The sequence below is a fragment of the Musca autumnalis genome, unplaced genomic scaffold, assembly GCF_047663935.1.
Source record: "Musca autumnalis isolate F117 unplaced genomic scaffold, ASM4766393v1 scaffold_5, whole genome shotgun sequence".
NCBI classification, from domain to species: domain Eukaryota; kingdom Metazoa; phylum Arthropoda; class Insecta; order Diptera; family Muscidae; genus Musca; species Musca autumnalis.
The window spans coordinates 165066504-165138592 of record NW_027412088.1 but is presented as its reverse complement, the minus strand read 5'-3'; the positions used below and the strand labels follow the sequence as shown (position 1 = coordinate 165138592).

At 36.6% G+C, this 72089-nt stretch overlaps 6 non-coding genes across 6 annotated transcripts; 4 read left to right on the top strand and 2 right to left on the bottom strand.

Annotated features, from left to right (window-relative positions):
• Nucleotides 1–13605: 13605 nt before the first annotated feature.
• TRNAD-GUC (transfer RNA aspartic acid (anticodon GUC)) lies at nt 13606–13677 on the bottom strand. Its single transcript has one exon. It is a non-coding gene; the product is annotated as a tRNA-Asp (tRNA).
• Nucleotides 13678–28066: 14389 nt separating this feature from the next.
• TRNAD-GUC (transfer RNA aspartic acid (anticodon GUC)) lies at nt 28067–28138 on the top strand. Its single transcript has one exon. It is a non-coding gene; the product is annotated as a tRNA-Asp (tRNA).
• An 18077-nt stretch (nt 28139–46215) lies between these two features.
• TRNAD-GUC (transfer RNA aspartic acid (anticodon GUC)) lies at nt 46216–46287 on the top strand. Its single transcript has one exon. It is a non-coding gene; the product is annotated as a tRNA-Asp (tRNA).
• Nucleotides 46288–46996: 709 nt separating this feature from the next.
• On the top strand, nt 46997–47068 carry TRNAD-GUC (transfer RNA aspartic acid (anticodon GUC)). Its single transcript has one exon. It is a non-coding gene; the product is annotated as a tRNA-Asp (tRNA).
• A 540-nt stretch (nt 47069–47608) lies between these two features.
• On the top strand, nt 47609–47680 carry TRNAD-GUC (transfer RNA aspartic acid (anticodon GUC)). Its single transcript has one exon. It is a non-coding gene; the product is annotated as a tRNA-Asp (tRNA).
• Nucleotides 47681–51977: 4297 nt separating this feature from the next.
• TRNAE-UUC (transfer RNA glutamic acid (anticodon UUC)) lies at nt 51978–52049 on the bottom strand. Its single transcript has one exon. It is a non-coding gene; the product is annotated as a tRNA-Glu (tRNA).
• Nucleotides 52050–72089: the final 20040 nt, after the last annotated feature.

Genomic DNA, 72089 nt, shown 5'->3' with positions numbered 1-72089 from the left:
CAACACCTTAAGGTGACGCACTGTATTATAGCTGCCATGACGTAAAGCATGAGTTTGGTTGTGGATTCGTAGTTAGTCGGAGACTAAAACATCTGGTATCCAGCTTCACCCCAGTGAATGAAAGACTTGCTGCAATTCGAATAAAAGCTAAATTCTTCAACATCAGCTTTATTTGCGCTCATGCTCCCACTGAAGAAAAGGACGAACAGACCAAAGATATATTTTACGAGCGCTTAGAAGAAACTTATGACCGTTGCCCTGCCCATGACATTAAAATCATTCTAGGCGATTTTAATGCCAAAATTGGAAAGGAGAATATCTTTGGCCCAACAGTCGGGAAATTCAGTCTCCACAGTGAAACATCTGACAATGGTATGAGGCTGATAGACTTTGCATCTGCAAAAAACATGGTAGTTAGCAGTACCAAATTTAATCATCTCGATATTCATAAGGGCACCCGACTGTCTCCAGATTAGAAAACAAGAAACCAAATTGATCATGTTGTGATAGATGGAAGACATTCATCGAGCGTGTTGGATGTACGATCGTTCCGAGGCGCAAACATTGATTCGGACCACTACCTTGTTGCAGCAAAGGTACGCACCCGCTTAAACGTAGCAAACAAAGTACGAACAGACACAACACGAAAGTTAGACATCGGTAAGCTGCAATCACAACAGATAGCCACAGCATATTCCACTCAACTAGCCCAATTGCTTAATCAAAGCACTCCTTATCCCGATAACATATCAGCGCAATGGAAAGCATTGCCCTCTCCATGCAAACAGCCGCAAAATCCATACTTGGATACCAGAGACCTCCACCAAGGAATCCATGGTATGATCAGGAGTGTCGTGCTGCCACTGAAGACAAAAATGCGGCATATAGGGCTACTTTACAATCCGTAGCAACGCGTAGCGCACGAGAGCGATACAGGGAGAAAAGGAGAGAGGAGAAACGTCTTTTTCGCAGGAAAAAGAGAGAGATGGAAAAGCGGGAGTGTGAAAAAATCGAGATGTACAGGAGCCAGAATGAAGTCCGAAAATTCTACCAAAGAGTCAAGCATCAAACTGATGGCTTTGGTACAGGCACATCCTCCTGTAGAGACCAGCAAGGTAAATTGGGTACTGATACAGATAGTGTACTCAGGATATGGAAAGAACATTTTTCAAATCTGTTGGTATCCAATAGCAGCGAAGACGACGAAGATACCACAGTCCCAATCCCAGAAGATGGTATTGAATGTATACCGCCCATCCAAGATGAGGTAAAGACAGCAATAAATCGGCTGAAGAATAATAAGGCAGCAGGGGCCGATGGCTTACCAGACGAGTTGTTCAAAACCGGAGGCGACAGGCTGATAAGGTGTATTCATCAGCTAGTTAGCACCATCTGGCAGGAAGAACGGGTACCCGAAGATTGGAACCTGAGTATCCTGTGCCCCGTCCACAAGAAGGGAGATAAGACTGTATGCTCTAACTATAGGGGCATAAGTCTACTCCCTATTGCCTACAAGATCGTGTCAGGGATATTGTGCGAACGACTAAAGCCTATGGTCAACGAGATAATTGGACCATACCAATGCGGCTTTAGACCTGGCACGTCCACCATTGACCAGATATTTACCCTGCGGCAAATTCTGGAGAAGACCCAAGAGATGCAGATCGACACCTACCACCTTTTTGTCGATTATAAAGCAGCCTTCGACAGCCCGCTGCGTTCAAAGGTATTCCAAGCCATGTCTGAATTTGGTATCCCCGCAAAGCTCATCCGGTTTGTAAAATGACTTTAACTGACACGAGGTCCTCAGTTAAAATAGGAAAGAACCTCTCCGAAGAGTTTGGCACCAAAAGAGGTTTCAGACAAGGAGACAGCCTTTCGTGTGACCTCTTCAACATCCTGCTAGAAAAGGTTATACGAGAGGCAAACGTCAAAAGAATTGGCACAATCTACACCAATAGTCACATGTTACTTGCTTATGCTGATGATATAGACATCATGGGCCGATCAGTAAAAGAAGTAACTGATACCTTTATAAAGGTCGAAGGAGAATCTGCTAAAGTGGGTCTGGCGGTAAACGGTGAGAAGACCAAGTTTATGGTGTCGACGCGCAATGCGTCCATTAAGCTCGGACCGACTGTGGAAGTTGGTTCCTAGAGGTAGTAAAAGACTTCGTCTACCTCGGCACCTCCGTAAACACAACAAACGACATCAGTTGTGAAATAAAAAGAAGAATTGTATTGGCCAACAGATGCTACTTTGTTTTAAGTAAGCAGTTTAAAAACAAAGCCACATCTCGTCAAACACAAATAACGCTCTACAAAACACTGATACTACCCGTGCTGATGTATGGCTCCGAAGCCTGGGTACTTGCGCAAGCAGACATGGCAGTGCTTGCTGTGTTTGAGAGAAAAATTCTTCGAAAGATCTACGGACCAATCTGCGTTGACGGTGAATATCGACGCCGCATGAACCACGAGCTGTATCTGCTATACAACGACATCAATATTGTTAAACGTATCGAGATGCAGCGATTGCGTTGGCTAGGCCATATCGTAAGAATGAGCGATGATGAACCCGCTAAAAAGGCGTATAAATACGGACCGCTTGGCGGTGCACACAGAATTGGCAGGCCAAGGAATAGATGGCGCAAACAAGTGGATGATGAGATGAAAAGGCGCGGTATTCCCAGAGTGCGAAGCAACAAATAGAGAGGAATGGAGATCTCTTCTTAGTTCGGCCTATTACTTAGGGCCCGCTAAGTAAGTAAGTAAGAAAAAATTAACAAACAAAAACATTAATTTCGTCCGGGTCGAATTTTCTATATCCTCTACCATAAAATATTCTGAACTAAAATGGAATAATTAGTTTACTGTGCAAAACTTGTTCGACTACGGATATCCCAAATGTCTGAATTAGATCAAAAAATGTAACTAAGATGTTCTTCAATCTGTTGGTACCTTTTGGTGAACACTAAGAACCTCAAACTTCAAGTTACAGCTAGTTCGCTTAACATTTTTAGCTAAAATCCTCAAAATACCGAAAATCGTTATATTTGGGCTATTCCAAAACATGGATCCACATTGACGATTTTTAGTGGAGCAGTTTCGGGATCACTGAGAACCTCAAATGTCAGATTACAGCTAGTTCGGTCTAAAAATTTAGCTAAAAATCCTCAAAATACCTTAAATCGGAAGGTAGCGTTATATGGGAGCTATACCAAAACGTGTACCTATCTTGATGAGGTTGAATGGGTTTTTTGCGCTCACAATTATTATTCTTTAAGGCAGGAGCTAAAGCTTTGCTTCCTCGGGTAAACCAAAATTCTTAGAAGATATGAGCCTGACAAAGTGATCTCTTTTGACATCAAGGACTTAGGTCTTTGGGGGCCCATAACCGCGAAATTCGAAGTAACAAGAAAAAACGCCGGGACACGTGTCTTCTTCAATCACGCTGCGGTGTCAGAATATGGTTAATTTTTTTCGTGTCGCACAGTGTAACATATCAACACAGTGGAAAAGTGTTGCCGACTCCATGCAAACAGTCGCAAAATGCATACTTGGATACCAGAGACCTCCACCAAGCATACCATGTTATGACCAGGTGTATCGTGCTGCCACCGAAGAGAAGAATGTGGCATATAGTGCTACTCTACAATTAGTAGCAACGCGTATCGGGAGAGAGAGCAGAGGTGAAACGCCTTTTTCACAAGGTAAAGAGAGAAAAGGAAGAACGGGAGCGTGAAAAAATTGCTATGTACAGGATCCTTATAGAAGCCCGAAAACTCTACTAAAGAGTGAAACATCAAAGTGATGGCTTTGGTACAGACCAATCCACCTGTAGAGAGTTGCAGGGTAATTTGATAACGGATACAGATAGTATACTCTGGATATATTTCCAAACTGTAGGTATCCAAAACTAGCGAAGACAACGAAGATACCACAGATCTAATCCCAAAAGATGGTATTGAGTCCGGGCAAGATGAGATGATGATGAGCAAGACAGCAATAAACTGGCTAAAAATAAAACGCAGCAGGAGCTTATAACTTACCAACCGAGCTGCTCTAAATCGGAGGCGACATATCAAAGTGTAGCTGCATATATATGCATATGCATCAGGTAATTGGCACCATCTGGTAGGAAGTCTGCTCCCTATTGCTTTTAAGAAAGCGTCAGGCATATTGTGTGAACGAAATATGGGCAATACCAATGCAGCTTTAGATGTGGCAAATCTACCATTGACCAGATATTTACCCTGCGGCAAATCTTGGAAGAGTCAGAAGAGATGCAAATCGACATTTGCCATATTTTTGTCGATTATGGAGCAACCATCGACAGCTCCTCAAGTTCAATGGTATGTATTTCAAGCCATGTCTGAATTTGGTATCCCAGCCTTCGGATTTGTAACATGGCATTAACGGATACTTAGTCCTCAGTTGAAATACGAAAGAACCTCTCCGAACAGATCAGTACCAAAATATGTTTCTGGCAGGGAGAAGTAACGGAAGGTCGAAGGAGAATCTTCTAAAGTGGGTCTGGCAGTAAACGTCGACAAGGCCTAGTTAATGGAATCGCCGCGCAATGCTTCCATATAACCCAGACCAACTGTGGAGGTAGGTACTTATAATTTTGGGGTAGTTAAATACTTCGTTTACCACGGCACAGACATAAACACAACTAACAACATTAGTTGTGAAATAAAAAGGTGGCCAATAGATGCAACTTTGGAAAAGTAAATCAACAAATAGAGAAGAATGGAAATCTTTTCTTAGTTCGGCTTATAGGAGAAATGTTCTGTAGAGGGGCAAGTACTTGTGGTCAAGTCCACGCTTTCTGATATAATGTCCTAAGAGATCCAAAAACCCTATCGGGACCAAATAACTATCAAAAGGAGTGACTAACATTGGTCCAATTTTGCACATCTTAATATTTCTCTGCACTTTTGCGCTTAAGTTCAGACTACAACCGTTTAATTTTCTTTCTTAGGGAAAGCCAATATTTGGGCTTAAAATAATAATAAAACAAATAGAAAATGAATAGTCGAGTTTGCTGACAGAGATATACCCCGTTTCGTTATCTTGACTTGCAGCCAGCCAGACAGCTAGACGGACGGACATGGCTAAATCGACTCCAAGAATGCATTTGACCTTAACATTTGTTGGTCAAAAACCATTATTTTGGTCTACCAATATATACAGTATCGGCTAAAACTAAAGTACACCGTCAGTAATTTTTTTTAAATGATAGTTTTTTAAGAATGCTAAGTTATACATTTATTTTTTATATATTTCTTTTTATACCCTCCACCATAGTATGGAGGGTATATTAAGTTTGTTTTTCCGTTTGTAACGCATTGAAATACTCATTTGCGACCCTATAAAGTATATATATTATTGATCAGGGTAAAATTCTGAGATCTGTGCACGTCCGTCCGTCCGTCCGTCTGTGGTAATCACTCTAGCATCCATAAAAATTGAGATAGGACGCTGAAATTTTGGGAAAGTGCGTCTTTTGTTTGCAGGCAGGTCAAGTTCGATGATGGGCTATAACGGTCTACGTTTTGGTATAGCCCCCATATAACGGTACCCCCCGATTAACGGTATTTTGACGTTTTTAGCTACATTTTCAGACCGATTTAGCTATAACTTGACATTTAGGGTTCTTAACTGTCAATAAACTTATATAACAAAAGTGGTGGACATAGGTCCACGTTTTGGTATAGCCCCCATATAACGGTACCTCCCGATTTCCGGTAATTTGACGTTTTTAGCTACATTTTCAAACCGATTTAGGTATAATTTGACATTTAGGGTTCTTTACTGTCAATAAACTTATATAACAAAAGTTGTGGACATAGGTCCACGTTTTGGTGTAGCCCCCATATAACGGTACCCCCGATTTACGGTATTTTGACGTTTTTAGCTACATTATCAGACCGATTTAGCTATAATTTGCTATTTAGGGTTCTTAAGTGCCAATAAATTTATATAAGAAAATTTGTGGACATAGGTCCACGTTTTGGTACAGCCCCCATATAACGGTACCCCCCGATTTACGGTATTTTGACGTTTTTAGCTACATTTTGAGACCGATGTTCTTAAGTGTCAATAAACTTATATAACAAAAGTTATGGACATAGGTCCACGTTTTGGTATAGCCCCCATATAACGGTACCCCCGATTTACGGCATTTTGACGTTTTTAGCTAGATTTTCGGACCGATTTAGCTATAAATTGACATTTAGGGTTCTTAAGTGTCAATAAACTTATATAACTAGTGGACATAGGTCCATGTTTTGGAATAGCCCCCATATAACGTTACCGCCCGATTTCAGGTATTTTGACGTTTTTAGCTACATTTTCAGACCGATTTAGCTATACCTTGACATTTAGAGTTCTTAACTGTCAATAAACTTATATAACAAAATTTGTGGACATAGGTCCATGTTTTGGTATAGCCCCATATAACGGTATCTCCCGATTTTCGGTATTTTGAGAATTTTACCTACAAGTTTTAACCGAATTATCTGTATTTTACATTTGACATTTGAAATTCCTAGTGGTCACCACACCTCTCCACCAAAAATTGTCAAGAAAGGTCGATGTATTGATAAAGCCCCCATATAACGGTACCTCCCTATTTTCAGTAATTTGATGATTTTAGCTACAATACCGAACTAGCAGTAATTTGACATTTAAAGTTCTTAGTGGTCACAGCACCTCTCCATCAAAAATTGTCAACATACATAGTTAGATATAGGAACCATAAAAAAGGGCCTCCCGAATGAAGCATTTTATGTACATTATCTGACATTTTAACGTGCCCACTTAAAGTTGGGATGAAAACTAATTATTCCATTTTAGTTCAGAATATTTTATGGTGGAGGGTATGAAAAGTTCGGCACGGCCGAACTTAACGCTTTTTACTAGTTATGTATTCATATCTTCACGCAGAGAAAAAATATTTTTCGCTTTTGTTGGAACATTAGTTTCATTCGTTTTGTTCAAGCACAATTCACCACTACCCCTGTGCATAAGTTTTCGACTGGTAAAATTCAAAATTGGGATAGCTTAGTGCCTTTGCTCTGAATGTCTTCATTAATCCAGGTCAATTTTGTAGAAACGCATTTAAGTGTATCGTTAGAACAACTCAAATAAAAAAAATGGAAAAGTAGGATGCACGCCAACCATCAATAGGCTGCTTTCTCTGTGAGACCCCCATCAACCCCCAAAATTTCGTGAGGATCCTATCAAAATTCCGACCTGTAGTGTGATTGCACAAAAATTGGAAGAAGGGATGCATTACCGACTATTGCCATATCTCTGTTGTTTGACCACCTACGGAAACCTACCTTACATCGTTGTAAAGGTGATATTTTCTACTTTCCTTGCTTTCGATATGCCTCTTACAGAAGCAGAGATATTCGCTTTAAAATAATACGTTGACCTTTCTCCAAATAAGTTTTTTGCCCATTCCGACCCCTGAATATTGTCCGACCATCACCAAATCTATAAAAGAGGTAATATTATATTATGTATAGTGACATTTGGGTATAAATACGTTGTTTTGTTAAGTAAATAAATAAAATCAATTCAATTTTTTACTTTTTCATTCTATAAATGACAAAATAATAAAAAATAACGATATTAAATTCATTCTTCAGCAGATCACCGTCAAAATGTCACCTTTAAATAGGATATGGTTCTATTTCTAAGAGTCTGTTATTTTAGTTTGTGCTTTTGAATTCCGACATAAGTTTCAAATTTAACTCAGATCTGAGTTTTGAAAGGGTTTCCAAAACACATTTTTGTTTGTAACATCTTCTAAGTAAATAAATTTTTGAAGAGTTTATACAGCTAGACACGCCTTTGACACTTACAGCATTTGAAACTCTGTTCATTAGAATTGCCTCCATCTAAAACTTCCAATATTAGCTGTGTCTTTTTACGTGATAATTTGTAATAATTATTACTAATGTTGCAGATTTTGACAGTTGTATAAAGGAAATGTTGCCGAAAAAAATGTTTCAGCAACATTTAGTAAGTAAAAAGACACCCCTATTATGTCGTCGTCATTATATATGGCAGATGTGAAAACTTTGTCATCGATGGCAAATAATTAATGAATATCTTCTACGTTACATTTTTCCATGATTCATCTGACACTAACACATTTAATTTCGTAATTTGATCCATTTCTATTCTTGACAGGATAGTGGATATTTGCTTATCCGGCAATGCTATTTTAATGATTTTATTCCACCTTGGTCCATGGGTTGTAAAACAGATGTGACATTGGGTGTCAAACATTCAAGCTTAATTGACTTGAGATCGCCATCTTCGAACATGTTGTGCATAAGTTTGGTATTTTGTTGTTGTTTGAGTTTGAAAAATATACATACAACAAATTATTAACAGACAATTTCCTTCTTCGTATGATTCGACGTCATAACCGATAGCAAAATTCAAATATTTCACAAAAAACCGACGTTACAACCGATATGACGCTATAAGCGATGACGTTATAAGCGATATTTATTTGTGTGAAATATAAAAGGCAGAAATTCGGGACTTTTGGATTTCGTCGCTATAAGCGATATGACGTTATAAACGGCGACGTTATAAGCGATTTCGACTGTATATGTATGGATCTACGACCATTATTTCGATGCGGGCTATACCCAAAGTTTTGTGACCGCTAGGAACCCTAAGTACCAAATTACAGCTAATTTAGTAGGAAAATGTGGCTTAGATCCTCAAATAGCCGAATATCGGTTTTTTTGTTGACGACCAGCAAAAAACCATTCATATCGACAAAAAATGAAAACGCCAGATTTGAACTCGCCAAGACCCATCTGAACTCTGGTGTCCAAAAATGAAGAACTGTGCTGTTTTCTGATGAATGTAAGTTTAATTTAAAGAATTCACATTACATAAGGCGTGGTTCAAGTGGACAACGGTTAAATCCTAAATATTGCAAAGGCACTGTAAAACATGGAGGAGTAACATAATGGTCTGGGATTTTTTCTTGGGGCAAGGGATTGGACCAATTCATAAAATTAATGGAATTATGGATTGTTTCATGTATCGTAACCTATTAAATGGTGTGATGTTGCCTTATGCTGAAGAAGAGATGTGACTTAGGTGACATTCCAGGAAGATAACGAGCCAAAATATGTTTATGGTGCTCTTGAATCAACTTTAAATGAAACTACAATGCTCATAGATGAGAGAAATAAAAAACAAACAAAAAATCGCCAGAGCGCTTTTTAAATAAAAAGGCGGTCAAAGTTCACATTTTTAGGGTTTTTAAGTTTTCACGATTTTGCATGGAAACCGCAAGCCATTTTCAAAATGAAGCTAAAGAAAGTGTTATGATATTTTTATAGGTTTTATCATTTTGTAGATATAGAAGTTCAAATTGAGACAATTAACTGACTGTATCTCCTTATAAAACAATGTCATGACTTCAATTTCCCAACTTAAACTTATATATCCAAAAAATGGTACAACAAATTACACAGGCCAGTCCTCTACAGCTACAACATTTTCTTTAACTCCATTTCGATAGGACCTGCGGTTTCCAAGCAAAATCGCGAAAACATAAAATAAACCTTATAAATGTGAACTTTTAAAAAGCGCTCCGGCGATTTTTTATACCCTCCACCATAGTATGGAGGGTATATTAAGTTTGTTTTTCCGTTTGTAACGCATTGAAATACTCATTTGCGACCCTATAAAGTATATATATTCTTGATCAGGGTAAAATTCTAAGTCGATCTGAGCACGTCCGTCCGTCCGTCCGTCTGTGGTAATCACTCTAGCATCCACAAAAATAGAGATAGGACGCTGAAATTTTGGGAAAATGCGTCTTTTGTTTGCAGGCAGGTCAAGTTCGATGATGGGCTATATCGGTCCACGTTTTGGTATAGCCCCCATATAACGGTACCCCCCGATTTACGGTATTTTGACGTTTTTAGCTACATTTTCAGACCGATTTGGCTATAATTTGACATTTAGGCAGAAATTCGGGACTTTTGGATTTCGTCGCTATAAGCGATATGACGTTATAAACGGCGACGTTATAAGCGATTTCGACTGTATATGTATGGATCTACGACCATTATTTCGATGCGGGCTATACCCAAAGTTTTGTGACCGCTAGGAACCCTAAGTACCAAATTACAGCTAATTTAGTAGGAAAATGTGGCTTAGATCCTCAAATAGCCGAATATCGGTTTTTTTGTTGACGACCAGCAAAAAACCATTCATATCGACAAAAAATGAAAACGCCAGATTTGAACTCGCCAAGACCCATCTGAACTCTGGTGTCCAAAAATGAAGAACTGTGCTGTTTTCTGATGAATGTAAGTTTAATTTAAAGAATTCACATTACATAAGGCGTGGTTCAAGTGGACAACGGTTAAATCCTAAATATTGCAAAGGCACTGTAAAACATGGAGGAGTAACATAATGGTCTGGGATTTTTTCTTGGGGCAAGGGATTGGACCAATTCATAAAATTAATGGAATTATGGATTGTTTCATGTATCGTAACCTATTAAATGGTGTGATGTTGCCTTATGCTGAAGAAGAGATGTGACTTAGGTGACATTCCAGGAAGATAACGAGCCAAAATATGTTTATGGTGCTCTTGAATCAACTTTAAATGAAACTACAATGCTCATAGATGAGAGAAATAAAAAACAAACAAAAAATCGCCAGAGCGCTTTTTAAATAAAAAGGCGGTCAAAGTTCACATTTTTAGGGTTTTTAAGTTTTCACGATTTTGCATGGAAACCGCAAGCCATTTTCAAAATGAAGCTAAAGAAAGTGTTATGATATTTTTATAGGTTTTATCATTTTGTAGATATAGAAGTTCAAATTGAGACAATTAACTGACTGTATCTCCTTATAAAACAATGTCATGACTTCAATTTCCCAACTTAAACTTATATATCCAAAAAATGGTACAACAAATTACACAGGCCAGTCCTCTACAGCTACAACATTTTCTTTAACTCCATTTCGATAGGACCTGCGGTTTCCAAGCAAAATCGCGAAAACATAAAATAAACCTTATAAATGTGAACTTTTAAAAAGCGCTCCGGCGATTTTTTATACCCTCCACCATAGTATGGAGGGTATATTAAGTTTGTTTTTCCGTTTGTAACGCATTGAAATACTCATTTGCGACCCTATAAAGTATATATATTCTTGATCAGGGTAAAATTCTAAGTCGATCTGAGCACGTCCGTCCGTCCGTCCGTCTGTGGTAATCACTCTAGCATCCACAAAAATAGAGATAGGACGCTGAAATTTTGGGAAAATGCGTCTTTTGTTTGCAGGCAGGTCAAGTTCGATGATGGGCTATATCGGTCCACGTTTTGGTATAGCCCCCATATAACGGTACCCCCCGATTTACGGTATTTTGACGTTTTTAGCTACATTTTCAGACCGATTTGGCTATAATTTGACATTTAGGGTTCTTAAGTGTCAACAAACACATATAACAAAACTTGTGGACATAGGTCCACGTTTTGGTATAGCCCCCATATAATGGTACCCCCCGATTTGCGGTATTTTGACGATTTTAGCTACATTATTAGACCGATTTAGCTATAATTTGAAATTTAGGGTTCTTAAGTATCAGTAAACTTATATAACAAAAGTTGTGGACATAGGTCCACGTTTTGGTATAGCCCCCATATAACGGTACCCCCCGATATACGGTATTTTGACGTTTTTAGCTACATTATCAGACCGATGTAGCTATTATTTGACATTTAGGGTTCTTAAGTGTTAATAAACTTATAAATTAGAAGTTGTGGACATAGGTCCACGTTTTGGTATAGCCCCCATATAACGGTACCCCCCGATTTGCGGTATTTTGACGTTTTTAGCTACATTTTCAGACCGATGTAGCTATAATTTGACATTTGGGGTTCTTAAAAGTCAATAAACTTATACAACAAAAGTTGTGGACATAGGTCCACGTATTGGTATAGCCCCCATATAACGGTACCTCCCGATTTACGGTATTTTGACGGGTTTAGCTACATTTTCAGACTTAAAATGTTTAACCGAACGTAGGTCCATGTTTTTGTATAGCACCAAAACAAACCTCCCGATTTTCCGTACCTTAACTTTATTTTTTGGACGAACTTTCTGTAATTTGAAATTTAAAAGTCAACAAAAATTCTGCAACAAAAATTGTTCATTTAAGTTCATATTTTCGTATAGCCCAGATACCTCCGAACTAGCTGTTAATGACATTTGAAGTTCCCACGTTATGTACCGATTTTCGATATTTTGAGGATTCTAGCTAATTTGTTTAACCGAATTAGGAGTTATTTGACATTAAAGGCTCCCATCAAAAACTGTCAACATAGGCCCATGTTTTATTATAACCCCTATATTACAGTACCTCCCAATTTCTAGCCCACCAAAAATTGTCAACAGTTAGATATAGGCACCATAAAAAGGGCCTCCCGAATGAAGCATTTTATGTATGTACATTATCTGACATTTTAACGTACTCACTTAAAGTTGGGCACAGGAATGAATATTTTATGGTGGAGGGTATGAAAAGTTCGGCCCGGCCGAACTTAATGCTTTTTTACTTGTTTTTTCTCATCTATTAGCATTGTAGTTTCAGAATCCGCAAAAACTTCCTAGGTGTAAGCGCTTTTCATTTAAAGTTGGTTCAAGAGCACCGTGTGTTTCGAAGGTGGTTAAGGAGTGATTCCAAAACAATACAGTACAAGTTTTCCATTGACCTGCCCTATCGCCTAATCTTACCTATCGATTGGGACTTGTGGAAGATCGTTAACTCAACAGTCAACCGAAAAAAATTCCGAACCAAAGAAAATTTATTTGAAGCCGCAAAAGTAGCCTGTGAAGCAATAAAACCTGTAATAATTTATAATTTAATATCGTATATGCGTGTGTCATCCAGAATTAAGGATACGCAACGAAATATTGATCTCACTAGTTTTTTTGTTCCTTAAATTTGGGAGGTGCTTTAGTTTTGTCCGTTTATTTTTGCGACTTAAAATGTTTTTTGATCCTTAACTTTTTTATTGAATTCAAAATTCCCTAAGTTTGTGTTTTATTCAATAATAAAGATATACATATGTAAATAAAAAGATTCCGAATTTCCATGCAAAAGAGGTACGAATTTGTATGAAGCAGTTCACAGAATTCGGAACGTTGACGAGTTTTCAGACAAATTATAATTTCGAGAAAATTCTGAGGAAAATATGAAATCAATTTTTTTTAAGAAATTAATTTTAACCCCCAAACGCTGATAGCTGTAAGTAAATCTAAGTGGAAATAATTTTCTGAGACACACTTCACCTCCTTTTTTTGCGAATTTGTTGGGGCTAAGATTCATTAGGGTATTTAAAAAGAAGATTACACCCTAGTCCGTCCAAAAAATACTCGAAAATTAAGCGTAAATAGGGTGAACAAAATGCTTGAGGCGTGAAGTGAAGTGTGTCTCAGAACATTATTTACACTTAGATTTACATACAGCTATCAGCGTTTGAGGGTTAACATTAATTTCTTTAAAAAAAAAATAAAATAATTTGGTCATAGAAATCTCTCTCCCCGACGGGGAATTGAACCCCGGTCTCCCGCGTGACAGGCGGGGATACTAACCACTATACTATCGAGGATGTTGCTGGTTGGGGTGCTTATAAAGTGTTTTATATTCCTGGCTACATCATATATGTTTGTGCTATTAAAATTCTTAGCCATTTGTTGCTAAAACTTACATACAGAGATACAAAAGTTAACAGAACAACAGCTTATCAACATTGCTTATAAACAGTTTCAACATCAACATTTTTTGTGCAACATACTGCTGAACGAAAGATATAAATGTTGGGAACATTACGTTGAAAACTTTGGAACCTATTGGGGTTATTTGTCTCCCTTTGGAATTGTGAATTTAATAAAAAGGTTAAAATTCGAAAAACATTTTAAGTCACAAATGTAAGTGGACAAAACTAAAGCACCCCCCAATTTAAGGAACAAAAAAAACTAGTGAAGTCAATATTCTTTATTCTGGATGACACACACACATCTTGTGGGCATAGAGAATATTAAATTATTAATTATTTCAGGCGTAATTGCTTTTTCTTTGGTTTTGCAATGTTTTTCGGTTGATTTTTTAGTTAACGATCCCCACAAGTCCCAATCAAGAGCTAAAATTAGGGGATTGAGCAGGCCAAGTTTTGGCCTACACTGTATGTAAATGCACTATTCTGTAGTATCGCATTCAGTTAGCAAATTAATGAGAATACATTATATCTACAAATATTTTCCTTCTGATAATATAAACTGCAATCCATAACCTTAATTGACGGCAATCCATTTCAATGGTGATAATAATAGTGTATTGCGCATATTTATACTCACATAGTGACTGAAATGCATACATAAAATGTCATATAAAAGTCCTTTTAAAGCCATATTATTTACACTCAAGTATTTTTTACACAGCTTTGCTTTGGTTTTTTCATTCATGTCAACGAATTCATTAAAATATTCCACTCATTAATCAATTCGTATAGTTTTCAACCATCGTCGCAATATTATTCAAGAACCAAAGCAAACAACAAACTGCATTCCACAAAAATTAATTACAAACCCTTAAAAATGCATTATGGCATTACGGAATGAACAACTCCCTCCGCCGTAAGATAAACAACAATCAGGCATGTCATTATTTATGGCCATTACAGCGGTAGTTAATATTAAATGCAACTTATTAATCATTTGTAGGAATGTGTTTATTTACGTCGTAAAAGGAGAGAAGGAGTGAGTGTTACAGTGGCGTTAAGGACGAACTGCATTTGAGCCTCCTCTTCCTGCTAAAGAATTAGACTAAAAAATAATTTTGTTTTTTTACCTATTCATGTTATCATTTTTCGTGTTTTGAGACTATTTTGTAAAACACATTAACAGGATTAAGTTTGTTGTCCTGTCATGTTGTGTTTGTTATTTTGACTCTAAGTTCGACCAAACGAAAAAAATGGCTAAAGTAAAAATGTCAACGACAGTCGCGAGTAAATAACTTTTCACTATTTGCTGACAATGCCATAAATTCTGGGCGAAAAAAAAGAAAACACAAATAATGCTTCACATGAACTGTGAACTGCATTTTCTGTGTGTAACATTATTATCCTTTAGCAGGATAATAACCTTTTTCATTCAGCAGCATTGTCCACAGAAAAAAAGGAAACATTTAATTTATATTAAGCGTTCAATCTTTGATTGAATGCGAGGACTTATGCGACACGCAAGGGAGTGATTCATTACAATTTTGCAGGAAAATTTTGAATTTCAGACAATGAAAATTAAATCCTAATATAAAAGTAATAAAATCAGAATTTAAGTGTAAGAAGTATTAGTCTCTAAAAGAAAACAAGTAAGAATGGCGTTAAGTTCGGCCGGACCGAACGTTTTATAACCTCCACGAAAAATCTTGAGGTAACTTCATATCGGGAATATACCAAAATATGAACCTATATTAATCATTTTGTTGGTGGATCTTATTAGTAGGCTCATACATTTTTTCAAAAAAATATTTTTTTAAATCGATTTGTGTGTGAACCTTTTTTATATTTCAATTGAATAAAAGTTATTTTAGAGATTAATAGGCTAAAGTTCATTCATCCGTGCTACAGGAAATCATTTTGGAGAAGAAAATGTCGAAAAGTATGTAGGCATATTTTATAACCATATCGAATATTAAATATCCAATTTCAGTAATTTCGGTAAATAATATGGAAGGTACATTTCTATTAGAACGTGGACCTATACCGACAATTCTCTGTAGGAATGTTGTGTATTCCCAATGAAGGCAATTTTATAGTATCTTAAACTTGAAATTGGGAGGTATCGTTCTATGGGCGCTATATCAAATTTGTTAGAAAAACAAACAACAATAGAACATTAAGTACCAATTTTCAGCCACTTCGTTGTCATAACGAGGCTAAAACATTAAAAATACCGAAATCGGCAAGTACCATTTTATGGGGCAATATCAAAACGTGGATTTATACTGAAAAATTTTTGGTGAAAAGACTAAATATCCAATTTCAGCCATTATGGTGGGATAATGAGGCCACAACCTTCAAAATACCAAAAATCGGAAGTTATCGTTTTATGGGGGCTATATAAAGACGTGGACCTATACCGACAAATTCCAGGTGGAAACTTTCTAACCTCCAACGAAGACTAAATGCCAAATTTCAGCCATTTCGGTGGAATATTGAGGCCACAACCTTAAAAATATCGAAAATCGAGAGGTACAGTTCTGTCGGGCGCTATATAAAGACGTAGACCTATTCCGACAAATTTCGGGTGGATGATTTTATATCCCCAACAAAGACTAAATACTAATTGTCAGCCATTTCGGTGGGATATTGAGGCCACAAACTTTCAAATACCAAAAATCGAGAGGTAACTTCTGTGGAGGCTATATGAAGACGTAGACCTATACCGACAAATTCCAGATGGAAAGTTTTGAACCTCCAACGAAGACTAAAGCCAAATTTCAGTGGGATATTGAGACCACAACCTTCAAAATACCGAAAATCCAGAGGTTTCGCTCTATGGGGGTAATATGCAGACGCGTACATTAGGGTTATGACTTTTTTGCAACCTCGTATCCCTGTATGATATTTTGATGAGTTTTTACATAAAAGCTTAATTATAAAGTGATTCGATAAAAAAAGTTCCGCACAACTTTTGATATTTGTAAGCCGATATTTAACTGAAAGCAAGGTATAAGGGCACACGACATAACCGTTTGTTTCTCACTAATTTTATCGTCGTATCTATATACACTCCGGTTCATCTGAATAGAACCAACCAATAAATGCCTACCAATACAGTTATATCTCACTACAGGAGAGGAATTGTAAATTATATTTTTGTGGACATGTAGAGTATATAGTAGCTAATATTTTCAATACCTAACATGTTTCAAATATGGGTTATTACGGTACTTTTTACTCGCTTTATGAAAAAAATGCCAAAATATTAGCATGTTTTAATGATTCACCAGGATAGAACCATCCTAAGAATTTACACAAATCCTTTGCCAGAAGTGGTAAACTTTTACAAAATACTTCTTATAATTATAAATAAAGGCCGTCAGTGTTGATTGCCAACGAATATTGTGCAAAAAATGTGTATTAGGGGCTTGGAATTTAATGAAAATCGATGCTTAGAGCCCAAAAAAATATTCTTATGAAGAAATCGGTAGAAAAAATGTATAAAGTCAAAATTTTATACTGAATTATGTTCAAAATTTTCAGGACTACAATAAAATTACAAAGAAGTCACATTTGATAGGTTTATAAATACGAAATAGAGGAAATATGCTAAAGTTTACTCAAATTTCTACCTTTCCAATCCAAAAATTGATATTTTGTCTCAGGAACGTGAATGTAATTCGATGGGTTCCACCAAGTTTCGTTGGCCGTGGACATCTACAGGTCCAAAAAATAAAAAATCCCACCGCCGCACACTGGTCGAAACCACTTAAATCCTCAAAATACCGAAAATCTTAAGGTACCGTTATATGGGGGCTATACCAAAACATCAGCCGATATTGTTCATATTTGGCCCATTATTACCCACAGGTACAAGCTGAGTTTGTGCCAAATTTCAGTGACGTATCTCAATACGTCTGCAAGTTATTAATTTCGCGCCGCTAGATCAGTGCTTTCGACCACCGTGCGCCGAATGCTTCCTGTCAACATTTCAAATTTTCATGTCATGTCTTAAATAAGTGGTATGCGGTCGTGGGGAGCAGTTTTCCCTTTGAGATACTAATATCAAGTATCACCTATTTTAATTTTTTTATGCCAATATCTAAAGAATAGTAACAGATATAGTCTCCAAATTTTGTCAAACTTAGTAGGAAGTAAGTACACGTCATCTCTTACAAAATAAGAGGGGTGGGGTCAGGGGGATAAGTTCTCCCCTTTGAGCCGCTAATACCACCCATCATCTATTTTAACCACTATAAACTAACCAATGGTCAAACCAATCAAATGTGCCACGAGGAAAAAATGCGAGTAGGCAGTGCCGAAAATAGAGTTTCTGGTCGGGAATTCCCGAAATTTTTTGAAATGAATTTCCCGGGAAATTTTTTTGAAATTCCCGGGAATACGGGTATTTGTATTTTCATGTATAAGTCATATCGTCGGTGTCATGCTTAAGTGTTCCATACGCCATTTGTCTGATTCGAGAAAAACTCAAGTTAATGTTTAAGGCCATACAGGATAAAAATGGTGCAATAATCCAATACTTTAAGAGCTCAGTTCTACTTAACTAAACTCATAGAATATATCAGTATTTTATTTTAGTGATTTTAGGGATTGCCTCCACTTATCACTACTTTTTTGTAGTAAAAATTTCGATCGGACAAAACGGATTGATATTTTGCATTTCTAAGGTAACATAAAACATTAAAACGCGATTTTCTTATAATACCATTTTTGTAGTCGGTTAGCTTCAAGCTGAATGCACGTTTTTGAGTATATTTTTGTGGACTTACATCAAAATTTTGTCTTTAAACAAGGGATTTTTTTGTTTAAACGATTTATAAATTTTCGTTTTCATATAACAATACAATAATCAAGAATATTTGAATTTAGAAACTGTTATCCTTCAGTTTTTAAACCAAGTCCTTTATAAAAATTTTTTCCATGCGCCACACTTTTCCGTAACTTGGCAAAAATGGGCAATTTTTTGTTCCAAACGCCATCATTTTTGGTGCGGAACAATTCGTTTTTGTCTCTTTTTGTTCCATACGCCAAACGACATGGATATGGACTAAAAAGTTCAAAGTTGTTTTGTTCCATACGCCAGGCTTTATGGATATGGAACAAAACGACAAGATTTTTTGGGTCACAAAGCGGATATGGAACATACTGGCATCTGAATATCTCAGAAACTATAAGAGATAGAGAAAAACCGACCAAAAAATCTGAAAGAGCATGGTTCAAAACCTTGTAAGGTACCTTTATCTCAAAATGTCAAAAATGGCGTATGGAACACTTAAGCATGACACCGACGATATATTATTTGCCTTATAGTTGTTTAATATTGGAAATATAGTAGAATGGCGATAATTCGTGCCCCGATTATTCGTAATTGCGGGCCCACTGGAAAAATCGCCATAATTCGTATAAAATATGTATGTATTGGTCCTCTCGATAATTGGTGTTTTTGTCTGGAATTCGAAGTCTGTATAACCTCACATAAGATAAAAAAGCTGTGATCCATTCGAATTGTTGTTTTCTCAAAAATTATTGTTTGAAATATAAAACACTGTATAATGTGTAAGTGGCAAATAGAGCATATTAGGATTGGAAACCAGTAATAACAATGGTATGTATGTTCATTAGAGTGGGGCGATTTGTGTGGAAGGAAAAAAACCTTAATGAGCCCTTCACGTTTCTGATTCCTGGGATTGAACTGAGCAAAAAAGTCCACTGGACCATATATCTACCGTGCAAATCGAGCCTCCCGATTTTGACTTTAAGTTTTTTATTGACGTTTTTTGGATATTTTGGCATATAACAGCCAAACCATTGAGATTTTCGATCCAACACAAAGACAAACATTGTAGCCAAGACAGTAATTGAAAACTCTCTAATACATCGCAAAAGCATTGGAACGTTCATTCAAACAGTTTTGGCCTTAAGAATGTGCAAACTTTTCGGAAAATGTCGATAAATGACATTGTGCTACAAAATTTGACCCGAAAAATATTCAAGTGTTCTGATGTAAAATTATATCGTGTTGGGATCCATGGACAACGACAATGCCTTTATTTCGTTTGGGTCACTTAGTTTTATTTTTTTATAACGGTAAAAGTAGTGAAAATCTGGGTTTCTTACATTTTCAAATTTAAACGGGCATATCTTATTTTTTCCACAACGGATTTCTTTTGATCCTTCTTCCTTTTAAAGGGGTGAATAATGTCTTTTGAATAAGCTATTATTGTTTTAAATCGTTTAACAAATGGCTAAGTTATAGTGGTTTATGTCTGAAAAACCCCACAAAAACCTATAAAGGAATTTCTCATAATTTTCAAAAATATAATGTTTTTTGTTTTGTTCAATATTTATTTTGAAAATTATGAGAAATTCCTTTATAGGTTTTTGTGGGGTTTTTCAGACATAAACCACTATAACTTAGCCATTTGTTAAACGATTTAAAACAATAATAGCTTATTCAAAAGACATTATTCACCCCTTTAAAAGGAAGAAGGATCAAAAGAAATCCGTTGTGGAAAAAATAAGATATGCCCGTTTAAATTTGAAAATGTAAGAAACCCAGATTTTCACTACTTTTACCGTTTTAAAAAAATAAAACGAAGTGACCCAAACGAAATAAAGGCATTGTCGTTGTCCATGGATCCCAACACGATATAATTTTGCATCAGAACACTTGAATATTTTTCGGGTCAAATTTTGTAGCACAATGTCATCTATCGACATTTTCCGAAAAGTTTGCACATTCTTAAGGTCAAATCTGTCTGAAGGAGCGTTCCAATGCTTTTGCAATGTATTAGAGAGTTTTCAATTACTGTCTTGGCTACAATGTTTGTCTTTGTGTTGGATCGAAAATCTCAATGGTTTGGCTGTTATATGCCAAAATATCCAAAAAACTTCAATAAAAAACTTAAAGTCAAAATCGGGAGGCTCGATTTTCACGGTAGATATATGGTCCAGTAGACTTTTTTGCTCAGTTCAACCCCAGGAATCAGAAACGCGAAGGGCTCATTAAGGTTTTTTTCCTTCCACACAAATCGCCCCACCCTAGTGGACATATATAGTTTATCTTCGAACTTAAACTATTTTTGACAAAATATTACGAAGGCCAAATTTTGGACCGAATTGGCAGATCCGTTCGAGATTTATCTTGCGCTCCAACCACTACACACTGTGTCATAGGGTTTTTTTGCACCTTTCAGACTACTTTATCAGGAAGTATGGACTTGTCCCTGATGAAACTTGTACCGTCGAATGGGGGACAGTGAACACAAGTTGCTACAACAAAAATCAAAGCGATTCGGGAGCAGGTCCTAAACTGTACTTTTCCGAAATTTTGTGTGGGAGGTACCCGAAGGAGTGCATATTATCACATCGAAATGGCTGAAATTTTGTATTTAGTCTTCGTTGGTGGTATACAACTTTCCACCTGAAATTTTTCGATGTTCATATAGCCCCCATAGAACGGTACTTCCACCGAAATGACTGAAAATTGGTATTTGGTATTCCATAGATGTATAAAATATTTCCGAAGAGAATTATAAGTATAGGTCCACGTCTTCATATAGCCCCCATAGAATCGTACCTCCCCATTTCCATTATTTTGAAGGTTGTGGCCACAATATCCCAACGAAATGGCTGAAATTTGGTATTTAGTCTTCGTTGGAGTATTCAACTTTCAACCAGGAATTTGTCGGTATAGGTCCACGTGTTTTTTTGGCCAGAAAAATCGATTCCCGAACCATTGTCCACCGTTGGTATTTGTTTTTTGTTCTTCTTGTTTTCTACTGATACTTTTCACGTGAGTTACGTGTGGCTACTGCTTGTAAAGTACCTTCTCTCGCATTCTGCTTTTCGGTTGCCATTAAAATCTCCTAGTACAATTTTAATGTCATGGGCGGCAGGACTCTGGTCACATGTTTTTTCTAAGCGCTCGTAAAATGTATCTTTGGTATGCACGTCATTGTCTTCTGTGGGGGCATGGACTGATGTTGTAAAATTTTCATTTTATCCGAATTGGAGCAAGGCTTTAATCCACCGAGGTGAAACTGGAGACCAGTGGGTATTCTCTAATTCATTTTTTGGTTACCGACAAAAATCGGTAAATATAAATGCTTATAATTTCGGCAATTAACGAAATTTTTCGGTAAGTTAGGAATCAAAATAAAGTTGACGTTAAGTTCTACCGTTAGTAACAGTGTTGTCAGCTTTTATTGGTACTTTTCATTCATAATTGTACGTTTTAATTCTAACGATTTTTGTTGGTAACTAAAAATGAGTTACAGAATTCCACTACAGATTTTTCAAACCCCGACTAAATACAAATTTGCAACCAAAATCGTGCTTTATATGATGACAACTATGTATGCATAAAGTAGAGCGTCACCTTTAGGTGTTGTTTGACATCTTTCCCAATCCATTGTATTCCCTGTATGTCAGTAATATCGGCTTTGTACTGCAAGTACATCTGCGTAAACTATAAAGAGTCCGAGTTTTTACACTCACAATACCAATGTCAAATACAGGAGAATTCTCCTGTGCCAGTCTTGTGGATTCTCTTAAAGTTCTAACTTTCTTTTGTCCATTTCTTGCCCTAATACGAGCGTCAATAATCGTCAATTGCTTCAATATCTCAGTTGGGAAATAAGTGGGATTCCGGGTAACCGAGTGATTAGTGCAATCTATCCTAGGATGATAGTTGGGCTTCCACATTGAAGCCCCTATCCCGGCTTTGCAAAAACACATTTATGTTGTGAATCGTCGCTTACTCTAAGACCGTTATGCGCTGTTCGGGAACTACTCTTCTTAAGGATCAGCTGTCGTCGTTTAGTCTAATTTTCGGTCACCCTTCAATATTTTATTATTTATTTTTTGGAATATCGAAATATAAATCCTATCTTCTAAAATTAAAAATATGTAAAAAATGCATTACAGATGTTATCATATCCTCAATGGATCGATCATTCATAAAAACTCATATAAATACCATTGACAGTTCTCGTGACATGTGTAATATTCGGCTAATAAATGTTCTTTTCGTAGGACATTAGTGTAAATTACTGTGAAAAGTTTACAAAGATTAGACAGACATACGCATCACGGAACCAAGCGAGACGAAATTACACAAAAAGGCCATTTACAACATCTGTTATGGTCGGATGTTCCCATATTTGCAATATTGCAAAAATTTTTATGAGATGGATGATGCACTTGTTACGTGCACATATCTGGTGGTCTGGTGTGGTTATGAACGAACACAGATAGTCAGTCCAAACGTAAATCATCCCCTTTTTATTGCCCTTTTAAGAGGAAATCGCTTAAAAATCCCTATCATATGTGAGCTAACCACAAAATTTGCCTTTGCTTCAATCACTCTGTTCTCTCTAGGTCGAGGACGTATTTTCAATAAATTTCAAGAACATTTCGATTTTGTTGTACCACCCCTTACATTTCAAAGAATTACGCACTCCACACAAAAACAAAAAACCACACTCAGACAACGTGCACCACGAGAACACATTGAGTTGATTGCATTTACAGTCATAATTTAATAAATTGTATAAAATATTTATTGCCTTAGCAATGGAGTATAGCTACTACCACGGCTGTAAAGCATTCTCGCATTTCCCAATCATCGTCTAGCTTGAATGGTGGAAAATTCGATTATACGCAATACCATTGAATTAACACGGTATAGCGAAGTGATTTTACCAGGGGGAGCGTTGTTTGAATTTCATAGTTATAACGCTGGTTATTTTTATGCGATCAACCCTTAATCTAGGGTAATCGGAGTTGGCTGGCTAAAACCATTGAACTGGTACTTTCGCTTTCGCCAGCAATAGACAGCAGTACTTAATCTAATTAATTCCAATCCATTCAAAGCAATATCCCACCAAACTTATTCATATTTCAAAATTATCCAATAAATTTATTCATTATTCATAGTTGGATATTTGGGCTTAATACAAATACATAGCTCCCCCACCATCACGCAATTTCATATCTTTATATTGGTATTTGACAAATTGTTACTGGCATTATATTAAATTGTTGTGGTTATTATTTTTCTGTGTTTTTATAATGAAATATAAAACTTGAGAGTTTTGTTTCACTTATAATAAAAACACACTCTCGCACTCGTCTACACGATTTACATATTTCCATAGTTTAACGGTATTTCATTACTCTGCCATAAAGTCAACACATGATATTGCCCATGAAACCAGAAAATAACTACAAATTTCTGGTGTAAAAGTTGCAATAATTTCATGATAAAGTTTTAATAAGCCATAAACTATAGTCGAATACGTATGAAAAAATATATCCTACACAAATTTGTGTCAGGAGAGTGTTATAAGATTGTTTGCAGTTGGATACTGGAAAGAGAATTGAAGCAGCAAGAAACATTATATGTCCTCGCTCTTCCCATTTACCATATAATGAAGGTCTATAGACATGTTTCTATAGAAGTCCTGTAAATAGTCTTATAAATGGCCTGCGACTCAAATATAGAAAATTTATCTTATTTCGTCTTCGTCTTCAGTTTCATTCAATACGGTTTGTCCTATTTTAGACAGGTGTATTTGTTTCGGCTGTTATTCAAATTCAATATCTTTGAAAAATCTCTGATATTGACCATCAATATATTTCTTAATAATTTAAAGCTCAGACGGCCTACTTTCATTATCAGGTTCTCCCCTTGAAATATATCCAACAGAAGCAGAGGTAATTTTGGTAACGCAAAGCTCAGAAGTTCGATCGTCAAAAAAAAAAAAAAAAATGGAAAGTGGATTAGATTAACGACTATTGCGGCATATATTTGACAATATGCGCTACATACTTTGCATCATTGTAAAGGTGAGATTTTCTGCTTTCATTGTCAGACGTTTCTTTTGAAATACTCGCAATAGAAGCGGGGATATTCGCATAGAAATGAAAATTTGACTTTTACCCAACATAAGTCTTTTGTCTTTTCCGATTCCTGCATATTATCTGACCATAACTATACAAACAAGTAAACAACATTAACTCCGAACTTTTTATTCGCTCCACCATGAAATATTCTAACCTAAAATTAATTAATTACTTTCCTTTCTGCTACCAATGTCCACAATTTTTGTGACCACTAAGAATCCTAATTTCCAATTACATCAAATTTGGGCCAAAAATGTTCAAGCAATTTCTTGATCCAATTTGGCTCGAAAACGTCGATAAAACAAAAAATTCTTGAAACCAGGTGGTACTTCTATATAAGGGCTATTTCAAATCGTGGACCAATGTCAAACATATTTGCTGGAAAAGTTTTTTGAACAGTCCGAGTTATATATGCCAAATTACATTAAAATTGGACAGAAAGCGTCGATAAAAAGGACCGATTACTTACTTACATACTTAGCTGGCTCATTACAGGACATTTGTTCCATAGGCCAACCTAAGAAAAGATCTAAATTTCTCTCTATTTGTTGCTTCGCACTCAGGAATGCCGCGCTTTATCATGTCTTCATCCACTTGTTTGCGCCATCTATTCCTTGGCCTGCCAATTCTGCGTGCACCGACAAGCGGTCCGTATTTATACGCCTTTTTAGCGGGTTCATCTTCGGTCATTCTTATGATATGGCCTAGCCAACGCAATCGCTGCATCTCGATACGTTTTACTTTATTGATGTCGTTGTATAGCAGATACAGTTCGTGGTTCATGCGACGTCGATATTCACCGTCAACGCAGGTTGGTCCGTAGATCTTTCGAAGAATTTTTCTCTCAAACACACCAAGCACTGCCATGTCTGCTTGCGCAAGTACCCAGGATTCGGAGCCATACATCAGCACGGGTGGTATCAGTGTTTTGTAGACGAGATTTTTTATTTGACGAGATGTGGCTTTGTTTTTAAACTGCTTACTTAAACCAAAGTAGCATCTGTTGGCCAATACAATTCTTCTTTTCTTTCACAACTGATGTCGTTTGTTGTGTTTACGGAGGTGCCGAGGTAGACGAAGTCTTTTACTACCTCAAAATTATAGGAACCGACTTCCACAGTTGGTTCGAGCTCAATGGACGCATTGCGCGTCGACACCATAACTTGGTCTTCTCACCGTTTACCGCCAGACCCACTTTAGCAGATTCTCCTTCAACCTTCATAAAGGTATCAGTTACTTATTTTACTGATCGTCCCATGATGTCTATATCATCAGCATAAGCAAGTAACATGTGGCTATTGTTGTTGAAGAGATCACACGAAAGGCTGTCTCCTTGCCTGAAACCCTTTCGGAGAGGTTCTTTCCTATTTTAACTGAGGACCTCGTGTCAGTTGAAGTCATTTTGCAGAGCCGGATGAGCTTTGGGATACCAAATTCAGAAATGGCTTGGAATACCTTTGAACGTAGCGGGCTGTCGAAGGCTGCTTTATAATCGACAAAAAAGTGGTAGGTGTCGATCTGCATCTCTTGGGTCTTCTCCAGGATTTGCCGGAAGGTAAATATCTGGTCAATGGTGGACTTGCCAGGTCTAAAGCCGCATTGGTATGGTCCAATTATCTCGTCGACCATAGGCTTTAGTCGTTCGCACAATATCCCTGACACGATCTTGTAGGCAATAGGGAGTAGACTTATGCCCTATAGTTAGAGCATACAGTCTTATCTCCCTTCTTGTGGACTGGGCACAGGATACTCACGTTCCACTCCTCGGGTACTCATTCTTCCTGCCAGATGGTGCTAACTAGCTGATAAATACACCTTATCAGCGTGTCGCCTCCTGTTTTGAACAGCTCGGCTGGTAAGCCATCGGCTCCTGCTGCCTTATTATTCTTCAGCCGATTTATTGCTGTCTTTACCTCATCTTGGCTGGGCGGTATACATTCAATACCATCTTCGGGGATTGGGTCTGTGGTATCTTCGTCGTCTTCATTGGATACCAACAGTTTTGAAAAATGTTCTTTCCATATCCTGATCACACTATCTGTATCAGTTACCAAATTACCTTGCTGGTCTCTACAGGAGGATGTGCCTGTACCAAAGCCATAAGTTTGATGCTTGTCTCTTTGGCAGAATTTTCGGACTTCATTCTGGTTCCTGTACATCTCGATTTTTTCACACTCTCGCTTTTCCATCTCTCTCTTTTTCCTGCGGAAAAGACGTTTATCCTCTCTCCTTTTCTCTCGATACCTCTCTCGTGCGATACGCGTTGCTACTCCTGATCATACCATGGATTCCTTGGTGGAGGTCTCTGGTATCCAAGTATGGATTTTGCGGCTGTTTGCATGGAGTGGGCAATACTTTGCCAAAGGGGTCAGTCAGAAAGATCTTGTTGTTCAAGTATTTGCTAAATAAGCAAAGGCGTCCTTAATGAGGTACAAATTGGGCTGAAGTTATGTTAGTCACAATGATCCTCTCCAATTTGCCATAGTCGTTTGAGAACATGGTTTTCTTATATGATGGGTGATGATTTAATTAAGCTAATTGTTCTTAATATAAAATTGACAGAAGAAACCGAAAGCCGAAAACCTTTGTCCATAAATAGAAATTAGTATTTTTACAACAAGTAGAGCTCCATGAACGAGTTTCTTTGACTTATCCAATGTTCTCCAGCAAAATAAGTCAAAGTATTTTTTTTTTTTACTTTTATCTCACAACTGTTATAATCGATCTTAACCGCTAAATGCATATTATCGGCCAACCATATAAAATTGTAGGCTTCTTCTATACGCCAAAAATTTTGTGGGAAGTGTTTCGGTTTCCATGCCAAAATTAATAACTGTTTCTAGATTATAATTTAAATGTTTGTTAAATTGCTGATACGATAGCTTCTTCATCATTGATATTCTGATACTATTTTTGAAACTTCATTCCCATGTTTTTGCATAACTTCAAAAACGAAATTATGGAACCAGTAAGCCAATTGAGGTAATAAAACAAAAAATAAAATATCTACAAATATGAGGCGGCCTAATCATTTAATTAAATTCATAATTCTTATCTCTGTTTGGGTGATCGCAAATTTCATATTCAAGATATGTTCAAATATGTTTATGATAAGACGTTTTACCGTTGAGAATAATATACATATGTACATAGTTCGCATAAATAATGATAACCTTTATTTGATGTCGGCTTGTTAAAATGTTATTCTCGTATGTAGCAAATTTGTGATTCTAATTTATGCCCACTGATGAAGATCAGATTACATTTGAGCCTACACATTATGTTTTTTTGAGTTGGATTTCGTTTAAAGTATGGCTTAAATAAATTTGACTATCAACTGATTCCAACATCCTCGATAGTATAGTGGTCAGTATCCCCGCCTGTCACGCGGGAGACCGGGGTTCAATTCCCCGTCGGGGAGTAAACGACAATCTACGGTTGTTCATAAACATGTTTTTTTTGTTGTAAATGAGGTGAGAAGAAAGGAAGCAGATACTAAATTCAAATTTAGAGGTGATCTCCACTCGTAAAGCCCGAAAATGAAATTTTTAAAGAATTTTTCCAAGAAAACTACCAAACTTGTTAGTTAGATATTTTTTATCTGAAAGAGTATAATCTTAATTAGTGCCTGAATTTTTTTCGTTGAAAAATATTATGTGGTTTTGTGGCAAATGACCGTCCGGGAAACCATTTTTTTTTGTAAAAGCGTTTTGCGGTACGAACTCTAGCTCGAAAACTAATTAACCGATCGTCATATATTTTTGTGGGCGTATTTAGAACATAAAGATCTAATCTTTCATCGATCGATTTTTTTTTTTAAATATTAGATTTAATTGAAATGTTGAACCAAAAAACTCAAAACTTCAATTATTGGTTTAAAAAACTGATATTATCTGGTCATTAAACGGGAAACAAAAAAAAAATTAAAAGTAAATTCGATTGATGAAGGACTAGATTTTGATGTCCTTGATAACCTCACAAAACTGTATGACAATCGGTTCATCAGTTTTTGAGCTAGAGTTTTCACCGATTGTGGGCTTATTTAGAACATAAAGATCTAGTCCTGTATCGATCGATTTTTTAAAAAAAAAGTAAGAACGGCGTTAAGGTCGGCCGTGCCGAACTTGTATACCCTCCACCACGAAATGTATTGAAGTAAAATGGAAAAATTAGTTTCAATTCAATTTTAGACGCGAAGAAAATTCAATACCAAATTTCAGCCATTTTGGTGGAATATTAAAGCCACAATATTCAAAATACCGAGGTACCTTTCCATGGGGGCTATATGAAGGCGTGGACCTATACGACAAATTTAAAGAGGAAAGTTGAGAACCCCCAACGATGTCTAAATACCAGATTCCAGCCATTTCGGAGGAAAGTTGAGTACACCAAACTTCAGCCCTTTCGGTGCAATATTGAGGCCACAACGTTCAAAATACCGAAAATTCAAAATACCTAAAAACCTTCAAAATACCGAAAATCGGGAGGTACCGTTCTATGGTACAGTGGTCCCAATTGTATGGAAAAGGTGGCAAAAATAGTTCTAATCGAGCTACCGCCTCCAAATTTGAAACGTAGGTTTACAACAAGCCTAAGAGATAGAAAACCATTTTTAGTGGACGTAGGTCCATATTTGGGTATAGCTCCCATAGAAAGGGACTGCCCGATTTTTGGTATTGTAACGATTTTGGCCAAATTTACCAACCAATTTCGTTGTTATTTTGCATTTTGAGTTCTGAGTGAATAAACTACATCCTTGCAAAAAATATTCAATATAGGTCTACGTTTAGGTATAGCCCAGGTATAAATGTACCCTCAGATTTTCGGTATTTTGACAATTTTAGCGAAATTTTCCAACTGATTCGGCTGTAATTTGGCATTTTGAGTTGTGAGTGAACCAAATACCTCCATGCAAAAAATTATCAAAATCGATCTACGTTTATGTATAGCCCCAATATAAACGTACCTCCCGATTTTCGAAATTTTGACGATTTTACCAACATTTTCCAACCGATTTGGCTATAATTTTGCATTTTGAGTTCTGAGTGAGCAAAATACCTCCTTGCAAAAAATGTTCAGTATAGGTCCAAGTTTAAGTATAGCTCCCATATAAAGGAACTTCCCGATTTTCGGAATTTTGACGATTTTACAAGCGTGGCATAAGAGGAATAACTTAGCTGGTGGCAGATGGGGGCAGCTGGACTTTTTAATGTCGTAAAAAAGAGACTTTCCCCTGCATTCTAAAAAAAATTTCGAGACTCACAAATGCTCACAAAATTAGTAAAACTCAACATTAATTAATAGCAATTATATTAAAAATAGAAGAAAATCATTTATAAAGAATTTATTTTTAATGAAGTTAGATAACGAATTATGAATATGGTTTTTCGTAAAAATATTGTCAATGCCATTTTGTTTCATTTTGAAAATTGCACATTTATCTATCCAATTTTTTATAATTTTACTCATAACCTACGAATGATTTGCTGATGTATTTTTTGTTTTTAAGGCCTCACATACAAATCGCAACTTCTTCGACTTAACTTGGCACATAACCGCTGTAAATTTACAAAAATAAGGATAAATGTTATAAATTTGATATGTTTATGGAATTATTATTTCAATCGCAATAAAATTTGTCGCCATCAATTTTTCGATTTTTGTCCACGGGCGGAACCACTATGCATCGGGGAGTAAACGACAATCAACACTTGAGCATACATTGATTTTTTGCTTGTTTGGCTGAATTTTTTGTGTAAATGAGGTGAGAATGAAGGCAGAAAATTTAAATGAAAATTGATATATTAATTTTTCTTGATGATCGGAAATTTTTTGCAAGTGAAAAATGAAAGCCAATGACTCGAACCCACACAGTCACCAAATTACGTTACCTGGCTTCGCTGTTGGTTAAGCAGCTCTTCAGACGTATCGACTGTCGAATGGCTTATATCAAATCAAAAGGAATTACATTCAGATTAAATGCTAAATGTATGGATCTTTTTGAAAATGAGTAGCCATTGTGGGAGCTTCCAAAACATACTTTGTCGCCCGTGCCAAATTCTTTTTCTTTCAAAGATTATGTATCTGTTCATGGAACACTTAAGTCCACAAGTCTATGTATTTATATTTTTACATGCTGACTAATTCCTTTTAAATTGGTCTTTACTTTATCGCATTCTCTTTATACGTATTCTAGTGTTTCTTACAAATTCATATGAAGTCCTTCACTATTTTTGCTCATAAATTGTATTAGTATCCAACATGAATAACAACTTCTTTGATTCCATTACCATAATAAAATAATTTCAAAAACTTTTTAAACTTGAGGGGTTGAAAATTACATTAAAAAATAACAAATTTGAAAAAAAAACTAATTCAACACAGTTACAATTGCATTTTTTCTTCTTTGCTGCTCCATAATTATAATCATCTGTTCAAAATATTGAAATAATGGCTAATTTGTTTAGCCATTACAATTGGAACCACCAAACAAATTGGCTTTAAATACGATGCACAGCTGTGTAGATTTTTGTTTCCAGCAGAAGTGTTGATTTTTTGGCAAACCAAAAAAGAAGTGAGGAAGGAAAACCTTTTTTTAATGCACATGTTGTGAAAAATAAAGCAAACCACTAACATTACAGAATTAAAATTTATTGATCTCACAATAAACGACAATATTGTGACATTATTGAACCAACCCCATTTATCATGGTACGGAAATGTGTACGGCCAATGTATGAACAACAAATTTCAACCGCATAAATGAGGAAGGGTTGGTCACACTCTTAACATTTACGGTTATGTATTTTATTTGGTTGAGAGGAAGGAAAAAAAAACTAACCGTGAATGGCAAAGATTCCTCTATAAAATAAAAAATACCAACCACATCATATAACCAGGTCTGGGCTAATTTATGCCTAAATATTGTATTCCCTTTTTTTCATATCCACCCAGAAACTATGGTTTTTTATGTTTGTGGGTATTAGTTTTTGGAAATATATAATGGCATTCGTACGGTGGCAGCTCTTGTGTTTCATCAAGAATTAGAGTTGGGTATTACCAACATTTATGTCGTTTTATTTGCAGTTTAGGGAGTTACGCAAAATTTATGTGTCTGGTATCTTAACAAGTACATGCGACCAACCCCTTGGGTGTTTTCCAGCCTTTTTCAAACTTCATGCCATCAAAATAGACAAAAAAGGGGGGAAGCATACACTTTATATCTGACAAAAAACAACAATGATATACAAATGAACAGTTTGCCACAAAGAAATTCTTAACCGCAAACTTCTCTTCTGTAAAGTTTGTCTTTTTTGAAGGTATTGACTTTATACCGAGAAAATAATGTGCCAAAAAGAACAACTTAAGTAACACTTCTAGAGCAGTAACAAAAAAGGGAGGATAAATATCTGAAAATAGTAAAAAAGAACGAAATGGTAACAATTAAAACACAGAGTGTTGGCTAATGGCAAAAGGATAACAATCAAATGGGATTAGGAAGAGTAATATTGTCTTGTGGTTAGGCAGGACATGCATTTATTCTTCGTATGTAAAAAATAAAGTTTACACTTAGATTTTTATTCTATTTTAAGACAGAACACATTTCGAACCATTTACTTATTTTAATTTTACAGATTTTTGTCGGTAACCTAAAAAATGAGTTACAGAATTTAACAACTGGTCATTATACCCTCAGCATTTATGCTAACGAGGGTATATACACTTTCATACCGGCAAAATGTGCCTCATCGAAATAATGGTCTTAGACCCCAAGTATGCTTGGACGAAATCCGTTTCAGATGGGTTATATCGGTCCACTCCTTCCGATACCTCCCCCACAAAAGTTCGAAAATGTTCGAAATTTTGTGCGCACGGTAACCCTTGAAGGGAGTAACCGATTTGGTCCATACTTTGCATATCGTAAACTTTCTACCAGACTTAAATGAGGTTCCAATATGGACTCAATCGTTTCACTCTTTCAGGTACCTCCCACACAAAATTTCGGAAAAGTTCGGCTTAGGACCTGCTCTCGAATCGCTTTGATTTTTGTTGTAGCAACTTGTATGCACCGCAACCTATACAACGGTACAAGTTTCATCTGGAGCAAGTCCATACTTCCTGAGAAAATAGCATGAAAGTTGCAAAAAACCAACTACCAGATATATGTAGATAAGGTTTGAATATGGACTTTATTTGTCCACTCCGTCGGGCACCTCCCACATAAAATTTCGGTTAAGTTCACTTTAAGACCTGCACTCGAATCACTTTGATTTCTGTTGAAGCATCATGCATTCGCTGCATCAATTACGACTGTAAATGTTTTTTTTTTCAGGGGCAAGTCCATACTTCTTGAGAAAACAGCCCGAAAGGTGTAAAAAAACCCTATGGCACCATATGTCCAAAATTTGGCATTCGTCATATTTTGTCCAAACTTAGTTTCAGTTCGAAGATGGGTAACAACTTCCGGTACTTCCTTCCAATATTTAATTGGGGTAACCAATTTGGTCCAAACTTTGGATCTGCTAATACTTTGTCCAAATTTAGTTTAATTTCTAAAATGGTCGACATTGATCTTAAACAAAAGTTCAACATTTGTGTCTAAGTGCATTTTATGGTCTGTTCGAAGATCCTTTGTATACCGATGCTGTTCGTTGTGGTTCTGTTTACAGCCATATTATGTTTTCCGTGGACAAGTCCATACTTCCTTATACGATGACCCACTGAAATGACTAGTGAGCCCAATATATATCAAAAAGATATGACTATCAAAATAAGATCCACTTCCACAATGGACTATGTCGGTCCATTCCTTTAAGCACCTCATCCGCAACACTTTTTAACTTTAACCCTAATCCACATTTTTGTTGGCAAGTTGATACTTTTTTACTTGTTTTTTTTTTTTTTTTTTAACCTGAACGAATATCAAAATGCAAATGCAAGCGTTTCAAAGAGGAGATCTTCTGATTTAAGACTAGGGGTTGGGATAAATTCACCTGCTGAATTGAAATTATTTATCTTTCAATGGATTTCTGAATATTTTTGATACGAGGGGCACTAAAAAACCTTCTGGCCTAGATAACACGCAGTGTCGCCAGGCGTCATTTGACATTTTTTGGAAAGTTTGACAGTTTTTAGCCCATGTACTGGGTTTGTTACTACCATGTGTTGGGTTGTTTAAAGTGGTTTGACTGAGACACCTCCAAAATATGGTTTTTGAACGCTTTTACAGCATCTACTGGCGACGAAAATCGTTGACCACGCCTTTTTTCCTTCTGTGCTTGAATCAAATGAAGTCGTTGGATCCCCAGTCAAGGCTGTACGGCGCATGACCCATCAATTTCACGCTTTGTCCGGTCAACCAGACGCTGGTTGGAATCGATGTGTGAGAGCTCGCATTGCCATGATGCAGAACGATTCGTCTTCTCTTGTTCGTTTGTCCAATTCCTCAGGCGACTTCAGACAAACAAATTGTGGTGTAACACTCAGAAATAACCGTCCTATACTTCTCATGCCGGTCAATTTTGCCGAAGAAACAGGCGACCAGTTGCTTCGAATGTCTTCTTCAATGAACCACTTTCGTTGGAATTTGGCTCGCTTTCGAAGACCCAAACGGTCGATTACTTTTTTGTTTCGGGTTCCTAAGCATAGATCAAAGATTCGCCGTCTGAGAAGATCTTATAAATTTCGTTTGAAGAACCGCGATAGTTTTTGTTCACAATTTCTTTGCACAAATCCTCAAGAGCCACTTTTTGAGCGATTGACCAATTTTGCTGGATCCAGCGAGAAAAATCCATTTTTGCGGCCGGGTGTTCATGCTATATCAAATGTTAGTTGGTGGAAGAAATGCCCAATGATGCCTCTATCTCACGGTATTTAACGTGGCGATCTTGCACTATCCGTTCACGACGAATTTTCACAAGCAAATTCCATTTTTTTTGCAAAAAAAAAGTTTTTCAAGTCGCTGTAAACAACACTACACATGATCGTATGTCAAACTGTCCTGAGTGCGTTTATTCTAAAAAATGTCAAACTTTCCAATAGAAATGTCAAATGGCGTGATTAAGGAATTTATCGAACAGCCCCCGTATACAATTATGGAAATTTTTACTCTATGAGGAATATCTTTGGCCCTAGTAGGAGATTCAGGACGAAATTTAACATTTTATTAGAATCCCATACCAAATGATATGATTTAGTTACAAACATCTCAGAGATATGGCCTAATCAAGAAAGGCGTCAATATAAATAAAAATCAATGTAAATTTTTGGACAGATATCTTAGTGAAATGACTTGATTTCGAAAAAGTGGATATTTGTCTATACAATGATGTATAACACTGTGAACAGAAATTTTGGGGCAGAGATAATTCCTTTCGGGGATAAAAGCCCTTGGTGAGTATATTAAGAATCCCGAAGGACAGATCCGTGAATTGAACTTCCGAGTTATGGCGTGATTAAATTTCTGCTGAAGACCCTGTAAGGCATCTGAAATTATTGTTATATATACACAAAAGAACCGTTAAAAAAGGAGACAAAATCGATTAGTTGCCAAAGAGAGCCGTACCTAAAATTTCCTGAGCGACATTTTTGCAGAACATTTCGAAGCTGAAAAACGTTATCTCGTGGTACTTTTATAGCGATTCTGAAAATAAGGGACGAAAATAACATTGAAGGAAGCGAGTTAGAAGGTCGAAATGCTCTACGAAAATAATCCTCATTCGATTTGACTGAAGACATGCCACCTCATAAATGAGCTAAAACAACAGTTAAGAAATATTCAGCAGAAATTTAATCACGCCATAATTTGGAAGTTCTACTCACGGCGGATCTGTGCTTCGGGATTCTTAATATACTCACCAAGAGCTTTCATCCCCAAAAGGAATAATCTCTGCCCTAGAGATTCACCTCCATTTTGTGTCACAATGTAATCTAAAAACTAAAAATGTTTCACAAAATTTTCAAAACGTTGCATTTTCATATGATCTCGGCTGTACGGTGATAGTTGATCTCATTAGGTCATATTTTTTACCGTAACCGAATATCGCAATGTAAATTGAAGTGTTTAAAAGAGCTGATCGTTCGATTAAATAATAAAAAATTCAAATTCTTTGGACTCACATATTTCTTACCTTCCACCATAGTATGGAGGGTATATTCAGTTTGTTTTTCCGTTTTAACGCATTGAAATAATCATTTGCGACCCTATAAAGTATACATGAGACGCTCAAGGCCTAGGTACATAAGAAGCAGCCTTGCTGGCTTCTGATAAAATAATAAAACAGAAAATGGAAATTTAGTCCGAAATTTGTTCGGCCTTCTTTATTCTTTTATTTTTATTATGTCAGAAATGAAGCAGGTAAGCAGGCGAGGCAGTTTATGTACCCAGGTCAGCGCCAAAACGGCCTAACCCACATGCCCAAAAAATCAAACTGACTATAAAGATCTAACCGTAATCTTTGAAATAAATATTCTTGATTGTTAAGAAGGTTTAGCAATATCCGTCCATTCGTCCGTTGTAATCACACTATCTTTCGAATGAGTCGAACTACAATGCTGAAATTTTGTACACATATGTTTTTGGTATGAACTTAGATCAAGTGTGTAGATGGGCTATATCAGTCCACGTTTTGGTATTGAACCCAATATAACTGTACCGCCCGATTTCAGATATTTTAACGTTTTTTGACGCATTTTCAGAATTAGATGTAATTTGACATTTAGGGTTCCCAGTGACCATAGCCCCCATATGACGGTACCGCCCAATTTCCGGAATTTTGACTTTTTTAGTTATATTTTCTGGCCGAATTAGCAAAAATTTGGCATTTACGATTCTCATTGATCAAGAAACTTCTACACCAAAAATGATGGTCATATATTTACGTTTTGGTTTAGCCCCCATAACGCCCGATTTCAGCTATTTTGCCATTTTAAGATACATTTTCAAAAGGACTTAGCTATAATTTGACATTTAGGGTTCCAGTGACCAAAAAACTTCTCCACCAGAAATTATGGACATAGGTCCACGTTTTCTAATAGCATCTATATAACTAAACAACCCGATTTCAGGTATTTGAACGGTTTTAGCAAAAATTTCTGGCCGAATTAGCTATAATTTTGCATTTAAGGTTTCTAGTGGTCAAGTAACTTCTCCACCTAAAATTGTGGCCATAGGTACTTTCATAATAGGAAGAAAGCTAATAATTCTATATTAGCTCAGGGTATTTCTTGGTGGAGGTTGGAGATGGGCATAAACTAAAAAGACTTTTTTTATGAAGCTCTAAAACACTTCAAATCATGCTTGATCCTGCTCAGATTTTTTTTGTTCCCAGTAGACATCCACCAAAAATTATCAACATAGGCTCTGGTATAGCCTCCATATAACGGTACACCCGTTTTTATGTATTTTGAGGATTGGCCGAACTACCTACCGAACTTTGACATTTCTAGTGCTCACAAAATTTCTTCACTAATAATTGTCAATATTTGAGGCTCTATCCGTAATTTGACATTTGAGGTTTCTCGTAGTCAAAAAACTTATCTACCAAAAATTGTCAACATTTGTTCATGTATAAGTATGTATGTATATCCCCCATATAACGGCACCTTCCGAATGTTGGTATTTTGAGGGTTTTAGCTATTTTTTTATGACCAAACTACCGTAATTTCACATTTGAGATTCCCAGCAGTCAAGAAACTTCTCCACAAAAAATTGTCGACATAGGTCCATGTTTCTGTATAGCCCCCATATATTGGTACCTCCCGATTTTCGGTAGTTTGAGGATGTAAGCTACCTGTTATTTGATATTTAAAGTCCTTAGTGGGCGCAAAACTTCTTCACTTCAAATTGTCAACCTAGGTCCATATAACAGTACCTCCGAATTTTAGGAATTTTGAGGAATTTATCTGCTTTTTTGTACGAACTATGCATAATTTGACATTCCCAGTGGTCACAAAACTCCGCCACCAAAATTTTCAACATAGGTACATGTTCTGGTGCAGTCTCCATCAGGGACGTACGCAGGATTTCATTTCGGGGGGGGCCCAGCTTGACCAAAAATCATGAAAATTAAAAATGTTATGTATCGTTACTTAAAGCTATTTAAAAGGGTTTTTGATGACTTTATTCACGAGGGGCACTAAAAACCTTCTGGACTAGGCAACACGTAGTGTCGGCAGGCGTCATTTGAAATTTTTTTTTTTTTTGGAAAGTTTGTCAGTTTTTAGCCTCAGCATACTCTGGACAGTTTGACATACGACCATGTGTTGTGTTGTTGAGGCTATTCGCATAAGTTTTAAAAATATCGTCACTAATATGGATTTTGGAAATCCTTTTGGTGAAAGAACTTCCATGCAAAAAGTGCGAATATGTCGAATAGATGTTTGGAGGATGTAAACATTTTGACTTGAAGAAATTACACACTAATTTCAGTGCCATTAAAAAAGTCTTGTATTATTGTTAGAAAATAATATTCTTTAATTGCTTAAAAACACCAAAGCTTTACTATTTTACCAGAAGCGATAGACTCAATGAAAGCCAACATAAAATTCTGAAAGTTACATTAAAAAAATTATCAGGAGCTGGGCGATGCAATCGAAAAAAACCTTTTAAACAAACTCAGCAACCTTTTTGTTATATCCTGAAAAATAGGTTGAGTCGAAAAACTCCATCTGATACATCAATGGTTTCCAACAACCAATCACTTCCGAAAACTAAAAATTTTTGATTTCTGGAAAACAAGAAAAAGTAGCAGTCGGGTTTGTCTACATATATAGACATATAGAATACCGACTACATAGCCAATTTTTGTTCTGTAAATTGTAAAGCCAGGAAGTTTCCGAAATTCGTCTCCATTTTTGGACGTATAAATTTTCCGACAATAACTTCGAAATATTTCGGGTGTACAGCTTCTCTATTATTGGCGTTACCCAGCAAAATTTATTTGAAGTTGTTCTATGTGAAGTAGTGATTGAATAGCTTTTTTAGAAGCAGTCTACGTAGAGTCATTAAAAATGCATTCCGGTCTTCACATTTTGACAATGTCGGATTTGAATCCATTTCATAAAATTTTCACATTTTAGCACTGTTTACATTTATAATAACTTTTTACAAAGAAAATTCTCATGAACACAAGAAGCGATTTATTTCATGGTATTTTAATTACTCAGGAAAATACTTGTATCCAAAAAGATAATTATAGGTGCAAGAATATCAGACTGCATATTTGTTTGTAGCCAAACAAATGGTTAAATCGTGAGTGCAAATAACTATGTCTTTTTAAGTGAAAGAAGTCATGATTTTTACAAGGGCATGGTGCAGCTAGGATGCAATCAATTTTAGATGTTTATCACTTATTTTGCATGATTCTATGCAAGAAGCGTTTTTAGATGTTTTTGGGTATTTTTAAGCAATAAAAGCTAACTTTTTAGAATAAAATTATTTGATTTTTATTTGCACTCAGTCGCTTTTTAAAATGATTTATTTGAGATATTTCATTGTTTTATATTCATTATATTTCAATTTCATTAAGACTATCGAACTATTATCAAACTACTGTTTTTTCAAACAAAAGTTTTCTACAAAAAAACATGACTTTGTTAGTAATTTGAAAGAGACTAGAGAAAGAGGCCATAAATATTAATTAGAAGTTACCACAACTATTTTGAATACTCTTTTCCAAATGGCCCTGAGGTCTCAACTCAGTGAAAAATCCTCGCTTAATAGATTTTAACTTCTCCCATATCCTCAAAATGCATGCTTTCGAATAAATTAATCGAAAAATTAATTCAAAATACATTCCATGGAATGTATATTTATTCACTACAAAGAACTAATGCAAAATGTGTGCTTAAGAAGCAAATTAGACACTATCATCACTGCACCATGCACTTGTAAAAATCAAGACTTCTTGCACGTAAAAATATGTAGTCGGAAATCACTTGCACTCATGATTCAACTACTTCCTTGGCTACAAACATGTTGCTGGGTAACGTTTTGCATTTTTGTACAGACGATACCTGAAAGAATAGACTGATATAGTCCATTTTGGAAGTGGACCTAATTTTGGAAGTCAAACTAGTTGGTCGGCGTAAAATTTAGAGCTTTTGGACCAATCCTGATATAACCATTGACTCACCCACGAAAAATACAATATCGCTGTAAACAAGACCTCAAGTAAATCGATCTATATTCGAACCAGTAGGTCTCGAAAAAATCGAATTGGGCTTTGCTCAAGATTTTAGAGAAATAGTTTGAAGGGGGCAGGCAAAGTGTCCAAAATATTGCGAGATCCAAATTTTGGACAAAATCTGTAGATTTGTTCGAGAGTTACAATGCTTTGGAAAATTGCAGTCATGATATTGCTTTATAAAACGACGATACAGTCAGTGAATTGTCCCAATTTGAATTTCTATATCTCAAAAACAGTAAAACATAGGAAAATATCATAAGAGAACAAGAATTTTCACTTTAGTTCCATTTGGATAGGGCTTGTGGTTTCAGCAAAACGGTCAAAACCTGAAATACTCTAAAAATGCGTTTTTTTATTTTTTTCGTCTATGAACCCAGGTGTAAGCTTCATTCGTTTAAAGTTGTTTCAAGAGCACCCTGATATACAATACAAATAACAGCAGATTTTAATACAATACCAACTAACCAAAGTTTGATCATTTATTTCGTTTACGGTTGTTTTCAGCTACAAATACTGATAGGAAAAAATTCAGATGGGCATGCCATTTATAGCAGATATTATCAATTTATGATTCACAACAATAAATTGTTCTCCATTATTTTCTCCCACTATTTAGCAATGAGTTAATATAAAATAGGAATACAAAATATTGATTAAGGCAGTAAATCCATTTTCTAATTGGTTTTCGAGATATACTCCACGGAAAACCCTTGATACTCTTATGTCGTACATATTGCGAATAGACACTTCATTTTATGTACTTCTAATCCGCACGATAATGAATTTGTAGACCTTTTGAATACGAATTCCAAAACACGGGCATGGCATACGGAAGGAATTCAGTTTTACTGGAAGTTTCTCTCAAAGAGCGTATTCAAACAAAAAATTTTAAATATTTCTTCAGACAGCTTGTTGATAAAGTACATTTTCAGTACAGAACCTTCAGAACAATATCAGTTTTCATTTGAAATTTCAAAAACAAAAATTATTCTAGAGAAAAAATTTTAATAATTTGTTAAAGTAGCTCAAAAAATTTTGTCGGACCAAACCAATTCGGGGGGGGCCCGGGCCCCCCGTGCCCCCCCCCCCCCTGCGTACGTCCCTGAGTCTCCATAGGTACATACCTCCCGTTTTTACGTATTTAGTGCTCACAAAATTTCTTCGCTAATAATTGTCAACATTTGAGGCTATATCCGTAATTCGACATTTGATTGCAAACAGAATAATTAAATTAATATACCCTCCATAATAAAATGGGAAGAGGTAAAACTCATGTGCTTTTCATACAAAAGAAAGCGTCCATTAGCTTTAAGAATGTAAAGAAAGTTCATGGCATTCCGCGCTTAAAGGCACGAACAAAAATAGAAGTCTTTTGTAAGAACATTACCAATTATTGCAACAACTTTTATTTGTTGTGGTCTACCATGGCAATCGCAGATGAACCATATTCATTCTCTGCATGCGAATAAAGCAATTTTAATTTGATATCCTTTGTTAGGGAGATTAACCTTAACTGCATTCCTTTACAAAATCACAATGAATAGATTTCAATGACCGAGTTATGCCAGGCCTTTATTTATTCTTATGGATATAATAAAGATAGGATTCTCAAGCAACTACCGCAATAACTTAATTAAATAAAATAACTAGTTTTATCTTCATATAATTTGTGTTCTTCATGTTGCAGCGGCAGAATCTATCTCAAAAAATAATTGCATTATTATTTTATTATTTCAATTAATATTTTTTCTTGATACCAACTCCGTAATATAATGCAGTGTTTTACACTGCAACATGCTTTTCTGTTGCACAAAGCAGATAAACCTTTCAAGTGAAAATGCTAATATTAATGCAGATATGAATGCGGTTTTATGTTGTCCAACAATTCTATACATTATGCATTGCAAAAAAGAAACACATTTCAGGATATACCTTTACAGAGTTTGGTGGTAATATATCATACATACACAAACAAAAGGCTGTAACCTTGTCACACACCAAAAATACGCAAACGTGAAAACCCACCATGGTTTTACATTTGTATCATATAATAGATTCATTTACGGTTTTACACTGGGGACACATTCTGGCATGCAGAATTTAATGTCATTTGCCACAAATATTGGATAGCATTTTGTTTTTATTTTTTTATCTACATACATATCCTTGACAAACATTTTGATGCAAACACGTGTGTTGGTTTTTTCCATAACGGATATGATGTCACATTATAATAAATTATTTAAATATTTGGTTAAAAACAATCAGTCATGTGTTAATATTAAATGAAGACATGTATCCCAGAGGAGTAGCAGCAGTGGGCAATGGTAATACATATTTGTTTACGTTTGTTCAAGCAATAATGAAATTGCATACTGTGGAATATAAAAAGAACATTATTTTGTATGTGGTAGTATTACCTGTAGCAAAAATAGGTTTCCTTCTATAGACGGGTGGTTCTATTCTATGGATATAACTGCACTTTAAAAGTGATCTATGTCTTTCTCTCTATCTTTGTAGTATGCTATTGTAATTTATATTACGAATGGTTTAGATCCATCTCTGATCGACATCGAAGTGCACAGTGGTCTGCAGTTGTATATTCCATTTGTAATGCATTTGGTTTGAAGCTTTGGTTCACAATTCTAAAATAAAGTTATTCCTCATACAGATCATATGTGGCGTCATCGGTATTCTTTGCAAAATATGGAAAAAATATTTACAATTTTCCGAATTGAGCTTTTGTATCCTCTGGTAACAAACAATATTCAATTACAGCAACCGCGGTTAGAAAACTCTTAAAATACCGAAAAGCGGTAGGAACCGTTCTATGGGGGCTAAATGAAGAAGGCGTGGACCTATTTCAGATGGAAAGTTTTATACCTCCAACGTAAACTAAATACCAAATTTCAGCCATTTGGTGGATACTGAGGCAACAACCTTCAAAATACCTATAATCGGGAGGTACCGTTCTATGGGGGCTATATCAAAACGTGGACCTATACCGACAAATATCAGGTGGAAAGTCTTCAACCCCCAACGAAGACTAAATACCATATTTCAGCCATTTCGATCCGAAAACCGGAGGTACAGTTCTATGGGGTCTATATGATGGCGTGGACCTACATATACCGACAAATTTCAGGTGGAAAGTCTTCAACCCCCAAATGCCAAAACCTACTTACTTACTTAGCTAGCCCATTACAGAACATTTGTTCCATAGGCCGAACTAAGAAAAAATCTCCAATTTTCTCTTTTTGTTGCTTCACACTCTGGAATACCGTGCCTTTTCATCTCTTCATCCACTTGTTTGCGTCATCTATTCCTTGGCCTGCCAATTCTGCGTGCACCGCCATGTGGCTCGAATTTATACGCCTTTTAAGCGGGTTCATAATCGCTCATTCTTATTATATGGCCTAGCCAACGCAATCGCTGCATCTCGATACGTTTAATAATATTGATGTCGTTGTATAGCAGATACAGCTCGTGGTTCATGAGACGCACAATGGTTCAGGAATCGATTTTCCTGGCCAAAAATCAAAATTTTGTTTTGTCAAAGATATTTAATTTCTATATGGGATTCGATAGTAAACATATTGAAACTAAGGAAACCAAACAATTAGGCCCAAATATTGGAAGGTGTGGGCGTGGCGTGCACCTAAAGACGAGCATTTTCCCCATTTTTGGGAAATACGTCATTTTTGCAAATTTCTGGAGAAAGACTAAGCTATTTCTCTGAAACTATAACAGTTATTGTGTTCATTGTTTTTTTATGAGGTTGGTAGGATTGTGGCCTTTAAGAATCGTTTTAGTAAATTACCGTAGCGTTTACACAACATGATCTATTTTATTTTTCCTCGGGTACTAAATTTTATGAAATTCCAAATTTAGTGGAAAGTCTCCTCTTCCAGCCCATATATACTTTTGTACCCGTCCCGTTCCGTCCGTTCAACACTTTTTTCAATTTATTGAAATTACATGGGTAAAAATGTGTGTTTTTCTATACTGTTTCCATATGAATTACAGTTTTTTGACACAAATTACAACTTTTTTGAGTATATGAGTTTTTATACGAGTTATATAAGTTTTATTAAAACCCAAGGAGAATTTTTTTAATTTTTGAAAAAATTTAAATTTTTTTTTGTATTTTTTTTACAAATTTAAAAAAAAAATTTTGGACATTTTTTCGAATTTTTCTTTTAGTTTTTTTGGTAATTATTTTGTTTATTTGTTGGTGTTTGACCATCTTTGATACATAGGAAGATATAAAAACCACAAAAACACTCATATTTTGATGAAAAATAGTTAAAAAAATCAAAAGTTTAACTTTGACCTTGAATTTCTCTGCAACTACCAGTCCGAACTTGACCGCTTATAATTCGTCTGAAAGCTGATTGTGTTATCTGTCTAACAAAAAATATAATATGAATATATCTCTATCCGTTCAAAAGTTACAGAATTTTGGCCAGGAAAAAACGATTCTGAACCACTGTGCGACGTCGATATTCACCGTCAGCGTAGATTGGTCCGTAGATCTTTCGAAGCATTTTCTCTAAAACACACCAAGCACTGCCATGTCTGTTTGCGCAAGTACCCAGGCTTCGGAGCCATACATCAGCACGGGTAGTATCAGTGTTTTGTAAAGCGTTATTTTTGTTTGACGAAATGTGGCTTTGTTTTTAAACTGTTTACTTAAACCAAAGTAGCATCTGTTGGCCAATACAATTCTTCTTTTTATTTCACACAACAGATTCTCCTTCGACCTACATAAAGGTATCAGTTACTTCTTTTACTGATCATCCCATGATGTCTATATCATCAGCACAAGCACGTAACATGTGGCTATTGGTGTAGATTGTGCCACTTCTTTTGACGTTTGCCTCTCGTATAACCTTTTCAGAAGAATGTTGAAGAGATCACACGAAAGGCTGTCTCCTTGTCTGAAACCTCTTTTGGTACAAAACTCTTCGGAGAGGTTCTTTCCTATTTTAACTGGAGATCTCGTGTCAGTTAAACTCATTTTACAAAGCCGGATGAGCTTTGCGGGGATACCAAATTCAGACATGGCTTGGAATACCTCTGAACGCAGCGGGCTGTCGAAGGCTGCTTTATAAAAGGTGGTAGGTGTCGCTCTGCATCTCTTGGGTCTTCTCCAGGATTTGCCGTAGGGTAAATATCTGGTCAATGGTGGACTTGCCAGGTCTAAAGCCGCATTGGTATGGTCCAATTATCTCGTTTACCATAGGCTTTAGTCGTTCGCACAATATCCCTGACACGTAGGCAATAGGGTGTAGAATTATGCCCCTATAGTTAGAGCATGCAGTCTTATGTCCTTTCTTGTGGACGGAGCTCAGGATACTCAAGTTCCAATCGTCGGGTACTCGTTCTTCCTGCCAGATAATGCTAACTACCTGATGAATACACCGTATCAGCGTGTCGCTCCGGTTTTGAACAGCTCGGCTGGTAAGCCATCGGCTCCTGCTGCCTTATTATTCCTCAGCCGATTTATTGCTGCCTTTACCTCATCTTCTGGGAGTGGGTCTGTGGTATCTTCACAATACCGAAAATCGAGATAAAGCCCATTTTCAATACCAAACATCGGGAGGTTCCGTTATATGGGAGCTATACCAAAACATGGGCATGTGTTGACAATATTTAGTGGAGAAGTTTTGTGAAAACTTGGAACCTAAAACATACATTATTTCAATTTGGCACATTTTTAATCATACCAAAGTGTATATTAGAGTGTCCTAATTTTTTGAACGATGAAACAATTTGCTGTTGTATATTCACACATTTTTGTAGTGGTTTTTTTGGACATACCTTTTGAGGGTATAACTAACAAACACGAAGTATCCTCAATAGTATAGTGGTTAGTATCCCCGCCTGTCACGCGGGAGACCGGGGTTCAATTCCCCGTCGGGGAGAAAAACTTTCTTTTAGCTAAATTTGCTTGGACTTGCCTAAAGCGGCAATTGGAAAGTTTCCTCACACACAAAAATAATATTCGTCGATCCATTGGTTTTCGAGCTATGGTGGGCGGCACTTTATACAAAAAAGGTTTTGTAGGCTTTATCCTAAAAATATGCAGTATTTTTAAACAGAATCTTATCAAAGGTAGCTCAAAATGTGCCTTTCCACGTGTGATAAAATATTGTTTTTTTTTTTTGTTTTTGGAAATTTGTTTTTCGGTTACACAACTTGGGTTAACTCTAGACTGAACGCAATGATTTTGTGCTTTTTGGTCCTTCGATCCACATATAATTTATAAATAACTAAAATGATCGTATTAAAACAGACCTGTTCGTCATCCTCGATAGTATAGTGGTTAGTATCCCCGCCTGTCACGCGGGAGACCGGGGTTCAATTCCCCGTCGGGGAGAAAAGTACACTTTTAGCTAAATTTGCTTGGACTTACCTAAAAGCGGCAATGGAAGTTTCCCACATAAATAATATGTATATATGTGGGTTAATAATAAAATAATATTCGTCGGCCATTTGTGTGTTCGAGCTATATGGTGGGCACTTTATATAAAAAAGGTTTTGTAGGCTTTGACATACATAAAAATGCTCACTTTCACATGAAAAAAGATTGTAATCTTTGTTGGAAAATATTTTTTGGGCTGCAAAATTTAATTTAATCCAAGATCAAGAATCCATAGTCTGGTTGTGTTTGTTTACCGAACGCATTGATTTTGTGGTTTTTGGTCCTTCGATCCACATATTATTCTGTAAACAACTAAAACAATCGTTTTAAAAAAGCTTCGTTAGTCATCCTCGATAGTATAGTGGTTAGTATCCCCGCCTGTCACGCGAGAGACCGGGGTTCAATTCCCCGTCGGGGAGAATTTGGCTTAATTTTTTCTTTGTAATAACCACAAATAGTTAAAGTTATCATCATTAAAATTGTACCCTGTGGAATCTATTCATGATACCTTAAATTAAACATAAAATAAAATACTCTTGCTTTCTAACAGCGGAAACTAGGAACATTTATTCCGTTTTATTTTACAGTAATTGAGAATTTTTACATTTTATGTAAAACTACACTGAGGTTCAGCATTTTGTGAAATTAACGAGAAACCCCAACATCCTCGATAGTATAGTGGTTAGTATCCCCGCCTGTCACGCGGGAGACCGGGGTTCAATTCCCCGTCGGGGAGATACGATACATTTTTTACATTTTCATTTTATATTTATTCTCCTTTTCATACAATGCTTGTAATTCGCAGATACATTTTTATTTTGTCTTATTGTTCTCCCAAATACTGTTTGTAACAATTCGCCTTTATATACATGTTTTTTACTTTAAATGGGGGGTTTTTATAATCACTTGTTTTCTTTTTATCCTCTTTGCCATACCTTGCTGCTTTACTCTTTTCCGTTCGAGTGCCATAAAGAACACCATACATTGTGTTCTTCTTCACAGTGAATTTTTATAGGGGTTGTTTCTGTGCCTATACATTTCTATATGCTTGAATGATGAACTTTGTTGGGGTATTTTAAAAATAACTGGTAGGCTGTTTGTTTTTGAAGGCTGGTCGCTGCCAGGCAGGCAGGCATACAAATAAATACAGACAAACATACATACATATATATTTTAATGAATAGAATTTCTTTTTTAAAATTTAGAGGGTTGTTTTTTTAGATTTTTATGGTGTTTTTGCAGGATATCAGAATGATTAAAAGTATAAAGGATAACATCCTCGATAGTATAGTGGTTAGTATCCCCGCCTGTCACGCGGGAGACCGGGGTTCAATTCCCCGTCGGGGAGAATATGGTGATTTTTGTGCACTTACTTTTTTCGTAAAAAATTTAGATTTTGAAAATATTTGTTTTAGGGAAGTTTCTCAAAAATATGGCATTTTAAGAGGAGTTTTAGAATTCTCATAGGTAAAACGTATTTTTTAATAGATTATCGGCCGTTATTATAAGTTACCTTTTGCGAACGGTTGTATTTTAAAAGGCAAAATTACTGCATTTGGAAAATATAAATTTTACACTTAGTCATTAATAATAACATTAAGATAACCAGAAGTCTATAAATCTTTTCGAAAAATCAAACAAATAATAAAAATATCAATAGACTTTGCCGGCAGTTAAATACACGCAGCCATATCTTAAATGTCCAATGAATAGATCCCTTAATTAAAAAGAGAGATTTTTTGGTCACCGTAGTACTTTTTGGAGCTTTTGGGTCATTATGTCAGGAAGCACGGACTTGCCCAGTTATAAGGATCACTAAGAGTACCTTTGGTTATAATTTCAAAACTATCCTCGAACAGCCCTTAAACTCCATTTAAACGAAAATTTTGAACTTTTGTGAGGGAAAGTGTTGTCCGATATACAACTTTTTTGAATTGCATTTACGTTAGGAAGAAATTTTACGATTTGCAAGGTTTCCATCAAATCGTATACTGAATGCGTAAGTTACCGTGCCTATCAGACACTTACGTTTAGGCCGGCATCAGCTTTAGCTTTTGGGGCCTTATATCAGGAAGTATAAATTTACCAGCAAAAAATTGTACAGTAGTAAAAGGGGCCGCAAGGACAACCTTTTGTAAAAATGTTCAAAACGATCCATGACATGTCTTTAAACTGTACATTTGAAAAATCGGTGGATCCGTTCGAGAATTTTCGTGCGCACCAGCCAGCCAGACGGACTGCCAGGGCTATACATAATAAACACAGGGCTAAACAATAGGCCAGGGCGATTTGTATGGAAGGAAAAACCCTTAATGGGCCCTTTGCGTTTCTTGTTCCTGGGATTGAACTGAGCAAAAAAGTCTACTAGACCATACGTCTATCGAGCCTCCCGATTTTGACTTTAAGTTTTTTATCCACGTTTTTTGGACATTTTGGCATATAACAGCCAAACCATTGAGATTTTCGATCGAACACAAGGACAGCAATTGTAGCCAAGACAGTAGTTAAGAACTCTCTAATACATCGCAAAAGCATTGGAACGCTCCTTCATGCAGTTTTGGCCTTGAGAAGGTGCAAACTTTTCGAAAAATATCGATAAATGGCACTGTGCTACAAAAGATGACCAGAAAAATATTCAAGCGTTCTGATGCAAAATTATATCGTGTTGGGATCCATGGAAAACGACAATGCCTTTAGTTCGTTTGTATTCCAACCGAATTTATTAGTTTTTCCAGCATTCGAAAGCTAATTTAGTTTCCTTTTTGGTAGAAATAAAAAACTGCAAAACATTTCCCGGGTTTTGATGGGGTTTCACCCTTCAACCACTATAAAATTAATGGCTTGTTCGAAAGATATTATTCGACCATTTAAAAGAAAAACAGAAACAGTGAAAAAAGAAGTTATGCCCGTTTAAATTTGAAAATCTTAGAAACCCAGTTTTTCTCTAACTTTACCCTTATAAATCCAAATAAAAAAGTGTTATGTTTGGTCGGGCCGAACTTTTTATACCCTCCACCATTTTATAGTTTCAATTAAAATGGAATAATTAGTTTCCGTCCACCTAAAATTGTTAGGTGGAAATAATTTTCCACCACGGATACGCCTCACCACGGACCTCAAAAGTCAAATTACGGGTAGTTCATTCAAACAATGTAGATAAGACGCTCAAGATACTGAAAATCGGGAAGTACCGTTATATGGGAGCTATACCAAAACATGGACCTACATATGTTGACTATTTTTGATGGAGAAGTTTCGTGGCTACTTAGAACCTCAAATATGAAATTACAGCTATATCGGTAAAAAATTGTAGCTAAAATTCTGAAAATACCGAAAATCGGGAGGTACCGTTATATGGGAGCTATACTAAAACATGGTCCTATGTTGACTATTTTTGGTGGGGAAGTTTCGTGACCGCTTATAACCTCAAATGTCAAATTACGGCTAGTCAGGTTAATAATGTTAGCTAAAAACCTCAAAATACCGAAAATCGGGATGTACCTTTATATGTCAGCTACACCAAAACGAGGGTCTATGTTGACGATTTTTAATGAAGAAGTTTAATGGCCGCATAGAACCTCAATTGTCATATTAAAGGTAGTTCGGTTTAAAATTGTAGCTAAAATCCTCAAAATACCGAAAATCGAAAGGTGCCGTTATATGGGGGCTATACCAAACCATGGACCTATATTGATGATATTTGGTGGAGAAGTTTCGTGGCCACTGAGAATTTCAAATGTCAAATTACACCTAGTTCTTTTAAAAATTGTAGTTAAAGTCCTCAAAATTCCGAAGATCGGGAGGCACCGGTTTATGGGGGATATACAAAAACCTGGACTTATTTTGACGATTTTTGTTGCAGAAGTTTCCTGACCACTGCAAACCTCAAATGTCAAATTACAGGTTATTCAGTTTGAAAATGTGACTAAAAACGTCAAAATACCTGAAATCAGGCGTTACCGTTATATGGGGCTATACCAAAACGTGGACCGTTATAGCCCATCATCGAACTTGACCTGCCTGCAAACAAAAGACGCATCCTCCCAAAATGTTAGCGTCCTATCTCCATTTTGTGGATGCTGGAGACGTTATCACAGACGGACTCAAAATTTTACCTTGATCAAGAATTTATACACTGCCGCTCACTTGAATGGAAGCCCCCTGCAAAATTTTTAACATCCATTTTTTCCGAATTACTCTGTGCAACATCTTTAAGGTGATCTTGTGCAAACAATTCGAACTGAGGATTTTTTAAAAGTACAGACCCACACGACAAGAAGCCCTAGTTGGGTTTTGTTGTTTCAGATCCAGCTCGGATTTTATGGCCCCATCTAAATATGGTTAAATATTGAGTTTTTAAAGAAATTCGGAGCTATATCTCTGAAACCAATGCGAATCTTCTTCTGACCTCTGAAGCAAATTTGAAGATAAGGACAAGAATAAAATATTTGGAGAAATAATGAACACGAAAAAATACATTTATTGCCTCAAATTTCAAAGTATATGCAAAAATTCCACAATTTTTATAGATTTCGCACCATATCTCCAAAACCGTTATTTTTTTCAGAATTTTTTCTTTTGGAAAAATATTACCTGGAATGTAATACACAACTCTTCAGAACATGTCATTGTTGTAAAATGCCTCTATGCCGTTGTTTTCAGTAAATTTTTCAACGATGATTTAATAAAAATGTCAGTAATGTAGTGAAATCCGAAATGCGAGAATAAACTGTTGGTGTGAACTGTGTTTGAAATACGTGTTATAAAAGATATGATGCAAAATACCGCTGAAACAACATGAAGTAAGCATTTTAGAGTTTCAGAATGTTCTAAAGAATTGTTGAGAACTTTATTTGGAAGATTTTTGCAAAACGTTACTTGGTTCAACTCCCAATAGTTTAGCCGATACTGACCAGAATTTCAGCAATTATGTAAAATGTTCTATATTTTGATGCCCTAGATGGAGTTTTTCTTAGGTGGTTTTTCAAAATATAAGTTCAGCCCGGTTTAGATGAAGCCATAAAATCCGAACTGGATCTGACAGGACAAAACCCTACTAGGGCTTTTGTAGTCTAAATATTTACTTTCAAAAAATGCATACTAGAAGTTGTTTGCATTTTCAGTGTTGCATAGTGTTATACAAGATATGAAGTTTTTAAGTTTTATTATATTTTGCTTCATGTGTTTGGAGTAAACTTAGTCATTCATTTGCATTCAAATCCAATTTGCATACAAGGAAAACAAACTAAAGTCAAAAATTGAATTAAAAAATTTAGCTCATTTGAATAGAACCCCCCTTTAAAACTTGGCATTGCAGAAAGATTGTATTAGAATCTATATTGAAAACGAAGTACTTTCAGTAATATTCCGTAAGAGTATATCCCTCCTGATTAAGGATACACCCGTATATCCTGCTTTGGCAGGGATTCTTTGAATAATCAGGTGTAAAGCCTAACAAAGCTTGCTTTTTTCTTTTAACAAGTTTTTTTTGGAAGCATAAGTCATGCCCATACATTTTAGAGAATATTTGATTTTAACAATGGACATCACTAAATCGACTTAAAATGTTTGCTATTTTTCCCAAATGAAAATTTTTTTGTGATGAAAAAAATCCTCACAATTAAAGAAAAAATAAAAAAAAAACTTTCCCATACCGGGAATCGAACCCGGGCCTTCTGGGTGAAAGCCAGATATCCTAGCCACTAGACCATATGGGATACAAGTAATATGCTGATTAATACAGTATAGTAACTGTTGTAACAACTAAAACATATTCGATCAATCGCACACAATTAAGGTGAGTTTCTCAACTATTGGAGGTGAATATTTATATTTTGTATGTGATCAGCAGGCAGCGTGCACCTCTGTGTGTTACTAAACTATTTGATTACATTTAATACTAGATGGCGATATCAAAGTAAAATTGAATTTGTACATTTTTGGTTAATTTGATACGTTCACATAAGCGTCCATTATGGCGATATTTATACCGTTCGTATTTAGGGTACAAACTTGATTATACTTAATTGTCGGGATCGGAAGCATTACTTCATAAGCTAAAACAATAAAACTTTTAATGTGAAGCGTACTAAATTATTACCACGAATTTTTGGTCTTTTTCTAAATTTTAAAAGGCATTAATTACACTTTGGTGCTTAAATAAAGCTTAGTTTAGATGATCGAATAATATTTACCGGCTGAAAGATACCTAAGTTTTGGGAAAAATGTAAAAAATACTATATCCTAAAAGAGCTCATATACTTAATATCGGAGGACATATTACATTAATACCCAGCAAAAATCCTCATTACAAACCTCCTTACTCACCCATTATTTTAACAAGGGCATGTCGCGCGAAATATCTGGTTATTTTGTAACCACTGAAATAAGTAGTCAGAATCTACTCAGTATCTACTTATTTCAGTGGTTACCATCTACTTTGTTCAGTGGTTACAAAATAACCAGATATTTCGCCGACATGCCCTTGTTAAAATAATGGGTGGGAAAGGAGGTTTGTAATTGGATGAGTAGATCCAATGTTGGACGGTTCAACAGATATAGCTCGAAGCTTTAAAATGACATGTTTTTACTTTTGGGGGGAGATAGCGGAAGTTGCGCACCGAAAGTGTCTATCTTCGAACTTAAACAAAGTTTGGAAAAAATATTACGAAAACCAAATTTTTCACCGAACCGGCTGATCCGTTCGAGAGTTATCGTGCGCTTCATTCAGCCACTATAAATGGTGCCATAGCGCTTTTTATAGCTTTGGGGGTATTTTCTCAGAAAGTATGCATTTTTTTTTAAATTTTGTGTGGGAGGTACTCGAAGGGGTTTACATATATAGTCCATATTCGAACCTGATCTATATCTCGTAGAAATATAATGTTCAAATAAATACGATGTACGGACCAAATCGTCGGATACTCTCTTCGAGAGTTATCGTGCTCATTATTTTTGTGAAAAGTTTTGAACTTTTGTGGGGGAGGTAGCTTATAGAGTGGACCGATATGGCTCATCTACGAAATCAAACTAAGTTCGGACAAAGATATGACGATGGCCAAGTTTTGGACAGACTCGGCAGATCCGTTCGAGATTGGGCCGCAACCACTACACTCGCTGTCATAGGGTTTGTTTTGCAACTTTCAAGCTATTTTCTCAGGAAGTATGGACTTGCCCTTGATGAAACTTGTACCGTCGTATGGGGGCATTGAATACAAGCTGTTACAACAAAAATTAAAGCGATTCGAGAGCAGGTTCTAAACTGAACGTTTCCGAAATTTTGTGTGGGAGGTACCCAAAGGAGTGGACCGATTAAGTCCATCTTGGAATTTCATCTATGTCTGGTAGAAATTTCACGATGTGTAAAGTATGGACACGCACAAATTTTCCGAACATTTTCGAATTTTTGTGGGGGGGAGGTACCGGAAAGAGTGGACCCATTTTCCCACCCATCTTCGAATTTAAACTAAGTTTGGACAAAATATTACGATGACCAAATTTTGGACTGAATCGGTTGATCCATTCGAGAGTTATCGTGCGCTCCAGCAAGCCAGATAGACAAACGGACATGGCTAAATCAACTCTGAAACGGATTTCGTTCAAACATACTTGGATCTGTAGCCCAACATATAGAAAACTCCCGCTATTGTACTATTGTATTTATTGTTTTCTTAAATAGTCTCCAGCATGGTTTATACGCTTTCTTATCCACTCAAACCAATTGATGAAGCACTTTTTCCACTCCGATTGAGACACCTCCAAAATATGTGTTTTGAAAGCTCCAACGGCATTTTCTGGCGACGTTGACCATGCCTTTTTACCTCTTCTTTATTTGCCCATTCGATTTTCGAATGTTGGCGATCATAATGCAAATGCAAGAATAATATTACAATAGTATAAATCATTAAATATTTTTTTATAACATCGGCAAAATTATCTCTGTTTTTTTCTTGATGTGAGGCAATCAAATGAAGTCATTAGATGACAAGTCAGAGCTGTACGGCGGATGACCCATAAATTCCAAGTTTTGTCTGGTCAAAAATGCGCTGGTTTTAATAGATGTGTGAGAGCTCCCATTGTCATGGTGCACAATGATTTGTCGTTTTCGAATTTCTCAGGAGACTTTAGACAAACAAATTTTAGTGTACCACTCAAAATTAACCGTCCTACGTTGCCGTATAGTCGCTACATGGTCAGTTTTGCCAAAGAAAAAGGCGACCATTTGCTTCGAAGTGCTTCTTCCAAAAAGAACTTTCGTTGCATTTGGCTCGCCTTCGATGATGCACACGACCGATTGATGTTTTGTTTCGGGCTCATACGCATAGATCTAAGATTCGTCGTCTGTGACGATCTTATTAACGTCGTTTGAAGCACCGCGATCGTATTTATTCACAATTTTGGTGCACCAATCGACAAGAGGCTTTCTTGAGCGATTGACAACTTGTGCTGGATCTAACGAGAAAACCCCATTTTTGCAATATCAAAAGTTAGTTGGTGGAAAAAATGCCCAGGGATACCTCTGTCTCACGGTATATAACATGGCGATCTTGCATTATCCTTTCACGCACGGCTTAATTTTTTTTCTGGCACAACGGCCTTTACGACCTTCGTTGTTTAGTGAGTGTCGGCCACAGTTGAATTCATTAAACTAGTTTTTTACAGCCCTATAGGATGGTGCTTCATCGCCATATAAAACTTCAATTTCATCGATGCACTCTTGTGGAGATAATCTGCGTCGATAGTTGTGAGAAATTATTGGACGAAAATGTTCACAAATAAATTAATTTTTTTTCAAAGTGATTTTTCAATTCACTTTAAACAACACAACAATGGTACGCAGTATTGCCTAGGCCAGAAAGGTATGGTGCAGCCCTCGTATTGAACAAGAATTTTTAAATTGTGTCTGGATTAGTCATTTCAGAAGTTCGTATTATCAGGGAGTATTTTGCCCATGGTGATTTACATGTTCCTCTTTTGTTGTTGCTTCTTAAATAGCAATCAATACATTCTTATACGGGTAGCGACTGCTACGAAATTCATTCTTAATACTATATTGTTCATACTGAAAATAGTTAAATTTTTTCAGCGATTTTTCCAGCAATTCTGGAGGTTTCTATTATTTCATAAAATGTATCCATCTCCGATTTGTAAAGTGTCATAAGCTTCCTATCACTTAGATCGAAAGGATCCTTCATATACCGCAGCATTTGCTTCTATTATAGATTTTCTTTTATTATTCTTTTATTATGAAAAATATGAACGTTATTTTATGTTGGTAGAGCTAACTACTGCATTCTCGTCGGTAACTGGCCAATGATTTTAGGTAATTACCGACAAATATCTGTAAAATTTGTATACAGAATAGCACTTAACGACAAATATCGCTATCTATAGACATTTGTGGTTTGTTTCATCGGTAGAGAGTTACAGAATCGCACTACTGATGATTTCAATCATGGTGAGTCTATATATTTATTTTCCGACCTATTCTGATGATTGGGCACTTTTTGTGCATTTTCTTGATAACACTGTGAACACAAATTTTGGGGCAGAGATAATTACTTTTGGAGATGAAAGCCCTTGGTGAGTATATTAAGAATCCCAAAGGATAGATCCGCCGTGAGTCGAACTTCCGTGTTATGGCGTGATGAAATTTTTGCTAGAGACCCGGTAAGGCATCAGGAATTGGCGTTATATCTTTGTTCACTATTGTTTTAGCTTATTATTGAGATGACATGTCTGCGGTCGAATCAAATGAGGATTATTTTCGTAGAGCACTTCGACCTTTTAACTCGCTTACTTCAATGTCCTTTTTTGATATTTACCCCTGTTTGCTCAGAAAAAACTGTGTTTTGTGTTTTTGTATGTTTTGTAACGAATATACAAAAATCAAAAAATCGACCACGAAAACGCGACAAAATCGAATAGTTGTAAGTGAGAGTCGTACCTAAAATTTTCTGAGCGACATTTTTGCAGAAATCAACAGTGAACAAAGATATAACGCTAATTCCTGACGGCTTACAGGTTCTCTAGCAAAAACTTCATCACGCCATAACGAGGAAATTCGACTCACGGCGGAACTGTCCTTCGGGGTTCTTAATATGCTCACCAAGGCCGTGCCCCAGACATTCACCTCCATTTTGTTGCACAGTGTAATAAGGATATTTTAGAAAAATTTGAAAACTTAAACGACGAAATATAAACCGTTTGTTGAATATGAGATTTAACTTAAATTTTCTAATTTATACTTTTTTAATTTTTTTAAATACATACATACATATATGTATATGAATAGCTAACACTCTACATACTTCCAGCCAAGGATGCCAATTGTTCCGACGTATAAATCGCTACAGACAAGTTGTGTTAAAAACCACCACAAATCTCTACTGACTAAGACCAAAAAACACTACGAAAATGTGTAAACACGGCAGAGATTGTCAATTGTTACACAGAAAGAGAGAAGTTTAAATTATCGAACATACATGTTTTCATCCATTTCTTTAAGAAAATTTCCGATTGCCATATATGTATATATTTTTGAACATGATCTGCCATCTAAATATATGAATAATATTTCACTCGTTGCACAATATACTCTTTTTCGTTTGCTTTAAAAGTGATGACAACAAAAAATTTTGGTAAAAATCGCTGCAACCGCTACCTTAGCGATTTTTTAGAAGAAATCGCTACAACGAGTAAACAGTGGTTTTTGCACGTCAAAAATCACCACATGTAGCGGGAAAACCACCAAGTTGGCATCCCTGCTTCCAGCTCTGTTGTTATATACACCACAGAATACGTCGAAGATCTTTTTTTGCAACAAGAAATATATTTGGTGTTGAATAGTGATTTTATATACACCACAGTATGTGGTGAAGATCATTTAAAAGGTGAATGTCTACACTCAACACTGTTGAACGGTGAATGATCTGTGTTGTCTTACAGTGGACGCTATTACACGTTAGAGGGCGCTTTTACAATATTTGTGGCGTCTTACTAGAATTAATATAAAAAGTATTCCAATATATTCCTTCATTCCATGATCCAACAATCTTGCAATAAAATATTCTATTGATTTAACATAAACTCTGCCAAAAAATGCAGTTCAAGTTATAAAAATGTGTCTACATATTTATGTCACTTAAATATTTTTATTGTAACTTCAAATTGTTGTCATTTAAAAATCAATATGTAAATCCGTATCTTAACATTTTGACTTCGAAATGTAATTTAATTTTGTACATAACCACAAACATTTTTAATATTTTAAAAATAAAAACTATCATTTGAATTCCATTTTTTACATTTACCTAAAAATGTTAACAAGAAAACAAAACCACAAAACATTAACTTTACTACGTACGACACAGGACACAACATTTTTGTGTCATATATAAATATTTAAATTTAATGCAAGTTCTTTTTAATTAGATTTGTTAGAGAGAACATCAGCAATTTGGATAAACTAAAAGTTAGTTGAACTTTTATTCGGACTATGTAGAAAAACAAAAACTAATAGATACATTTACATGTCCAGCAGACACTGTTTCTTTTGCAATGACAGAAACTAAAGTTGACAATATTTAGAAAAATACTTAGGTACATGTAAGTTATATGTGTTATATGTGTACATGTAGATTTCTATTCTTACATTAAGACAGATGTATGCAAGAAGTTTGGTGTAATGAAATTAAACAAATGTAATAAAAACTCTATTGGAAGTTACATATCTCTCCTATTCTGTGAGTGTAAACGTAAGACAGGTTTTTTATTTTTTCGAAATTATGCATGTTTGAAACCAGTAAAAACTATAAATACAATAAGAGGTTGGTTGGTTATGTGGTGATATATAGTACTTTGACGAATATTCAAATTGTTGGGTAGCATGTGTCAGTATAGGGTACCTAGGATTTGATGATAAATTACTCAGAATCTGGACGAACTTTTCTTCCGGGGAAGTGTTTTTTCTTAATACATTTTCAGTCTTTTTAATCATATGTGTGGATAAAAACTCAACATTTTTAACAAAGTTCTTATCATCCCACGGTCGAAGACATGCGGCACATGTTAGTTCACTAATTGCATCATGAATATTTCCCTCGGAGTTTTTGGACATAAATCTACACTTTTTTGCATTTGTCAGGCCTTTATCTCAGAAACGAATTGGAATTTGGCCTTGCTGTCTTTAGCAATATTGTAGCCCTAAACTAGTAGAAATTATCTTTTGATGAAACCACATAAGAAAAACTCCATCTAGGGCATCAAAATCTATAAAATATAGAAAATTTTACATAGTTGCTGAAATTCTGGTCTGTATCGGCTAAACTATTGGGAGTTGAACCAAGTAACCTTTTGCAAAAATCTTCCAAATAAAGTTCTCAACAATTCTTAGAACATTCTGAAACTCTAAAATGCTTACTTCATGTTGTTTCAGCGGTATTTTGCATCATATATTTTACAACACGTATTTCAAACACAGTTCACACCAACAGTTTATTCACGCATTTCGGATTTCACTACATTATTGACATTTTTATTAAATCGTCGTTGAGAAATGTACTGAAAACAACGGGATAGAGGCATTTTACAACAATGACATGTTCTAAAGAGTTGTGTATTGCATTCCAGGGAATATTTTTCCAAAAGAAAATATTCAGAAAAGATACGGTGCGAAATGTATAAAAATTGTGGCATTTTTGCATATATTTTAAAATTTTAGGCAATGTATGCAGTTTTTCGAGTTTATTATTTCTTCAAATATTGTATTCTTGTCCTTATCTACAAATTTGCTTCAGAGGTCAGAAGAAGATTCGCATTGGTTTCAGAGATATAGCCCCGAATTTCTTTAAAAACTCAATATTTAAACATGTTTAGATGGGGCCATAAAATCCGAGCTGGATCTGACACAACAAAACCCAACTAGGGTTTCTTGTCGTTTGGGTCTGTACTTTCAAAAAATCCTCAGTTCGAATTGTTTGCACAATATCACCTTAAAAATGTTGCACAGTGTAACTCTCGAATGAAGCAACTGATCGGGTTCAAAATTTGGTATTCGTAATATTTTTCCAAACTTAGTTTAAGTTCGAAGATGGGCCATATCGGTCCACTCCTTCGGGTACCTCCCCCACAAAAGTTCGAAAATGTTCGGAAAATTTGTGACCACGGTAACTTTTGAAGGGAATAACCGATTTGGTCCATACTTTGCTCATCGTAATATTTCTACCACACATAGATAAGGTTCCAATATGGACTCAATCGAAGAACTCCTTCGGGTACCGCCCACACAAAATTTCGGAAAAGTTCAGTTTAAGACCTGTTCTCGAATCGCTTGTATTCGCTGCCGCGCATACGACGGTACAAGTTTTATCAAGGGCAAGTCCATACTTCCTGAGAAAATAGCCTCAAATGTGCAAAAAAACCTACGATACCGTGTGCAGTGGTTGGAGCACAAAATAACTCTCGAACGGATCTGCCGATTCTGTCCAAAATTTATTCTTAATATTTTGTCCAAACTTGGTTTAAGTTTGAAGATAAACCATAGCGGTCCACTCCTTCAGGTACCTCTCCCACAAAAGTTCAAAAATGTTCGGAAAAATTGTGCGCATACTTTACACATCCTAAAATATCTACCAGATATTGATCAGGTTCGAATATGGACTATATTTGTTCACTCCTTCGGGTACCTCCAACACAAATTTTGGATAAATTCACTTTAAGACCCGCTCTCGAATCACATTGATTTTTGTTGAAGCAACTTGCATTCGATGCTTCAATTACGGCAGTAAAAGGTTTTTCAGGGGCAAGTCAATACTTCTTGATAAAACAGCCCGAAATTTGTAAAAAAAACCCTAGTGGCTGGAGGGCTCGAACCGAATACTGCGTTCGTCCACACTTTGGATATTGTAATATTTCTTCGAATATTATATGAAATTCGAAGGTGGTGCTTATAGGTCCACTCCTTCCGGTACTTCCCCCACAAAAGTTGGAAAATATTCGCCTAAATGGTACGCGCGATTTCTCGTAGACGTAGCAACCGATGGGGTCCAAACTTTTGATATCTAAATATTGTCGAAACTTTGTTTATCTTCAAATTTGTGCCATATCTGTCCAATCCTTGTGGTACCACCCACACAAAGGTTCAACATTTTTGTGTGGTTCGAGTATCTTTTGGACATTATGTTTTCGTAGGTCCTATCTATCGATATCCCCGCAAATTTTTGAGCTTTAATCTTATCCATAGTTTTGTCGGTGCATACGCCCAAAATTTTGAAATCCCCCCTAAATACATAACTTTCTTTTGGGAGAAAAAGTATTTCAATCCACACAGGCTGAGGGTATATCTCTGTCGGCAAAGCCGACTGATACTTTTTTACTTGTTATTCATTGTTCCCTGTATATGTATCTTTACTGTATATAGTGCTATTTTTATCTCCGGCCGTCTACCAATGCTGTTTGGTATGATCCGATTATTCTATTAACCATAGGATTTAGACGTTTACACAGTACACTCGACAGCTCTTTGTATGTGATTGATAGGAGAACTGTGCCTTGTAGCCTTGTGCTATAAATTGTGTCTGCAGCTTCTCGACATCCAGCTTCCGTCTTGTGTTAGATCGCACTTTTGCCGCAACATTAACACGAGTGCGTGCCTTTGCTGCTAAACGGAAATGGTCCGAATCGATGTTCCCTCCTCGAATCAATCGGACATCTAACACACTGGACGAGTGTCTTCCGTCTATCACAACATGATCAATCTGGTTTCTTGTTTTCCCATCTGGGGATATCCACGTGACGTGACGTATGCCATGTTTTTTTTTGCAGATCAGGATAAAATTCTGAGTCGACCTATGCATGTCCGTCCGTCCGTTTTTGGTAATCACTCTCTAGCATCCACAAAAATGGAGATAGGTTGCTGAAATTTTGGAAAGATGAGTGTTTTCTATGCAGGCAGATCAAGTGCGGATTTTACTTACAATATTTGACCGAACTAGCTTTTATTTGACATTTGATGTTCTCAGTGGTCACGAAACTTCTCCACAAAAATCTTCAATATAGGTCCATGTTTTGTTATAGTCCCCATATAACGGTACCTCCCAATTTTTGGTAATTTGCGGATTTTTAATCGAACTAGCTGTAATTTGTCATTTGAGGTTCTCACTGGTCACGAAGCTTCTCCACCAAAAGCCTTTAATATAGGTCCATGTTCTGGTATAGCCCACATATAAAGGTACCTCCTGATTTTTGGTATTTTGCGGATTTTAGTTAAAATTTTTAATCGAACTAGCTGTGATTTGACTTTTGAGGTTCTCACTGGTCACGAAGCTTCTCCCCCAAAATCCGTCAACATAGGTCCATGGTCTGGTATAGCCCCCATATAACGGTACCTCCTGATTTACGGTATTTTGAGAATTTTAGCTACAATTTTTAACCGAACTAGCTGTAATTTGACATTTGAGGGTTTCAGTGGCCATGAAACTTCACTAAAAATCGTCAACATATATCCATATTTCGGTGAAGCATGTATATGGATACGGGGGTATATCGTCACCATAAATGCCCGAAGACGCAACCCACAAAACCAAAAGCGTACAGGAGAATCAAAAAAAGTTATAAAATAATAAACTGTTTTATAGAATATCAAACTTATTAGGGCAAGTATTTGGAGTATTATCAATCATATACGAATGGCAGTAGGTAATGAAACCAAAACCGCTGAAACGCTTGGTTTTGGGATCCGTCATTACAGCAAAATCTGCAATGTTATGCCATTCTCCGAACTGCCTTTTCTTGAATAGGATCGTTATTTTTTAACGTAAAAGCTTGAAATTTCGCCAGAGTATGTATTTTAGCTTTTTGTATCAGATTCCATCAAAAAACGAATTTCGATTTTCATGTTGGTTACGTCTTCGGGCATTTAAGGTGACGATATACACTTTCAAACGGGCAAAATGTGCATCATCGAAATAATGGTTTTAGACCCCAAGTATGTTTGGACGAAGTGTGTTTCAGACAATTTGGAGTTGATTTAGCCATGTCCGTCCGTCTGTCTGTCTTTCTGGCTGGAGCGAACGATAACTCTCGAACGGATCAACCGATTCGGTCCGAAATTTGACTTTCTTAATATTTTGTCTAAGCTTAGTTTAAGTTCGAAGATGGGTTATATCGGTCCACTCCTCCCGGTACCGTCCCCACAAAAGTTCGGAAATGTTCGGAAAATTTGTGCGCACGATAACTCTTAAAGGAAGTAACCGATTTGGTCCATACTTTGCACATCGTGAAATTTCTTAGATGAGGTTCCAATATGGACTCAATCGGTCCACTCCTTCGGGTACCTCCCACACAACATTTCGGAAAAGTTCTGTTTAAGACCTGCTCTCGAATCGCTTTGATTTTTGTTGTAGCAACTTGTGTTCACTGCGCCCCATACGACGCTATAAGTTTCATCAGGGGCAAGTCCATACTTCCAGAGAAAATAGCCTGAAAGTTACAAAAAACCCCTATGACACCGTGTGTAGTGGTTGGAGCGCAAGATAACTCTAGAACGGATCTGCCGATTTGGTCCAAAATGTGGCCTTCGTATTATATTGTGCAAACTTAGTTTAAGTTCGAAGATAAGCCAAATCGGTCCACTCCCTCAGGTACCTGCCCACAAAATCTCAAAAATGCTCGGAAAAATTGTGCGCACGATAACTCCTGATTTGGTCCATACTTTACACATCCTAATATATCTACCAGATATAGATAAGGTTCGAATATACGTCCTACACAAAATTTTGGATAAATTCACATTAAGACCTGCTCTCGAATCACTTTGTTTTTTTATTAAAGTAACTTGCATTCGCTGCCTCAATTATGACAGTAAAAGTTTTTCAGGGGTAAGTCCATACTCCTTGATAAAACAGCCCGAAATTTGTAAAAAACCCCTATGGCACCATATGTAGTGGCTGGAGTGCTCGAACCGAATACTGCGTTCGTCCACACTTTGGATATTATAATATTTCTTCGAATATTAGATGAAATTCGAAGGTGGTGCTTATAGGTCCACTCCTTCCGATATCTCCCCCACAAAAGTTCGAATTCGCTAAAATGGTACGCGCGATTTCTCATAGACGTAGCAACCGGTCCACTCCTTCCGATACCTCCCCCACAAAAGTTCGAATTCGCTTAAATGGTAGGCGCGATTTCTCATAGACGTAGCAACCGATTTGGTCCACACTTTGGATCTCTAAATGTTGTCGAAACTTAGTTTATGTTCAAATTTGGGCCCTATCGGCCCAATCCTTGTGGTACCACCCACACAAATGTTCAACATTTTGTGTGGTTAAGGGTCTGTTGGAGGATCCTTTGGACATTTTTACCGAAGGTTTTCCTAGTGGCCCTGCTTACAGCGATATTATGTTTTTCGAAGCTAGTGTGATAAAAAAGCCCTATCTATCGTTATCTTCGCAAATTTTTGAGCTTTAATCCTATCTATACTTTTGTCGGTTCATACGCCCAATATTTTTGGAAACCCCCCGGAATACATAAGTTTTTTTTGGAAAAAAGTATTTCAATCCACACAGGCTGAGGGCAAAGCAGACTGATACTTTTTTACTTGTTTAGATTAGATCAGATAATTTAGGCATTTGGGGTATCCATTATCTAAAAATGTTTCCACCTAAAGTTAAAGACTATTTTATGGAATAAAACGAATTTTTATTTGTTCTTCATTTTCTTTGGTTTTTCATAGTAGGCGGTCTTTTGACGGGGTGAGTTACTAGTCCAACGCCCAATCCAAGTGTTTAACGTTCTTATGGTTGATCGAGCGGCACAGGTTAGCTCACTACCATAAAGGCAGGTATACCACTGTCCCATATAGCTAGTGTATGACATGTGATCTGAGACCTTAACATTTTCCTATAAATTACTTATAGGAATAAAGCAAAATTAAGCCCCTCTTCGTGAGCTCTCAGTGTTCCTTTTCCATCTTAACTGATGGTCGTGGACCACACCAAGGTATTTCGCTTCCGTAGAAAGGTTCAATTACACATACATACATGCAGATTCACACCAATGCCGTTATGATGCGCCCAGCGAGAGAGCACAACTAGAGTATCTTGCACCTTGCAGCGTAGGCAGAAATTTCCCAGTGGTAAAAATGACTACGTCATCTGCACAGTTCCTAGTCTGTCAGATTTCTTGAGTATTACGTTCACTACCCGAAGCTACAGCAAATGGTGGCACGATTCACCTAAAATAGATTAAGCATATTTATTGTACATCGTTGCTTGTGTGAGTACTGGTTATGTAAACATTACTTGAGTATTTCACTAAGGGTCTTACTTATTTGCACTGCTTTCTGTCTACTTTGTTATTAGTCCGGTCAAAATAGACATTGAAATAGCAAAAATTCCCACAAAGCTGAATTTTGGTGGAGAGCTAGGGTTTGCCATTAGAAGCAACGTCCTAAAAGTCCCCATCGATCCCATGTGTGCAAAAGAAATTATTCGGGGTCAAAGGTCAAAATTTAAGGGTTTTTAGGTCTTCGGATTTATTTTTTGAAAACGGTTGATCTAATCAAAAAGTGACTAAAGTAAATATTGTAGACAGAAAAATTATCTACAAGTTTGACCCTTATAATTTTTTTCTTAGAAGGAACCATTCTTGAGATATAGCTGTTCTAAAAAACACATGATTTTTATGCGCTTATAAGGGAAATATGCACATATTCAGACGAACCTGCTAAAATTAGCGAAGTAATTGGGTCTGTCCCCCAAAGAATATATATTTTCTTGAAGAGCGAAATTATAGCTATCTTCCAAAAAAAATTCCAACAAAATCGGAGTGTGTTTAGTAGAGGTATTCAATGTTAGAGTCATTTTATGCAAAAATAGCCCATTTAACCCACATGTATAATCGAAAGCCCAGCGGGAACGACCCCAACGAAAACTCTCCGATTTTTTTCAAGTTCTGTCCGAAGGTAGGGTTTGTTGCGCTGATTACGGAAATGTATAATTTTCAACGGTTGCGGATCCGGTTCGCCGGTTATTAGACCCGGAAGGCCAAATTTAAAAACCGGGTTAGACCCGGTTCTACTGAACCGATCACTGCAAAGTGGATATCGTTTGAAAGCTTACGGAAGTATCTAACACATAGTGTCGTTACTTTAACCGGTTCGCCTCATAATGTACTTACGCTGCTAATTTTTTATTTGACCTTTAGATCTAGATATCTCGAAAATGGTAAGTCTTTTTTAACAATCATAAAGGCCAATCTTGTAGACAATTATTGAATCTGCAACTTTTACTTTAGCGGGCTTTTGCTAAGTATTACCGTTTTTGAGAAAAATTAAAAAAAACTGAATAATGCCTCCAAAAATGACCTTTGACCCCGAATAACTTGTGTTGCACACATGGGATCGATGGGGACTTTTAGGACGTTGCTTCTAATGGCCAACCCTAGCTCTCCACCAAAATTCAGCTTTGTGGGAATTTTTGCTATTTCCCCCTTATACGCATGTCTATTTTGACCGGACTATATATCTTTATGACACCGTTTAAGTTATTCCGTCAAATAGCACCTGCCACTTGGTAAAAATACAAAATAATTTAATAAAAATTGTTCTTCACCCTCTCGCATTAACTTTTGTGCAAATAAATTTCACTTAACACAAAATTTTACAACAAAAGAAATTTTACATCATCATTATGTTTATGCTGCTGCTACTGTTGCTGGTGTTTCATTACTTGAGTTTTACTGCAATCTCTTTACTTTTATTAAACGAACATTTACAGCGAATTCACATTCACATACTTTGTAAAGTTTTGATCATAAAATTTTCTTAAAGAACATATATCCATAATAGACAATACGTATGTGCAGACCGAAAAGGATTTTCAAGGATATAAATTTCTGAACATTGGCACATGTGCGCTATTGCCACTGCCAAAGAATGACAAGTAAACATTTAACTTTTAGAATAAGGTGTTTTCTCTCAGCCACCTTTGGTTTGTTGGTGTTGGGTTGGGTCAGGTCGGTATGTTGCTGCAATGAATGAAGAATACCTGTAAATTTGAGAGATCATAAAAAAGTTACAAGAGTCAAGTAACAGAATGACTAGGTAAATATGTATGTATGTATCGCATCACCTCTTACATACAAAGTAAATATGCAAGGTGTCCTTTTTGTGGTTTATGACAAATCCAGTAAAACATTTAACTGATGTACTGCACAACATTACACAACACTAAACTGACAACAATTTTTCATTAAAGTTTACGACAATATACCGTATAACATATCATATACATACCGTATAACATTTACTTAAATGCAAGCAGGTAACTTCGTGTAATCCCTCAAAAATTATATGCGAATCGTTTGTTGCCTTCACATCCATTTGATGAAAAGAAGGTTATAAATAATAACTCAACAATTTCTAAGCAGAATTTGTTGTGGACCACATTTTAGAGTGTTTGAGGATGGAAAAGTTTATGACATTTGGAACATAAAACCTAAAGACCAGTTGACCACACTTGTTATGCATTGAATTTACAAATCAAAAATTCAAAGATTTACCTGAGACGCAGATACAAATGTAAAGGGAATATGTGGGAAATAGAAAGATCGATAGACCAATAGATCAGGAAATATATAGCTCCAATACAGATTTGGAAGAATATTTTTCGAGACACAATTAGGGCAACAGTTGTATAAAATTTGTATGTGTTCGAAGGATTATTAAATTTTGGATATTTGATTTTTTCACAACTGCATTTGGGTTTTTTATACCCGCTACCATAATATGGAGGGTATAATTAAATTTTTCATTCTGTTTGTAACACATCGAAATGGGCTATATCGGTCCACGTTTTGATACAGCCCACATAGAATGTTACCTCCTGATTTTCGGTATTTTGAAGGTTGTGGTCACAATAATCCACGGAAATGGCTGAAATTTGGTATTTAGTCTGCATTTGGGGTATAAAACGTTCCCCTCTAAATTTGTCAGTATAGGTCCACGCTTTCATATAGTCCCCATAGAACAGTACTTCCCGATTTTCGGTATTTTGAAAGTTTTAGCCTCATTATCACACCGAAATGCCTATAATTTGGTACTTAGTCTTCGCTGGTTGTATAAAACGTTCCGCAAGAAATTTGTCGGTATAGTTCCACGCCTTCATATAGCCCCCATAGAACGGTACCTCCCGATTTTCGATATTTTGAAGGTTTTAGCCTCATTATCACACCGAAATGGCTGAAATTTGGTATTTAGTCTTCGTAGGTAGTACAAAACTTTCCACCTGAAGTTTTTAGGTATAGATCCACGTCTTCACATAGCCCCATAGAGCGGTACCTCCCGATTTTAGGTATTTTGAAGAATATGGCCTCAATATAGCACCTAAATCGTTGAAATTTGGTTGTTTGTATTCGTTTTGGGTATAAACGGTATAGGTATAGGTCCAAGACTTTATATAGCCCTCATAGAACTGTACCCCCGATTTTCGGTATTTTGAAGGTTGTGGCTTAAATATTCCATCGAAATGAATTTAGTCTTCGTTGGTGTATAAAACTTTTTACCTGAAATTTATATATAGGCCCCATGGAACGGTACCTCCCGATTTTCGGTATATTTAAGGTTGTGACCTCAATATCCCACCGAAATGGCTGTAATATGGTTTTAAGTTTTCCATTGGGGTATACAATTTTCTAGAAGAGAATTATTATATAGGTCTACGTTTTCGTATAGCCCGAATAGAAGCGTACTTAGTCCTCTTTGGGACCAAAAAACTTTCACTCGAAATTTTTCAGTATAGGTCCACGTTTTGATATAGCCCAAATATAACGGTACCTCCCGATTTTCGGTATTTTGAATTTCGTAGCCCTATTATCTCATCGCAATAACTGAAATTTGGTATTTAGTCTTTTTAGGGGGTAAACAACTTTTGAGGGGTATTAATTTTTCCACCAGAAATTGGCCCGTATAGGTCCACGTTTTGATATAGCCCCACAGATTAATAACTCCCGATTTTTGGTATTTAGAAGGTTTTAGTCGCATTATCCTACAGGAATATGTAAAATGCGGTATTTAGTCTTCGTTGGGGATATACAGCATTCCTGTCAAGAATTTTTAGTATAGGTCTACGTTTTGATGTAACCCCATAGAATGTACTTCCCGATTTTCGGGATTTTGAAAGTTTAGGCACACCGTGTTGCAATGGTATGCACACCCGCCTTGCAAGTAGAAGGTCGTGGGTTCGATTCCCCGGCTAGGCAACATCAATTTTTCAACGGTGGCCTCTGTCGCCTCAGTAATGTTGGCGACATCCTGAGTATTTCAACCATGTAAAACTTCTCTTGGGTGACGTAGGGGATGAAAGATACCAAGGAACGGTCCTGATCGGTTTTAACATGGCAAAGCCCAGGATTTATCTTGGTCCCTCTTTCATCTCAAGTGGACATTGACCTCCCCGTGGTGCCACCTGGGGAACTGCCTTTAACACCCGTTAAAAGTAGTGAGCTAACATGTGCCGCGCGTTCACCCATAAGAACGTTAAAAACTTGGGTTTGGGCGTCGGGTTAGTAACCCTCCCCTAAAAAAACAGCCTACTATGAAAAAACGAAAGAAAAGAAAAACAAACCCCTCTAAAGTAGACGAACCCCGCAAACGTTTTAAGGACCATGATATGCGAATCTGCACCTGGAATGTTTGCACTCTTTATAGAGAAGGTGCAGTCTTCGCATTGGCAGACGTACTTGAAAAGTACAAGGCCTATATTACTGCCATACAGGAAATACGATGGATTGGGAAAGGCGTCACAACAACACCTAAAGATGACACACTGTATTATAGCTGCCATGACGTAAAGCATGAGTTTGGTTGCGGATTTGTAGTTAGTCGGAGACTAAAACATCTAGTATCAAGCTTCACCCCAGTGAATGAAAGACTTGCTTCAATTCGAATAAAAGCAAAATTCTTCAACATCAGCTTTATTTGCGCTCATGCTCCCACTGAAGAAAGGGACGAACAGACCAAAGATATATTTTACGAGCACTTAGATGAAACATATGACCGTTGACCTGCCCATAACATTAAAATTATTCTAGGCGATTTTAATGATAAAATTGGAAAGGAGAATATCTTTGGCCCAACAGTCGGGAATTTCAGTCTCCACAGTGAAACATCTGACAATGGTATGAGGCTGATAGACTTTGCAGCTGCAAAAACATGGTAGTTAGCAGTACCAGATTTAATCATCTCGATATTCATAAGGGCACCTGGCTGTCTCCAGATCAAAGAACAAGTAATCAAATTGATCGTGTTGTGATAGATGGAAGACATTCATCGAGCGTGTTGGATGTACGATCGTTTCGAGGCACAAACATTGATTCGGACCACTACCTTGTTGCAGCAAAGGTACGTAACCGTCTAAAACGTTGTAAATAAAGCACGAACAAACACAACGCGGAAGTTGGACATCGATACGCTGCAAACACAACAGATAGCCACAGCATATTCCACTCAACTAGCCCAACTGCTTAATCAAAGCACCTCTCGTCCCGATAACAATGACAAAACATTGCCCACTCCATGCAAACAGCCGCAAAATCAGTACTTGGATACCAGAGACCTCCACCAAGGAATCCATGGTATGACCAGAAGTGTCGTGCTGCTACCGAAGAGAAAAATGCGGCATATAGGGCTACTTTACAATCAGTAGCAACGCGTAGCGCACGAGAGAGGTATCGGGAGAAAAGGAGAGGAGAGAAACGTCTTTTCCGCAAGAAAAAGAGAGAAATGGAAAAGCGGGAGTGAGAAAAAATCGAGATGTGCAGGGACCAGAATGAAGTCCGAAAATTCTACCAAAGAGTCAAGCATCAAACAGATGGCTTTGGTACAGGTACATCCTCCTGTAGAGACTAGCAAGGTAATCTGGTAACAGATACAGATAGCGTGCTCAGGATATGGAAGGGACATTTCTCCAATCTGTTGGTATCCAATAATAGCAAAGACGATGATAACACAGATCCCAGAAGATGGTATAGAATGTGTACCGCCCGGCCAAGATGAGGTAAAAACAGCAATCAACCGGCTGAAGAATAATAAAGCAGCAGGAGCCGATGGCTAACCAGCCGAGCTATTTAAAGCCGGAGGCGACGCGCTGATAAGGTGTATGCATCGGCTAGTTAGCACTATCTGGCAGGAAGAACGGGTAAAAGGAGACAAGACTGTATGCTCCAACTCCAAGGAGACAAGACTGTATTGCCTATTGCCTATAACATAGTGTCAGGGATATTGTGCGAACGACTAAAGCCAATGGTCAACGAAATAATTGGACCATACCAATGTGGCTTAAGACCTGGCAAGTCCACCATTGACCAGATATTTACCCTGCGGCAAATCCTGGAGAAGACCCAAGAGATGCAGATCGAGAGATATCACCTTTTTGTCGATTATAAAGCAGCATTCGACAGTCCCTCCGATCAAAGGTATTCTATGCAATGTCTGAATTTGGTATCCCCGCAAAGCTCATTCGGTTTTGTAAGATGACTTTAACTGATACTAGGTCCTCAGCTAAAATTGGAAAGAACCTCTCCTAACAGTTCAGTACCAAAAGAGGTTTCAGACAAGGAGACAGCCTTTCGTGTGACCTATTCAACATTTTGCTGGAAAAGGTAAAAATGTCAAAAGAAATGGCACAATTTACACCAATAGCCACATGTTACTTGCTTATGCTGATGACATAGACATCATGGGACGATCGGTAAAGGAAGTAACTGATACCTTTAGGAAGGTCGAAGCAGAATCTGCGCAAGTGGGTCTGGCGGTAAACGGCGAAAAGACCAAATTGATGGTGTCGACGCGCAAAGCGTCCATAGAGCTCGGACCAACTGTGGAAGTTGGTACCTATAATTTTGAGGTAGTTAAAGACTTCGTCTACCTCGGCGCTGCCATAAACACAACAAACAACATCAGTTGCGAAATAAGAAGAATTGTATTGACCAACAGATACTACTATGGTTTAAGTAAGCAATTTAAAAACAAAGCCACATCTCGTCAAACAAAAATAACACTATACAAAACGCTGGTACTACCCGTGCTAATGTATGGCTCCGAAGCGTGGGTACTTACTTGCGCAAGCAGATAAGGCAATTCTTGATGTGTTTGAGAGGAAAATTTTCGAAAGATCTACGGGCCGATTTGCGTTGACGGTGAATATCGACGTCGCATGAACCACGAGCTATATCAGCTATACAAAGACATGCATATAGTTAAACGTATCGAGATGCAATGATGGCGTTGGCGAGGCCATATCATAAGATTGAGCGATGATGAGCCCGCTAAAAAGGCGTATGAATACATGCCACATGGCGGTGCACGCAGAATCGGCAGGCCTAGGCTTCGATGGAGAATTCAAGTGGATGAAGAAATGAAAAGGCGCGGTATTCCAGAAAGCCAAGTGAAAAACAAAGAGAATTGGAGATCTTTTCCTAGTTCGGCCTATGAAAAAAAGTTATGTAATGGGCCAGCTAAGTAAGTAAGTAAAACTTCTCTACAAGTGGTGTCTTAGGACACGCCGTTCGGAATCGGCGATAAACTGTAGGACCCATATAATTGAGCTAATATGAATCTGGGTGCACTTATTAATATAAGAGAAGTCTCTCTCATTATCCTATCGACATGGTTGAATGGTTTGGCATATAGTATTCGATATGGTGATAACACATGCCTTCAGAAACTTGTGGGTAAAGAGACACGTTTTAATTTAGCGGCC